General features: G+C 45.7%; 2 protein-coding genes across 3 annotated transcripts; one reads left to right on the top strand and one right to left on the bottom strand.

Moving 5' to 3' along the window:
- The first annotated feature begins 1,601 nt into the window (after positions 1–1,601).
- Positions 1,602–3,393, top strand: LOC121579938 (adrenodoxin). Its single transcript, XM_041894946.1, has 4 exons — positions 1,602–1,777; positions 2,136–2,263; positions 2,419–2,548; positions 2,841–3,393. Exons 1-4 carry the CDS (start codon positions 1,611–1,613, stop codon positions 2,944–2,946), a joined length of 531 nt encoding a protein of 176 aa, XP_041750880.1. The 5' UTR covers positions 1,602–1,610; the 3' UTR covers positions 2,947–3,393.
- A 9,195-nt stretch (positions 3,394–12,588) lies between these two features.
- On the bottom strand, positions 12,589–64,447 carry LOC121579937 (rho GTPase-activating protein 20). 2 transcript variants are annotated; one of them, XM_041894943.2, is made up of 15 exons: positions 64,145–64,447; positions 59,871–59,953; positions 36,725–36,889; positions 34,728–34,877; positions 34,588–34,629; positions 34,375–34,459; positions 34,113–34,187; positions 33,238–33,304; positions 31,887–32,072; positions 20,560–20,732; positions 20,298–20,459; positions 19,998–20,107; positions 18,891–19,080; positions 14,357–14,471; positions 12,589–14,255 (listed from the first exon to the last, which is right to left on the bottom strand). In XM_041894943.2, exons 1-15 carry the CDS (start codon positions 64,217–64,219, stop codon positions 12,622–12,624), a joined length of 3,312 nt encoding a protein of 1,103 aa, XP_041750877.2. In that variant the 5' UTR covers positions 64,220–64,447; the 3' UTR covers positions 12,589–12,621. The 2 variants fall into 2 exon arrangements, with proteins under 2 accessions (XP_041750877.2, XP_041750878.2); XM_041894944.2 differs by lacking the exon at positions 59,871–59,953.
- Between the last annotated feature and the right edge of the window lie 7,642 nt (positions 64,448–72,089).

Genomic DNA, 72,089 nt, shown 5'->3' with positions numbered 1-72,089 from the left:
ACACAATACTGCTCTCACGTTGAACACGACATGTTCCACCACTCACAAAACAGTTAAATCAATCAGTCAATCAATCAATCAATCAATCAATCAAATGTATTTATAAACCCCTTTTTACATCAGCAGATGTCACAAAGTGCTATACAGAAACCCAGCGTAAAACCCCAAACAGCAAGCAATGCAGATGTAGAAGCACGGTGGCTAGGAAAAACTCCCTAGAAAGGCAGAAACCTAGAGAGGAACCAGGCTCTGAGGGGTGGCCAGTCCCCTTCTGGCTGTGCCGGGTGGAGATTATAACAGTACATTAATGCCAGATTTTTCTCCAAGATGTTCAAACGTTCATAAATGACCAACAGGGTCAAATAATAATCACAGTGGTTGTAGAGGTTGCAACATGTCAGTACATCAGGAGCAAATGTCACTTGGCTTTTCATAGCCAGGCATTTAGAGGTTGAAATAGCAGGTGCGGTAATAGCAGGTGTTGGTTTAGTGGAATAACTTTGTTTGTTATACATGCATTTTCTAAAATTATGTGGTCAGTTTTGCTGTGAGCTTGTAAAGGTTATGTGAGCTTGTAAAGGTTAGAGACCTCCCTCAGTGTGAGGACCATTATTTAATTTATCTTGACCTCGTAAGTAAAATAACAATAAGGTAATTTGTTTAGTTGTTTGAGATTCTAGAGTGTGCAAAGCTGTCATCAAGGCAAATGGTGGCTACTTTGAAGAATCTCAAATATAAAATATATTTTGATTTGTTTAACACTTTTTTGGTTACTACACGATTCCACATGTGTTATTTCATAGTTTTGATGTCTTCACTATTATTCTACAATGTAGAAAATAATAAAAATAAAGAAAAACCCTGGAATGAGTAGGCCTGTCCAAACTTTTGACTGGTACTGTATATTTTCTAGCCTTAACAAACATTAAGAGCTAATTCTGACCATTGTACAACCTAATGTGCACATAATGTACTTGTAAATACATTCCTAGAGGATGATATGTGGGCCAGTTTTCTGTGAGCTCCTGTAAAAATGTGTGACCTCCACCAACAAGAGTAGAACTAAAGGAAGTTATAAAACGTTACATTTTAAAACTAAAAGCAGGTTTACAACGCCCACACATCATCATACAGACAATAGATGAGACAGATGTTCAACGTCTTGTAGGTAATAAATTATTGTAGGTTATCCATATAGTCACATAACAGGTGGCTGCTCCAAATGCAATTCAATTATGTTTATAACTAAGTTTTCTGGACAGAGATCGCTTTCTTTTTTTTCAATGAAAAACAACAACATATTCTTATGAGGAACAAAAAGCTTTCAACAGAAGTCAAAATGAGCTAATTGTATGTAAACAGTGTAGGAAGCCATTGAGGATGCATACTTGAAGATCCACGATGACTTACAGTTTGACCTTAGGGTTTATGAGATGTGTAAATCTTATAAATGTTAGTTAAACCATTCACAGCCATCTGCAGAGCTGAGGTTAGGTCATCTATGCTAGGCCTTGGCCCTTCTTGTGGGCTGAGTTCTACTCAAGGCTAATGTTATTCACCAGAGGACCCCTTACCACACACAGTCCACAATCGACACGCAACAGGCCAACATGGCAAGGTGTTTGCATCTCGGCTCCTTCCTTTTCACTAAGCTGGTCGATACACCCTATATCTCAATGGGAGTCAAAACTTACCTCATTAAAACCTGGACCCCACACAGCCAAGGCAAAGCAATCAGCATCCACTCGGCCATACACTCAGACTCTCAAAATAACAGGTAGGTGATTTGAAATTACTTGTAGGACCATAACATTATCTGCTAAGGTTAGTTTATAGGTCTTTTGAAACCGTATCTTTTAAAATCTTCTGTACATTTAAATTATGTGTTCATACTGTTGTTTTTCTGTTCTCACCAAGAGCCATATTATAGTGAGTACCTCTACAATGGGGATAATATGATAACTGCTGATAATAGTTTATTCAGTTGGATGAAGATGAAAATATTTTAATAGGCTTTGATACAATACATCCAGAAAGACCACTAAATGTTTGAACTTTTCAAACATATTGATTAAGATAATTGATATGTACTCTTTATCTGGAAAGTCATGGTTTATAACAAGCTCTTTTTACAGCTTGTCGGAGGAAAAAGTCACAATACACTTTATTAACCAAGATGGCATCAAAACCACCACTGCTGTCACTGAAGGACAGACCCTGTTAGATGTTGTCGTAAACAAAAACTTGGACATGAGTGGTTTTGGTATGTAAACAGGAAAAATAGACAAGTAGAATATGAATATCTTCAGCAAATATGTATCACTGTATGTTGCCTTTACAGTATAAAAGCCATCTACTATCCAGGTGTCTTTAAGGCTTTTCACGTGTCCCTTTATTGTCTCTTCTGTTGTTCTTCAGGTGCATGTGAGGGGACATTAGCATGCTCCACCTGTCATCTCATTTTTGACAAGAAATTTTATGAAAAGATGGAAACAATGGTGGATGAGGAGATGGATATGCTAGATCTAGCTTACGGGCTTACCAAGACGTGAGTTTAATTTTGAAATGATAAAGTGTCCTTCGCTTGTGGAAATGTTAGGATTAACATACACAATCACAGCTCAATCAAAACAGGCACACACAATAAATGTTGATTTACTCCGGTCAAGCCCCCCCTCCAAGGGCCTTCAAAACAGAAACAAGTGGTAGGGCCTCACTGCTGAACTGACATAGACGCAACAAATTGCAGTAAATTCGGTAATCAGTAAAACAAATCTGGAGTAGTTTATATAAATGATCTGAAATCATCTATCTGCCTCTAATCTGCTTCTGATTGACAGGTCCCGTCTTGGTTGCCAGGTGACAGTGCAGAAGTGGATGGATGGTATGACTGTCCAAGTGCCCCAAGAGGTGAGGGACGCTGTGGGATCTAAAGGCAGCCAGTGATCCTTCATGCAACCTGCTGCACCTCTCACCTACTGTACCAAGTCTAATCATCATCATAACCATCATCAAACATCTCCAGGAACATATCACTCAGGACCACTCTGACATGTATTTACCCTTTGCCCTACCAATCAATTAGCTTCTGCTGTAGAATCGGTTGTAGCAATTAAATATTACCGGTACATAGCATAATAAATTGCCTGAAGTGGCATGCATTAAGAAGACATTCCTGTAATTATAAATAGCAAGTTATTAGGTGTTACAAACATTGCCTGTAGCTCTATGACATGTCACCTAGCTGGCTTTATAAAAGGAAACCTTTAGAAATATGGAAGCACATTAAAGTGGACCAGCTTTATTCAGCAGAGCTCTGCAAAGTGTCTTCAGAAAGTAGTCACACCCATTGACTTTTTCAAAAAATGTGTTGTGTTACAGCCTGAATTTTAAATTGATTAAATTGAGATTTTTTTGTCACCGGCCTACACCCAATACCCCAGAATGTCAAAGTGGAATTATGTTTTTCGAAATTTGTACTAATTAACAATAAATGTAAAGGTGAAATGTGTTGAGTCAATAAGTATTTAAACTCCTTTGTTATGGCAAGCCTAAATAAGTTCAGGAGTAAAAATTAGCTGAACAAGTCACATAATAAGTAGCATGGACTCACTCTGAATGCAATAATAGTGTTTAACATGATTTTTGAATGACTCATCTCTGTACCCCACACATCTGTAAGGTCCCTCAGTCGAGCAGTGAATTTCAAACACAGATTCAACCACAAAGACCAGGGAGGTGTAGTGTATTAAAGATTATGACTTTGTTAATGGTTTTAAGTGGAACCTGAGAAAATGTTTATTTAGTGTCAGAAGGAATTGTTTTAGTGTAACGCCACATAGGACAGAGAAGTCTGTGTGTTGGAGACAGGTGATTGGACAGTAGAGGGAGCCACCCATATTTTTGCATATCTTATAAGTATAGGCTAGAGACAAAGGACGTTAGAACAGACATATTATTTTGGGACACTGTTCTCCAGACACTGCAGGCGTCTGTAAACTTATGCTGAAATCTTGTGATATAAATAAAACTTATAATCAAAGTACAGTATAAGCGGACTCTTTGTTTCACAGCAATAATTAGCAGCATTGACTCGACACTACAGAGGTTTTCGAATGCCTCGCAAAGGGCACCTATTGGTAGATGGGTAAATAAAAAAAAAGCAGACATTGAATATCCCTTTGAGCATGGTGAAGTTATTAATTACACTGGTGTATCAATACACCCGGTCGCTAAAAAGATACACGGGTCCTTCCTAACTCAGTTGCCGGAGAGGAAGGAAACTGCTCAGGGATTTCACCATGATGTCATTGGTGACTTTAAAACAATTACAGAGTTTAATGGCTGTGATAGGTGAAAACTGAGGATGGATCAACAACATTCCAGTTACTCCACAAAACTAACCTAATTGACAGAGTGAAAAGAAGGAAGCTTGTTTGCGACAAGTTCTAAAGTAATACTGCAAAAAATGTAAGTAAATGCAATATTTCTGTATTTCATCTTCAATAAATGTGGAACAATTAAAACATGTTTTCACTTTGTCATTATGGTGTATTGTGTGTAGATGGATGAGAATTATTATTTTTAATCCATTTTGAATTCAGGCTGTAACACAACAAAATGGGGTATGAATACTTTCTGAAGGCACCGTAAACCACAGAAAATTCCCTTAAAGTAAGTAAAACAAATGTGTTTTCAGCCAACTACATTGTGAGCCTACAATTCATTTTGTGAAGTTTGTTGCAATTAATAACCCTCCATGTTTTAAATATGATGTCTAGAAAGCTGGGACTGAGAAGGCATGGGAAAACATATGCAGAGTTTTGAGGGCAAACATGATTTATTATATGTGGTGCAATCAACATAGGCTTATACAGGTTTGTAGCAACTGATATTGTAATAACTGCTAATAATGTAATAGCTGCTTATAGTGTAATACATTTTGCATTTATAATGTAATAAATGCTGAAAATGTAATAAATTGCCAATAACGTAATAATGCTATATAGCTAATAAAGTTTTTGTGCATAATGTAATAATTATTACATTATGTGTTGATGAATACATTATGGAGTGGGTAAAAGTTTTTCCATGAATAGTGTAATAACTTTAACCGATAATGTAATAACAACCTAAAAAATAAATACTAAAAAATAAATTCACTCTCTTTTTTATGCATATCAAGTGTCATGCTTCAGTAATAGTTGACTACACACCAAACCACATCCCTGAGTCATTATTTGATATTACTAAGGGAATGTAACCAGTGGGATAATGTTGGAGAGCCCATACTCATGTTTCTCAACAGACATAAACGGGGAGATCGTGGCATTTAAATTCTGACACACTTAGATATTGCAGATAATACAGTCCCAAAATGTTGTTATATCTACCAGAACATATGTAAAATGGGGCTGTGAAAGCAACTTTGTATTAAAATGTTTCTTGTACTGGTTGACCTGAAAAAGAAAAGGTGTAACACTTCCATATGTGAGGCTCATAAGGGGACTGTAAAGGTAAATAAATGAAAGTAGTGGAAAAAACAGATTTTAGCCTTGGACCAATGGGTTATGTGTGAGTGAGTGAATGAGTGAGTGAGTGAGTGAATCAGTCAGTCAGTCAGTCTGAGTGAGTGAATCAGTGAGTCTGTCTGTCTGTCTGTCTGATATGAGTCTGGTTCCATCTCCACTCTGTAAGGCAAAGTAGCCTGGTCAATCCAGGGATAAGGAGGAGTGAAACTCCTGTTGATTATTTTTCATTAGAATTTGGCTTATCACGACTGCAAGGTTTGTCTTCAAATTGAGGAGTGTTGTTGTTTTTTCTCTCTGTAGACACTGGATGTTTGCAAGGTCAGAATGGAAGTGCAATAGTAACACCCCCCCTTTTGTGGCAATGGATGCAAATACAAAGTGTTCCTCAAGTGTGTGACACTGAATATGCATGCCGTTAAAATAAGAGAGTGATTTTAGGTTGTTATTACAATATTGGTTTAAGTTATTACACTATTGATGTTAATTTTTTTACCCACTTTATAATATAATAATCAATGATTATTATGACATTATGCGCAAAAACATTATGTTATGCATTCTGCATATTTATTAGATTATTAGTAATTTATTACATTATCAGCATTATAAATGCAAAAAGTATTACATTATTAACAGCTATTACATTATTGGCAGTTATTTCATTATCAGTTGCTACAGGGTGAAAAAGGCAATTATTTCCCCCCCTGATTGTTACACAGTGACATGAAGGTTCACGCCACACTGGATTCTTGTTAACAGTTACTGTTCTTAGTGTTCTAGGATAAAACATGCATTAAAACAGACAATGATTACAGTGGTACAGTATACATATGTTATAAATAAAGGTTAAAATCCAGGCATGTCACATGATTGCGCAAAACACAGGGTCCTAGTTATGTGTTTAAGACTGTTATATCAATGCATCTAAAAAAATATATATATACAGTGTACATAAGGGGCTCCATTTTGCACATGCAAAATAGCACTGAACTTTGCAAAACCAACATCAACAAAAAATGTAAACTCACAATACTATGCAATGCGATTTATGTTGTAATTTTTCTTTAACGATAAAAGTGAGAATCAGGAAAATGTGCACACCATGCAATCGCTTAACAGTATTTGGAACTCAGTTTGGATAATATTCCATCTCATGTATTTACATTTAACGGTTATTTTGTGTGTTTTTTTGCATGCACAAAACAGAGTCCAGGTTAACTGAACTATATGTGCATAAGCGTTTGCTCATATACAAATTGTGCATCTTATACCTAATTTGCCTCACATATTGCAGTTTTTACTTTTTCACTGACAGATTATCCCCATGATCTTTTTGAACATGTCACAGTCCCTCCAGTAAACACACACATTACATTGAAGTCAAGATGTCTGGTCCTTATTCATAGCCTCAGTCATTTGCTATACAGAAGCATTAAGCATCCCCATTCAGTTGGAGGAGTTGCTCTATCTGAGTGGTTTGCATAATTACCACTCATTTCCTCTAAGTAACAACTACAGGACATTGCAGAGACTGTTGAAATTGCTCATCAAGCCGACTTCAACTGTCTGTCTGTCCGTATGCCTTTCCGGAAGTTTACATACACCTTAGCCAAATACATTTAAACTCAGTTTTTCACAATTCCTGACATTTAATCCTACTAAAAATTCCCTGTCTTGGGTCAGTTAGGATCACCACTTTATTTTAAGAATGTGAAATGTCAGAATAATAGTAGAGAGAATGATTTATTTCAGCTTTTATTTATTTCATCACATTCCCAGTGGGTCAGAAGTTTACATACACTCAATTAGTATTTGGTAGCATTGTCTTTAAATTGTTTAACTTGGGTTAAACGTTTCGGGCAGCCTTCCACAAGCTTCCCACAATAAGTTGGGTGAATTTTGACCCATTCCTCCTGACAGAGCTGGTGTAACTGAGTCAGGTTTGTAGGCCTCCTTGTTCGCACAGGTTCTGCCCACACATGTTCTATAGGATTGAGGTCAGGGCTTTGTGATGGCCACTCCAATACCTTGACTTGGTTGTCCTTAAGCCATTTTGCCACAACTTTGGAAGTATGCTTGGGGTCATTGTCCATTTGGAAGACCCATTTGCAACCAAGCTTTAACTTCCTGACTGATGTCTTTGTCACGATTCAGACAGACGACCAGAGGACCACAATTGCGTCACACCAGAAAGTTTATTAAACTTAAGGGAAAAGGGAAGTAGGGAGTGAATGAAGGCTCCAGGGGTAACAGGGATCCCGTCCAATGCGCTGGGTCTGTGCCCCCCCCCAGTGGCAGCGATGCGTCCTATGAAGCCGGTGGTGGGTGGTCCAGAAGTCCTGGGGGGGGGGAGACACAGACACAACAGGGCGGAATGAAACCAGGCAGCAGTACAGTTCAAGGGAATCCAAAATACGTAGTAGCAAGGCAGAAGGCTGGTCAGAGTTACCGGGATTGAAGAGTAGTCAGGAGTCGTAATGGCAGAAGCAGGTCTGGATCTCCTAAGGCAGAAGAGTATCCAATAAACAGGCAGGTCCGGGGTCACAAAACCAGGGTGAGCCAGAAGCGCGAGCAAACAGGTTCCGGGTGTGAGCTTTGCAGACGATCTGACACCGGAGAGCTGAAAGACAGGGCCTTAAATACTGGGAGAGGTTAGTGGGTAATGCAGCGCAGCTGGCAGAGTAATTAGAGCCGAGCAGAGCAGGGACAGGTGGAGCTAGTTAGGCTGAGTAGAGAGAGAGAGGTGAGCAGAGTGGAAGATAGTGGAAACCAATAAAGGTGGTAACCCGGTGGAGTGAGAGGGCTCATGACAGAACCCCCCCCCCAAGGGACGGCCCCAGAAGTCCCAAGAGCAACACCACGCCGGGCGGGAGGAGGGGAGCCGGAGGAGGGCTAGAACTCCTCCGAACGGTCCGAGTGAACGTCCTCATCCTCGGAGGAAGCCGGAGGGCCGTGGTCGGGAGATGGGACAGGTCCCGAGACAGGATCAGGCACAGGACAGGAAGCCGAGCGGGCCGGACGGTTAGGGACCCCTCTGGGGCGGCCCCCTACGGATTGCAGGTTGATCAGGATGCCGTTGGTGGAAAGCGGTGATGAGAGTCCTATCCACAATCCGACTAGCTGGCACCCAGGTCCTTTCCTCAGGTCCATAGCCCTCCCAGTCAATGAGGTACTGGAGACCCCTACCCCTCCGTCTGGACCGAAGCAGGCGGCGGACGGTGTAAACCAGACCACCATCGACGAGCCGTGGAGGAGGAGGACAAGGCGCAGCAGGGACCAGCGGACTCCTGGGCACAGGCAGGGGCTGCAGCAATCCGGCTGGGGGCTGGCAGAACGACTTGTGTTGGTTGCAGATGGGGCAGGCTTGGACGAATTCCCGTACATCCTTCCTCAGAGAGGGCCACCAGAACCTCTGGGCGAGCAGGTTGTAAGTGCGGGTGGAGCCAGGGTGACAAGCTAGGCGGGAGTCATGTCCCCACTGAACGACCTGGGACCTCAGGTCTTCGGGGACAAAAAGGCGGTCAGCTGGGCAAGTGCTGGGACCTGGCTGGTTACGGAGAGCCTCCAGCACCTGTTCCTCAACAGCCCAGGTCAGAGCTGCAACGATGCAGGGACTTGGCAGAATCGACACAGGGTCCTTGGAGGGGTCAGGAGCGGAGTTAGTAGGTACTGGCCGAGGGGGTAGTGCGGCGGCAAGCAGGCAGGTTCGGTGGCAGTCCTCTCCCCACTCCCTGATCACCCCGGTCACCCAGTCGAGCTGAGGGTTGTGCCGGGCGGAGCCATGGGTAACCCAGGATGAGGGGTTGGCCTGGAGAGGGGAGCAGGTGAAACTGGATAGTTTCTTGATGGTTTCCGGACAGACCCATCGAGACCGGGGCCGTGACATGAGTGACCGATCCGAGTAAGTGTCCGTCCAGTGCCCGGGCAGGAATAGGAGGTGTCAAACGGAGGTTCTCCAGTCCCAGTTGGCGTGCCAGCTTGATGTCCATTATGTTGGCTTCGGCGCCAGAATCCACCAGGGCAGCCAGGGTGTGAGTTGAGTCAGGGAGGCGGAGGTGAACTTGCAGCAGGGGTTTGCGGTCGGAGGACTGGATGGTCATTGAACTCAACCGGACTCCCCCTATGCCCGGTGAGCTTCGGCCCTTTAAAGGGCAGGTTACCACACGATGTCCATCACCTCCACAATAGAGGCAGAGGTTTGAGGTGAAGCGTCGCTGGCGCTCTGCAGGAGTGAGAGAGGCTCGCCCAATCTCCATAGGCTCAGACTGATCAAGCTGACCTGGGTGAGTGGCAGTAGATGACAGGAGCCCAGTCGGATCTCTCCGAATGCCGGTAGTAGGTGGACCTTGGCGCCCCCTCCCACGACGACGGGTCTGTATCCTACTGTCGATCCTGACAGTCAGTGCGATGGCTTCATCAAGAGTGGAAGGCAGTTCATGGGAGACCAACTCGTCCTTGATATAGTCAGCCAAACTATGGAAGAACGCGTCCACCAACGATGGTGTGTTCCAAGAACTTCGTCTAGCCAGGGTTCGGAAGTCGATGGAATGGTCTGCGACTGTACGTCTGCCTTGTCGAATACTGAACAGTTCACGAGACGCCTCTGCGGTTGGGGAATCCAGGTCAAACACCTTCAGCATCTCCTCAGCAAACAGGTCGAAGGTTGCACATGCGGGGGTTTGACGTTCGAACTCTGCTGTTCCCCAGAGTCGAGCTCGGCCCGTCAGGTGAGTGATGGCATACCCAACTTTAGCCCCCTCCGTGGCGAAGGTCCTTGGCTGCAAGGAGAACTGAAGTCGGCAGCTAGTCAGGAATGGCCGGACCTGGGTTGAATCGCCGTTGAACCGCTCGGGGTTTCCAATCTTGGGTTCCGAGCAGCGGCTGCAATGACCGGGGCAGGTAACTCGGGGGCAGGGCTGGTGGGCAGACTGGCTGGGGTCAGGTTGGTGAGGAGTTGAATGATCATGGCGAGTTGTTGTTGCTGCTGCTGGGACTGCTGCTGGTGCTGCTGGAACTGCTGATGCTGTTGGTGGCCGACCTGAAGCAGAGAGGAGATGACGCCGCTCATGCGGCCTAGCTCTCTCTCAGTGTGTTCCAGGCGTAGCATGGCGGTGGGTTGCTCAGGCTCTTCGGTTTCCATGTCGGGGGAAGTGTGCGCTGAGTCCATGATGGTCAGATCGTACTGTCACGATTCAGACAGACGACCAGAGGACCACAATTGCGTCACACCAGAAAGTTTATTAAACTTAAGGGAAAAGGGAAGTAGGGAGTGAATGAAGGCTCCAGGGGTAACAGGGATCCCGTCCAATGCGCTGGGTCTGTGCCCCCCCAGTGGCAGCGATGCGTCCTATGAAGCCGGTGGTGGGTGGTCCAGAAGTCCTGGGGGGAGACACAGACACAACAGGGCGGAATGAAACCAGGCAGCAGTACAGTTCAAGGGAATCCAAAATACGTAGTAGCAAGGCAGAAGGCTGGTCAGAGTTACCGGGATTGAAGAGTAGTCAGGAGTCGTAATGGCAGAAGCAGGTCTGGATCTCCTAAGGCAGAAGAGTATCCAATAAACAGGCAGGTCCGGGGTCACAAAACCAGGGTGAGCCAGAAGCGCGAGCAAACAGGTTCCGGGTGTGAGCTTTGCAGACGATCTGACACCGGAGAGCTGAAAGACAGGGCCTTAAATACTGGGAGAGGTTAGTGGGTAATGCAGCGCAGCTGGCAGAGTAATTAGAGCCGAGCAGAGCAGGGACAGGTGGAGCTAGTTAGGCTGAGTAGAGAGAGAGAGGTGAGCAGAGTGGAAGATAGTGGAAACCAATAAAGGTGGTAACCCGGTGGAGTGAGAGGGCTCATGACAGTCTTGAGATGTTGCTTCAATATATCCACATCATTTTCCTTCCTCATGATGCCATCTATTTTGTGAAGTGCACCAGTCCCTCCTGCAGCAAAGCACCCACACAGCATGATGCTGCCACCCCCGTGCTTCACGGTTGGGATGGTGTTCTTTGGCTTGCAAGCATCCTCCTTTTTCCTCCAAACATAACGATGGTCATTATGGCCAAACAGTTTTATTTTTGTTTCATCAGACCAGAGAACATTTCTCAAAAAAGTAAGATCTTTGTCCCCATGTGCAGTTGCAAACTGTAGTCTGGCTTTTTTATGGCGGTTTTGGAGCAGTGACTTCTTCCTTGCTGAGCGGCCTTTTAGGTTATGTCGATATAGGACTTGTTTTACTGTGGATATAGTTACTTTTGTACGTGTTTTCTCCAACATCTTCACAAGGTCCGTTGCTGTTGTTCTGGGATTGATTTGCACTTTTCGCACCAAAGTACATTCATCTCTAGTAGACAGAACGCGTCTCCTTCCTGAGCGGTATGATGGCTGCGTGGTCCCATGGTGTTTATACTTGCGTACTATTGTTTGTACAGATGAACGTGGTACCTTCAGGCGTTTGGAAATTGCTCCCAAGGATGAACCAGACTTGTGGAGGTCTACAATTTTTTTACTGAGGTCTTGGCTGATTTATTTTGATTTCCCCATGATGTCAAGCAAAGAGGTAATGAGTTTGAAGGTAGGCCTTGAAATACATCCACAGGTACACCTCCAATTGACTCAAATGATGCCAATTAGCCTATCAGAAGCTTCTAAAGCCATGACATCATTTTCTGGAATTTTCCAAGCTGTTTAAAGGCACAGTCAACTTAGTGTATGTAAACTTCCGACCCACTGGAATTGTGATACAGTGAATTATAAGTGAAATAATCTGTCTGCAAACAATTGTTGGAAAAATGACTTGTGTCATGCACAAAGTAGATGTCCTAACCGACTTGCCAAAAGTATAGTTTGTTAACAAGAAATGTGTGGAGTGGTTGAAAAACTAGTTTTAATGACTCCAACCTAAGTGTATGTAAACTTCCGACTTCAACTGTATTTACACACAAAGAGGGGGGTAAAGTAACCCATGATTATCTACATTCTGATAACCCATTCTATAACACCAAATGATGAGCATTTGTACAATCAGACAACTGATTCCTCACCATGTGATAGCTTTGTGATATTTTCTGTTGGTCCAGCCATTTTAATTTGCTACTGGAGTTTACTTACAACTTTTTTTTTCGATCGCTTTTGCATCCGAGTTGCCATTCTTGCTGTCACTTGAGCTGAAGTATTCTCTCACAGTGTTTCTGACAGTTGCTGGCAGTTTTATTCTTATAGTGTGGCTGATTGTGGTTGCAGTATTGTGGCTGATTGTGCTTGCAGTTTTGGCATTGGTTTTAGATGATGTCTGGGAGAGAGGGGTGCACCCACCACCCAACTGTTCAGGGACCACCTCGCCATGGTCAATATCTGTTTTGGCCTTTGCTCCTTTCTCCTTGTTGTTGGCAGATTGTCTGATTGACACAGACTGAAGGACCAGTGGACTGTTTTGACCATAGAACACTGTCTGGGGTATGTGGACCTGCACACTTTGGGCCAGCAGTTCCGCATTTTCCTGATGTTCTCTCCCTGTGTCAGACACCAGAGAGACTCCACATTCTTCCACAGGTTGATCAGACTGTTTCTTCACCAGCATTCTATTAGAGGAGGTGTAAAATGTAATTTTTGTCCTCTTCATCTCTTCTTTGTTGACAGCCTGGTTGTTTGTTTTTCTCAGCTGTATGTGTGTAATGGATATTTCTTTGGTCTGCCCTTTTGACTCTGACGTCTCGAACACTTTATCCTTCTGGCTCTGGTGCACCTGCTCCCCACTCCAATCAGAGATAATCTTCGCACTGTCATCTGGTTGAGAGACAGGGCTTTGACTATTCTCACCTTTTAAACTACAGAGGCTTTGCGTACGTAACTGGTGGTCTTCTCTATTCTGAATGCTAATAGAACGGTAATGCTCCTTGTCTTCCTCTCTCTCATCATACTCATTATACCAGTCCAAAACCTCGGGTGCCTGAGCCACTGCTGCTGGGAATGTCATGCTCCAGTCTTTTGGGAATTTCTTCGGGGTGTCTGGGGTGAGAGGGCGTAACCGTGCCGACGAGCCGAACAGGAAGGGTAGGGAGTTGGGCTCATTGAGAGAGGACACAGAGTCAGAGCAGAAGGAGAAGGCGCTGTCTATGGAACTCAGAGAGGAGGCAGACGGGGAGGTGGCTGTGGAGGACAGGCTGGAGAAACTGGACCTGTTGGACATGGCCAGCCTCTGGGCAGGGTGCCAGAACCTAGAGGCTACCTGAGGGGACCTCCAGAAGGCATACCTAGATCTGCTGCCACCTACTCTGGGGCTGTTGTCCCCCTTTAGTAGCCCCTTAGCGTGGGGTTTGTGTGTGTGTTGGGACTGGTCTGCACAGCCACACATCACTGCCGCATCGCAGCTGGACTGGCGGGCAACAGGAGTGTGGAGCTGGCTTTGGGGCCCTGACTGGGGAGAAGCCAGACACACACTGGGTTCTGAGGAGCAGCGGGCTGAGCGAAGACTCTGGGTCACCATCAGGGAGCAGATAGACCCACTGGAGAGGGAAGACATTAAGTCTAGATTCCCACAGCTATAAGCACTGTCCTCTGTCACATGTTGCTTTTTCAAGGAGTCAACCTCATTCAGAAGGCCCAAAATCTCTTTCTCCTCTTTCAAGACCAGTTTCCCTAGAGGCAGGAAGAAAGGTTCCCTATTAGGAGAGTGAAGTCCTCCTTGCTTCTCCCAGTCCCAATCATCAGACAAGTAGAGCTGCTGGTAAGACTCCACTGAAAGAAAAAACATGAAAAGATCAAAGTGAGACCACAGGGTTTCCATGAAAATGCCAAAATTTTTTGAAACCATTTATGTTATCTAACAAAGATCTCACCCATGACATCCTCTACAGTTCCTTGTTCACTATTTGGCTCAGTAAAAATGCACTCAACATCTTTACCAAAAATGGCTGGGGTGTTTTCAATGAGGAGTTGGATGAGAGCTGCAACCTGCATTGGAGACATGAAAAACACATTGAGGCAGAAACCCTTAACAAATAGGAGATACAGGAGATGAACATACACTATCTGCTCATGGATGCTAATTATATTTTCTTGCTAACTACAACACCAGATTCATTACTGTCCAATGAAAAGTACTTTCAATTCAGTGTATTATTCCAACTTACACAGAAACATACAACTTACACAGTGAGCTCCTAATGTATTGGGACAGTGAATATTTGTTGTTGTTTTGGCTCTGTATTCCAGCACTTCAGATTTGAAATGATTCAATGACTATGAGGTTAAAATGCAGACTGTCCGTTTAGAAATTAGAGCACTTTTTGTAGATAGTCCCCCCATTTTAGGGGACCAAAAGTATTGGGACAAATCCACATATGTGCATTATTAAAGTAGTAAAAAGTTACGTATTTGGTCCCATATTCATAGCACGCAATGACACATCAACTTGTGACTGTACCAACTTGTTGGATGCATTTGCTGTTTGTTTTGGTTGTGTTTCAGATTATTTTGTGCCCAATAGAAAGGAATGGTAAATAATGTATTGTGTCATTTTGGAGTCACTTTTATTGTAAATAAGAATAGAACACTTCTACATTAATGTGGATGCTACCACGATTACGGATAATCCTGAATTAATCGTGAATAATGATGAGTGACAAAAGTTACAGAGGCATAAATATCACCCCCCCCAAACAAAATGCTAACCTCCAATGTTATTGTAATGGTGAGAGGTTAGCGTGTCTGGGGGTATGATATTTGTTGGTCTGTAACTTTCTCACTCATTCATCATTGTTCACGATTCATTCAGATTAATGTAGAAGTGTTGAGAAACATATTATATTCTTATTTACAAAAACAAGTGACTCCAAAATGACACAATACATTATTTACCATTCATTTCTATTGGGCACAAAATAATCTGAAACACAACCAAAACAAACAGCAAATGCATCCAACACGTTTGTACAGTCACAAGATTAATGCTAATGCAGTCATTGCGTACTAGGAATATGGGACCAAATACTTTTTACTGCTTTAATACACATAAATATAAGTGAACTTGTCCCAATACTTTTGGTCCCCTAAAATGGGGAGACTATGTACAAAAAGTGCTGTAATTTCTAAACGGTTCACCCTATATGGATGAAATTTCAAGCTGACAGTCTGCACTTTAACCTCATAGTCCTCAGATCCAAAGTGCTGGAATACAGAGCCAAAACAACAACAAACATTGTCACTGTCCCAATACTTTTGGAGCTCACTGTAGCTTATAACTTACACTTTTGATGTTTTAAGAACTCTTGAGAACTGTTTTTATCTTTGTGATGTTTCACAGCAACACAAACATCAAACAGTAGATCAATGTTCTGATGTTTAATTGGCATAATTGGCATAAGAATCGCATTGGCCAAATTGTGTCGCAGACAACAATGTACCAGCTAGACTTTTTTTGATCCTCTGCAAATTAAACTTAATTCATTTCTTAACCTTGACATCATGTTGCCTTTTAAAATGATTATTTTAGCAGTAAGCTACTGAAGAGATAGAAAATGAAGCCTATTCCAAAAGCTGTACCAAATATGAACCCACTGGACACACACTGGTTGAATCAATGTTGTTTTCATGTCATTTCAATGAAATTACATTGAACCAACATGGAATAAATGTTGAATTGATGTCTGTGCCCAGTTGGAACTGAAAACTTCAGCATATACAGTGGGGGAAAAAAGTATTTAGTCAGCCACCAATTGTGCAAGTTCTCCCACTTAAAAAGATGAGAGAGGCCTGTAATTTTCATCATAGGTACACGTCAACTATGACAGACAAATTGAGATTTTTTTTCTCCAGAAAATCACAATTTTTTATGAATTTATTTGCAAATTATGGTGGAAAATAAGTATTTGGTCACCTACAAACAAGCAAGATTTCTGGTTAAGCCAGTACATGTCCAGGCCCGTCTGAAGTTTGCTAGAGTGCATTTGGATGATCCAGAAGAGGATTGGGAGAATGTCATATGGTCAGATGAAACCAAAATATAACTTTTTGGTAAAAACTCAACTCGTCGTGTTTGGAGGACAAAGAATGCTGAGTTGCATCCAAAGAAGACCATACCTTATGTGAAGCATAGGGGTGGAAACATCATGCTTTGGGGCTGTTTTTCTGCAAAGGGACCAGGACGACTGATCCGTGTAAAGGAAAGAATGAATGGGGCCATGTATCGTGAGATTTTGAGTGAAAACCTCCTTCCATCAGCAAGGGCATTGAAGATGAAACGTGGCTGGGTCTTTCAGCATGACAATGATCCCAAACACACCGCCCGGGCAACGAAGGAGTGGCTTCATAAGAAGCATTTCAAGGTCCTGGAGTGGCCTAGCCAGTCTCCCGATCTCAACCCCATAGAAAATCTTTGGAGGGAGTTGAAAGTCCGTGTTGCCCAGCGACAGCCCCAAAACATCACTGCTCTAGAGGAGATCTGCATGGAGGAATGGGCCAAAATACCAGCAACAGTGTGTGAAAACCTTGTGAAGACTTACAGAAAACGTTTGACCTGTGTCATTGCCAACAAAGGGTATATAACAAAGTATTGAGAAACTTTTGTTATTGACCAAATACTTATTTTCCACCATAATTTGCAAATAAATTCATTAAAAATCCTACAATGTGATTTTCAGGATTTTTTTCCCTCATTTTGTCTGTCATAGTTGACGTGTACCTATGATGAAAATTACAGGCCTCTCTCATCTTTTTAAGTGGGAGAACTTGCACAATTGGTGGCTGACTAAATCGTTTTTCCCCCCACTGTATACACTACCGTTCAAAAGTTTGGGGTCACTTAGAAATGTCATTGTTTTCGAAAAGAAAATCACTTTTTTTGTCCATTAAAAAAACATCAAATTGATCAGAAATACAGTGTAGACATTGTTAATGTTGTAATTGGCAATTGTAGCTGGAAACGGCTGATTTTTTATGGAATATCTACATAGGCGTAAAGAGGCCCTATATCAGCAACCATCAGTCCTGTGTTCCAATGGCACGTTGTGTTTGCTAATCCAAGTTTATCATTTTAAAAGGCTAATTGATCATTAGAAAACCCTTTTGCAATTATGTTAGCACAGCTGAAAACTGTTGTGCTGATTAAAGAAGCAATAAAACTGGCCTTCTTGAGACTAGTTGAGTATCTGGAGCATCAGCAATTGTGGGTTCGATTACAGGCTCAAAATGGCCAGAAACAAATAACTTTCTTCTGAAACTCGTCAGTCTATTCTTGTTCTGAGAAATGAAGGCTATTCTATGCGAGACATTGCCAAGAAACTGAAGATCTCGTACAACGCTGTGTACTACTCCCTTCACAGAACAGCGCAAACGGCTCTAACCAGAATAGAAAGAGGAGTGGGAGGCTCCGGTGCACAACTGAGCAAGCGGACAGTGTCTAGTTTGAGAAACAGACGCCTCACAGGTCCTCAACTGGCAGCTTCATTAAATAGTACCCGCAAAACACCAGTCTCAATGTCAACAGTGAAGAGGCGACTCCGGGATGCTGACCTTCTAGGCAGAGTTGCAAAGAAAAAGCCATATCTCAGACTGCCCATCTTAATCTTTTCTTTTTATTGGCCAGTCTGAGATATGGCTTTTTCTTTGCAACTCTGCCTAGAAGGTCAGCATCCCGGAGTCGCCTCTTCACTGTTGACGTTGAGACTTGTGTTTTGCGGCCACATAATTGCAAAAGGGTTTTCTAATGATCAATTAGCCTTTTAAAATGATAAACTTGGATAGGCAAACACAACGTGCCATTGGAACACAGGACTGATGGTTGCTGATAATGGGCCTCTGTACGCCTATGTAGATATTCCATAAAAAATCAGCCGTTTCCAGCTACAATAGCCATTTACAACATTAACAATGTCTACACTGTATTTCTGATCAATTTGATGTTATTTTAATGGACTAAATAATTGCTTTTCTTTCGAAAACAAGGACATTTCTAAGTGACCCCAAACCTTTGAACGGTAGTGTACATTGAATTGTATATTCTGCATAATCATTTAATTTTGTATTAATACATAAACTCAGCAATTCACTATGGATGTATTCTTGCATTTGTGTGTTTCATTGAAGCCTTAATAGAATATTATATCTTTGACTATATTTATCAAAAATAATAATAGATAACATGCTCACTCTCATATTATTTTTCAGAAGTTGTCGGGTGCTGGATTCTCATAGTCCATAGCGACAAAGATGGTCAGCGCATATTAAATAATCTTCAATAATTCATTTATTTCTCTGTGTAAGAAATACAGAGAAATAAATTAATACATTAATTATTGAAGATTATTTATGGTACTTATAAAATATCCATAGGGTACTATTGTTGTTGGGCAGGAGATCCCTAAGTATATCTACCTTTTTAGTGGACTGACTCTCCTCCTCTGGCCCAGTGGGCACAGGCAGCCACAGCATGTTAGGAGCGATACAGAGGGCCAAGTTTAAAGCGTTCATCTGGTTCTCCTGCGAGTGCTCCTGGATGTGGTAGAGAAGGGCGAACAGGTAGCGGAGCAAGGTAACATTATCCTCTGGAAGCTGGCTCAATAGCCTGAAGGGGACAGAAAATGGAAAACCATTAATACCCCAATGGCTAATTGAGGCTAGTAATGTAGAGAGGAATATGTGAGTGGCTGATGCACATAATGATTCAAACCTTGAAACATGTGACTGGCAAAAAGTGAAATAAAAGGACATATCAAAGAACCCTCTTTAATAGAAGTTAAATGCCCTCAATAGAATTGAAGAGCAGTGGTTTGCAATTAAGCTAAATTCATTCAATCGTTTTGTGCATCTAGAATAACACACAGAACTGTATTGCTTGTTTTTGAATTCCAATAGCCTTCTCAGCACTTCATGTCCTGTTTTAAAGTCATTCAATATCTCTCTTTTTTATCTCAATATTGTTGAAAAACACACATTAGGCACATTAGAGCACATTCAACAACATGAAGAGAGAGATGTATTGATGTGTGCTTCCCCAAGTAAAGTGACTGGATGTACTGCGCAGAAGTGGAATTTACTAAAGATAGAGACAGACTAAAGAATGTTATATGAACAGGACAGAACACATAACCGGATGTTATTCTGTTATACAATTTTCATTATTGTTCTGTTTCTGCTCACACGTATGGCTCAGCATTACCTAAATGTTTCCTATCTATTACCCAAATGTTCCATTTCTATTCATCATCTGAAGAGCCGTTGTGAAGAAGCCTTCAACTCCCATAGAATAGGTAGACACCGGACAATCATTCAAGCGGGAAAATCTCATTAAGACATAATTGTAACCAGAGCCGTTATATCAGAGGTGGCTAACCTTCCTGGAGAGCTAGAGGGTGCAGTCTTTTGTTTCATCCCTGCTCTAACTCAATTGTCTCAGTTTATCAAGGACCATATGACAACTCATTTATTTTAGCCACTAATCTATTGTTGGTAAACAAATGAACAGATGTATGTGTCTCTCACCTTTTTATCAACTCAATCTTGTCCTCAATATCATCAGCCGCCATGACCTCCATCCACTTCTCATACAGACCAGTACTGAGCACACTGCCAGGGATGTTGCGCAGAAAGTCCTGTTCATTCAAATATAGAAGTCCTAGCAATCAAAATCTATACAGTACAGTATGAAAATAGTGACTTTTAAACTTTTTGTCCTCCATTTTAACATGTTACTATCACTGCTGGCCATAATATTTCTGTTTAAAATCCAATGCAGGCTAGTAAGTAATCTAAAACACAAGTGAGACTTCAGAAAGCAATTACAGTGATGACTGATGCAGCAACAAACACAGACTCCCCCTCCAGCTGAACACTGTTGCCCGAGTTCAGTCTCTCCTTCAGCTCCCGGCATGTCTTAGCATTGGCCGAGCGCCGGAAGATCCCTGTAGTGGTAGGGCCCTCATGGTACAGCAGATACAGCATGTCCTGTATGGAGAATAGACAATGGACCAGACATGTAGTAGTTTCCCAGCAGTAGAGATTAATACTTTATAATTGTTCATATTTGAGGGGATTCACAACTCACCATGATGGGTCTGGGTAGGTTTCCATGATGACAGATGGAGGACAATGAAAGACCAAAGAGCTTGTGAGGAGTGGTGGGGGATTCAGGATATCTACCTCCTTGGCTGCCATGTCCTCTTCTCAGAGCCCAGTCTATCAGAGACTTCTTTCTCTTGATGTGTTTCTGAGAGTAATCTGTTTGAAATGATGAACAGCAAAAAAAATTGAAACTCTGCATGACAGATATGTGGTTGTCTAGATAATGACAGACATAGAGCCTGTTTGATCCACATTCAATCAAACCTGCTTTCAGCCAAACCCACACCGCAGAAAAAAAGATTAAAACGTCATTTTGAGTAACGAATCAACGCAATTCCCAGAGGGGAACACACACTTTTAAAAATGGTTCTATATAATGCCAAATAAGGGTTATTTGGTGCTACAGTATATACTGTAGAACCTTTTTTTAAAGATTCTGAAAAGAACCATGCTCATAAGGTTCTAAATGTAACCTTTCCTAAGGTTCTAGAGAGAACCATTACCAAAAGTTTCTATACTGAACAAAAATATAAACGTAACATGTAAAGTGTTGGTCCCATGTTTCACGAGCTGAAATAAAACATCCCAGAAATTGTCCATATGCACAAAAAGCTTATTTCTCTCAAATTTGCAACAAATGTGTTTACATCCCTGTTAGTGAGCATTTATTTGCCAAGATAATCCATCCACCTGACAAGTGTGGCATATCAAGAAGCTGATTAAACAGCATGATCATTACACAGGTGTACCTTGTGCTGGGGTCAATAAAAGGCCACTCTAAAATGTGCAGTTTTGTCACACAACACAATGCCACAGATGTCTAAAATATTGAGGGAGTGTGCAGTTGGCATGCTTACTGCAGGAATCTCCACCAGAGCTGTTGCCAGAGAACTGAATGTTAATTTCTCTACCATAAGCTGCCTCCAATGTCGTGTTAGAGAATTTGGCAGTATGTCCAACCGGCCTCACAACCGCAGACCACGTGTAACCACGCCAGCCCAGTACCTCCACATCCGGCTTCTTCACCTGCGGATTGTCTGGGACCAGCCACCCGGACAGCTAATGAAACTGTGGGTGTGCACAACCGAAGAATTTCTGTACAAATTGTCAGAAATCCTGGTTTCAACTGTACAGGGCAGATGGCAGAAAGCGTGTATGGAGTCGTGTGGGCAAGCGGTTTGCTGACGTCAACATTGTGAACAGAGTGCCCTATGGTGGCGGTGGGGTTATGGTATGGTCAGGCATAAGCTACAGACAATGAATACAATAGCATTTTATCGATGGCAATTTGAATGCACAGAGATACCGTGATGAGATCCTGAGGCCCATTGTCGTGCCTTTTCATCCGTCTCCATCACCTCATGTTTCAGAATGTTAATGCACTGCCCCATGTCGCAAGGATCTGTACACAATTTCCCAGTTCTTCCATGGCCTGTATACTCACCAGACATGTCACCCATTGAGCATTTTTGGGATTGCTCTGGATCGACGTGTACGACAGTGTGTTCCAGTTCCCACCAATATCCAGCAACTTCACACAGCCATTGAAGAGGAGTGGGACAACATTGTACAGACCACAATCAACAGCCTGATCAACTCAATCTCAAAGGTTCTACAAAAAACTTTTTGCCATATAATATTGTTTTATGTTAAATTAAAATTCCATAGATCTTATTTTTGCGTTAGTTGACAAGTTGAATCAGGTGTCCTAGCTCTGGAATAGATCAAATACATGGAATGGCTGGCTGTCGCCGAGGAGAGGTTTGAAGAACTGTAATATCCTACAGTTTCTCTGAAAGTTAGCTGAACAAGGACATGGATAATGTACATCTAGCTGGTTTGTCTATGCATCAGCAGGACAGAACAGCAGGGTCGGGTAAGCTCATGGGGGGGTAGAGTGTGTCTCTGTTAACAACAGCTGGTGCGCAATCTCTAATTGTGACGATCCCGGCTGTCTGAGTCGGGTCCTGTCTGGTGACTAGTGTTCCTGCTCGTATTCTCCAGTTTCCCGAGGGTTCGGGAACGCTCCGGGGAGCGCTCTGGTTTTCCGCACCTGCATCCCATCAGCAATCTGCACACCTGGTCCTGATCATCACCCTTCTTAGGCTCTGGGCCAACATCCAGTTCCTGCCGGATCGTTAGCCATGAACAGTATGTTGTCAGCGTATCAGTCTCTGAGCCAGTTGTGTTAGTTTTGTTGTTTTGCACCTTTTTTGACTTGCTGTGTACTGACCTCCGTTTTGTTCTGTCTGCAGTCCCTCACCCGGAACCTTCACCCAACCTCTGCCTGATGGTCGGCGGCTGCCGAGCCAGTACCGGACCAACCACTGCACCCTCAACAACCCATCCACGCCACCCGCTCTGTTCCCTGGATTATTCAGCTTCACTCGGACTCTATTAATAAACACTCACCTTTGTCTCACGTACCGTGTCCTGGTCTGCTTCTGGGTTCCGGCTTAGTTAACCGTGACAGAACGATCCGGCCAGTAATGAACCCAGCGGACCTGGACTCTGTTCGCCATGCTATTACCCAGCAGGAGAAGATGTTGGGCCATCATAGCACGGTACTACAGGAGATCGCGTTGTCAGTTCGGAACCTTTCTACCGGTCTGACGGAGGTCCAGAACCAACGCAAGTGTCCGGTGGAGGATCCACTACCGGTTTCACCCATCTCGCCTGCCGCTTCTGAAGCTGTGTCCATCCGTGAGCCCAAGGTTCCGACGCCGGATAAGTATGAGGGAGAGCTGGGAAGATGCCGTTCCTTCCTTATGCAGTGTGGACTAGTGTTCGATCTACAGCCCTACTCTTATGCCACAGACAAGGCTAGGATAGCCTTTGTGATTGAGTTGCTGCGTGGTCGAGCGCTGGAGTGGGCTTCAGCCGTTTGGGAACGACAGGATCCCTGCATGGCTTCATACCAGGGGTTCACGGCCGAGATGAGGAAGCTCTTCGACCATTCCGTCCGAGGGAGGGACGCAGCTAGGCGCCTGTTTTCGCTTCGCCAAGGAACTCGCAGCGTGGCCGACTTCGTGATCGAGTTCAAGACGTTGGCTGTGGAGAGTGGGTGGAACGAGGAGTCTCTGCAAGCGGCCTTTTACCAGGGTCTGTCGGAGCAGCTCAAGGATGAGTTGATCTCCTATCCGGAGCCTAGTGACCTGGACAGCTTGGTAGCTTTGTCTATTCGGGTGGATAATCGAGTCCGAGAGCGAAGGAGGGAGAAGCAATGGGTTCCGTCCAACCGATCAGCTTCTCAGTTCCCAGTCGGGTCGGGTGGTGGACCAGAACACGTCGATCATTCTCCTCCACAATGGATTAGTGGAGAGGTCCTCTCTCCCGATTCTGAACCCATGCAAGTGGGGCGGCACGGGTTAACCAAGGAGGAGCGTCAACATAGACGTCAGACCAACTGCTGCCTCTACTGTGGTAGCTCGGGACATTACATCTCCACCTGTTCCCGGCGGTCGTCAAACTGCCCGGCTCGCTAAAGTTGGGAGGACTTTTAGCGAGCCAGTTTCAACCTCTCAGTACCTCTGTCAGACCCCGTTTCCCGGCTACCCTTGTGAACAGGAATCAGAGCTTAGCGCTTAACGCTTTTATCGATTCAGGTGCCGATGGAAGCTTTCTTGATGCCGAGTTGGTGGAACAGCTGGGGCTTTCCAAGGAGCAATTGCCGGAAGCCATTGAAGCGACCACTCTGAACGGCAGTAGTCTGGCACGTATCACGATGAGGACTGAACCGGTTAAGATGCGGTTGTCGGGGAATCATTCTGAGATGATTTCATTCTTCATTCTGCCGTCTTCCCATGTTCCTCTGGTCCTTGGATACCCCTGGCTGAAGGAACACAATCCCACGTTCGATTGGGTGACGGGCAAGGTAACGAGTTGGAGCCTTGATTGTCATGCTAACTGTCTCAAGACTGCCTGCCCCCATTCGGTTCCCAGTCAGGTGATTGAGGCTAAACCCCCAGATTTGTCCCTGGTTCCCGAGACATATCACGATTTGGGGGAAGTTTTCAGTAAGCAGAAGGCTCTGTCACTCCCTCCCCACCGACCCTATGATTGTGCCATCAACCTGGTCCCTGGAGCTGTCTACCCCAAGGGAAGGTTATACAGTATCTCCCGACCTGAACGTGAGGCGTTGGAGACCTACATCAAGGAGTCCCTAGCTGCTGGTCTCGTTCGCCCCTCGTCATCACCCCTGGGGGCAGGATTCTTCTTTGTGGGTAAGAAGGATGGCTCTCTTCGACCGTGTATTGATTATCGGGGGTTGAATGACATCACGATCAAGAACAAGTATCCCCTGCCCTTGATGAGTTCTGCCTTCGACTCCTTACAGGGTGCTACGGTGTTCACCAAGCTAGACCTACGCAATGCGTATCACCTGGTCCGGATCAGAGAGGGGGACGAGTGGTTGACGGGTTTCAATACACCGATGGGTCACTTCGAGTATCAGGTGATGCCGTTTGGACTGACCAATGCTCCAGCGGTATTCCAGAGTATGGTGAACGACGTCCTGAGAGATATGATCGGTCTCTTTGTGTTTGTTTACCTGGATGACATTCTGATCTTCTCGAAGGAACCTTCCGACCACGTCCAGCATGTCCGGCAGGTGCTGCAGCGATTGTTGGAGAATCGCCTGTTCGTGAAGGCCGAGAAGTGCGAGTTTCACGCCCACACGACATCCTTTCTCGGGTACATCATCTCCAGGGGAGAGATTAGGATGGACCAGGAGAAGGTTAGAGCGGTTCTGGAATGGGCCCAGCCCGGTACGAGATTGCAGCTCCAGAGATTTTTGGGGTTTGCAATTTCTACCGCAGATTCATCCGGGATTACAGCCGTGTGGCCGCTCCGTTAACTGCCTTGACTTCCAGCATCAGGACCTTCAAGTGGAATCCGGAGGCGGATCGAGCGTTTCTGGATTTGAAGAGGCGATTCACCAACGCACCGATTCTCTCTCAACCGGACACGGCCCGTCAGTTCGTCGTTGAAGTGGACGCGTCTGATGTGGGAGTTGGCGCCATCCTGTCGCAGCGATGCTCCACGGACAGTAAACTCCATCCCTGCGCCTACTACTCTCGTCGCCTTTCGCCTGCGGAGAGGAATTACGATGTGGGTAACCGGGAGCTTCTCGCGGTGAAACTTGCCTTGGAGGAGTGGCGCCACTGGTTGGAGGGGGCGGAGCAACCGTTTATTGTCTGGACGGACCACAAGAATCTTGCTTACGTGCAATCGGCTAAACGTCTCAACTCCCCGTCAGGCCAGGTGGGCGTTGTTTTTCGGACGATTCAAGTTTGCCCTGACGTTCCGACCTGGATCTAAGAACGGCAAGGCGGACGCCTTGTCCCGGATGTTCTCCAAGACGGAGGAGAGTGGGTCCAAGACCGAGACAATCCTCCCCCGGAACTGCGTCGTGGGAGCAGTTATGTGGAAGATTGAGGAGGAGGTGCTGGCGGCCCTTCGGACTCAGCCCGGTCCCGGTAACGGTCCACCCGGTCGGTTGTTTGTGCCTGAGTCGGTTCGTCCTGCTGTCCTCAAATGGTCCCACGCAAGCAAGATGGCTTGTCACCCTGGCGTGGCTCGGACTATGGCGTTTCTTCGCAGACGTTTTTGGTGGCCTGCCATGGCCGAGGATACTCGGGGTTTTGTTGCTGCCTGTCCAGTGTGTGCGCAGAATAAGAGTACCAATCGGCCCAGCTCTGGACTACTTCACCCCCTTCCTATTCCCCGGCGACCATGGTCGCATCTGGCCCTGGACTTCGTCACGGGGTTGCCCGCCTCTGAGGGGAACACGGTCGTTCTGACTATCGTGGACAGATTCAGCAAGTTCGCCCACTTTGTGCCAATTGCCAAGCTTCCCTCTGCCTCGGAGACGTCCGAGATCCTGGTTAGGGAGGTTTTCAGGGTCCACGGTTTGCCCAGTGATATCGTTTCCGACCGTGGCCCTCAGTTTACCTCTGCTGTCTGGAAGTCCTTCTGTTTGGCCATTGGAGCTACGGTCAGTCTCACATCTGGTTTTCACCCCCAATCCAATGGTCAGGCGGAGAGAGCCAACCAGAAGATGGAATCAACGCTACGCTGTCTGGTCTCTTCCAACCCCACCTCCTGGGTCTCTCAGTTGCCTTGGGTTGAGTATGCCCACAATACTCTTCCTACATCTGCCACTGGGATGTCTCCCTTCCAGTGCCTGTATGGCTACCAACCTCCCCTGTTTCCTTCTCAGGAGAAGGAGCTCTCAGTGCCTTCTGTTCAGGCCCATATTCGGCGTTGCCATCGGACCTGGCATCGGGCCAGAAAGGCACTCCTTAGAGTTTCGGACCGGTATCAGCTCCAGGCGAATCGTCGCCGGATTCCCGCTCCCACCTATACCATCGGAGATAGGGTTTGGTTGGCCACACGGGATCTTCCGTTACGGACTGAGTCTAGGGAAGTTGTTACCGAAGTTCATTGGTCCGTTTGTGGTGGAGAAGGTGATCAATCCAGTGGCAGTTCGACTCAAACTACCGAGGACGCTCAGAGTCCATCCCACCTTTCATGTCTCCTGCCTCAAGCCTGTCTTCCTCAGTCCTCTGTTGCCTCCTCCGCCTCCTCCTCCTCCTCCTCGGATGATCGGAGGTGGTCCTGCCTACACGGTGCGTCGCATCATGGATTCCAGACGGCGGGGCCGGGGTTTCCAGTATCTCGTGGACTGGGAGGGGTATGGCCCTGAGGAGAGGAGTTGGATTCCGCGGCGACAGGTCCTAGACGCAGACCTCATCAGTGACTTCTACCGCCTCCATCCTGGCGCTCCGGGAAGTCCGCCCGGTGGCGTTCGTCGGAGGGGGGTACTGTGACGATCCCGGCTGTCTGAGTCGGGTCCTGTCTGGTGACTAGTGTTCCTGCTCGTATTCTCCAGTTTCCCGAGGGTTCGGGAACGCTCCGGGAGCGCTCTGGTTTTCCGCACCTGCATCCCATCAGCAATCTGCACACCTGGTCCTGATCATCACCCTTCTTAGGCTCTGGGCCAACATCCAGTTCCTGCCGGATCGTTAGCCATGAACAGTATGTTGTCAGCGTATCAGTCTCTGAGCCAGTTGTGTTAGTTTTGTTGTTTTGCACCTTTTTTGACTTGCTGTGTACTGACCTCCGTTTTGTTCTGTCTGCAGTCCCTCACCCGGAACCTTCACCCAACCTCTGCCTGATGGTCGGCGGCTGCCGAGCCAGTACCGGACCAACCACTGCACCCTCAACAACCCATCCACGCCACCCGCTCTGTTCCCTGGATTATTCAGCTTCACTCGGACTCTATTAATAAACACTCACCTTTGTCTCACGTACCGTGTCCTGGTCTGCTTCTGGGTTCCGGCTTAGTTAACCGTGACACTAATATTAAGGAAGTCTTGATGTTCTGCTCGCCTGAGTTAGAATACCTCATGATAAGCTGTAGACCATACTAAGAGTTTTCATCTATATTTTTCGTAGCTGTCTATTTACCACCTCAAACCGATGCTGGCACTAAGACCACACTCAACGAGCTGTATAGGCCCATAAGTAAACAAGAAAATGCTCATCCAGAGGTGGTGCTCCTAGTGGCTGGTGATTTTAATGCAGGAAAACTGAAATTAGTTTTACCTAATTTCTACCAGCATGTCACCTGTGCAACTAGAGGTGAAAAAACTCTAGATCACTTTTACTCTACACAGAGATGTATACAAAGCATTTGGCAAATATGACCATAACTCTATCCTCTTCATTCCTGCTTACAAGTAAAAACTCAAACAGGAAGTGGTCCGATGAAGCGGATACCAAGCTGCAGGACTGTTTCGCTAGACCAGACTGAAATATGTTCCGGAACTCATCTGATGGCATTGAGGAGTTTACCACATCAGTCACCGGCTTCATTAATCAGTGCATCGACGACGTCATCCCCACAGTGACCATATGTACATATCCCAACCACAAGCCATGAGTTACAGGCAATATCCACACTTAGCTAAAGGTTAGAGCTGCCTCTTTCAAGGAACGGGACACTAACCCGGACACTTATAAGAAATCCCGCTACCCCCATCAAACAGGCAAAGCATCAATACAGGACTAATGTGGCAGGGCTTGCAAACTATCACGGATTACAAAGGGAAACCCAGCTGCGAGCTGCCTAGTGACGCTGTTCATTGACTACAGCTCAGCGTTCAACACCATAGTGCCCTCCAAGCTCATTACTAAGCTAACGACCCTGGGACTGAATACCTCCCTCTGCAACTGGATCCTGGAATTCCTGATGGGACGCCCCAAGGTGGTTAGGGTAGGCAACAACACATCCGCCACGCTGACCATCAACACGGGGGCCCCTCAGGGGAGTGTGCTTAGTCCTCTCCTGTACTCTCTGTTCACCCACGACTACGTGGCCACGCACGACTCCAAGACCATCATAAAGTTTGCAGACGACACGACAGTGGTAGGCCTGATCACCGACGATGATGAGACAGCCTATATGAAGCAGGTCAGAGACCTTGCAGTGTGGTGCCAGGACAAAAACCTCTCTCTCAACGTCAGCAAGACAAAGGAACTGATCATGGACACAGGAAATGGAGGGCCGTGCACACCCCTATTCACATCAACAGGGCTGTAGCGGAGCGGGTCTAGAGCTTCAAGTTCCTCGGTGTCCACACCTCTAAGGATCTATCATGGTCCAAACACACCAACACAGTCGTAAAGAGGGCATGACAACGCCTCTTCCCCTCAGGAGGCTGAAAAGATTTGGCATTGGTCCTCAGATACTCAAAATGTTCTACAGCTGCACCATTGAGAGCATCTTGACTGGCTGCATCACCGCTTGGCATGGCAACTGTTTGGCATCCGACCGCAAGGGTTTACAGACAGTAGTGCGTACGGCCCAATACATCACTGGGGCTGAGCTCCCGGCCATACAGGACCTCTATACCAGGGGGTGTCAGAGGAAGGCCCTAGAAATGGTCAAAGATGTCAGCCACCCAAGTCATAGACTGTTCTCTCTACTACCGCACGGCAAGCGTTGCACCAAGTCTGGAACCAACCGGACCCTGAACAGCTTCTACCCCCAAGCCATAAGGCTGTTAAATAGTTAGTTAAATAGTTAACCAAATAGCTACCTGGACTATCTGCATTGATCCTTTTTGTACTAACTGTTTTGCCTCATCACATTTGCTGCTGCTACTGTTTACTATCTGTCACTTTATTCCTAGTTATATGTCCATATCTACCTCAATTACTTCATACCCCTGCACATCGATTCTGTACTGATACCCCTTGTATATAGCCAAGTTATGGTTATTCATTGTGTATCTATTACGTTTTATTTTTTGATTATTTGTCTATTTTTGTTCTCTCTGCATTGTTGGGAAGAGCCCGTAAGTAAGCATTTCACTGTTAGTCCACACCCGTTGTTTACGAAATGTGACGAATCAAATTTGATTTGAGAACCTCTAATTTAGACAACAGTTCTTAATTGACATATGGCCTAACTTAAGTCTTTATCAAGACACCTTTGCTGGCCATATTCAACTTTTAATGGCATTACACAACCGATTAGATAAACTGGAACGACACTCCCGGTTGCACAAAAAGAGCTGTGAGCAAACCATGCCCCAAGATTTTCGAATGAGCCGCTGTCAGGGCTCTAAATTAAAACATTTCATTAGTAGCACTGGTACAGTTAGGAACGTCACATAAAATTTAGGACAACAATATATATATATATATATATATATATATATATATATATATATATATATATATTGTATATGTATATTTGTTTTAATTGATTAAGATATAGCTTACATTGGGCCTAAATGAATCCTACTTACTTTCGAAGCACATCTCCTGAAGAAGATATCACATTTCCTTTCTGTGCCACCAAATGGTTGCATATACTGGTAAAGTTACCAGGTTGTTAGTAGGGCTGCATGATATGGAGAAAAAAATCGAAAAAATGCATTTTGACTTGCTATATATGATCAAAACACTGCAGAGAGCAAGATACATAAACTAATAGTTATAATAGAGAAAACGTGGATTTAGAAGCAACGTGGAAAGCAGCATTGTTTTTAAAAAATATATATGAATTAATTGACAGCATGCTGAGAGCAAGACATCTTCATGCTTGTTTGACACTTTTGAATGTTGTTCAAAAGGGAAATAAATAAAAAATATTCCCACCTGCCGAACACCTGGCTCGCCATTGTTAACAGAACTGTGGGAAAACATTGCCCGACAGGAGGGGGCAAAGGACACGGTCTACTGGTGGTTGGATGGACAGGTAGCTAGCTATCGTTGTCGCCCCCGCCCCTTCTTCTGTGGGGTTTATCGGCAACTGGGATCCAACGTTATTGTGCATTAATGGCACCTACTCTACTGGAGTGCCCCTGCCTCCCGCCTGTCCTAAATAAAACATTTACGATAGAAGTATAAAGAGGGGTTCCTGCAGATGCATGAACGCCTGTCTTCTTTGAGCAGTGTAGAGAAGAGTGGTTTTGCTTCTTCACTGGTGCTCCCAAAATTAAACTCCAGGTCGCACAGCTAAATTATCACTTAAAGAGTCATTATGGTTGCACATAGAACCATCACCCTTACCAAATAACTATTGAAGAACCTTGTTTTCTAAGTGTGCAGACACAGACAGGGACAATACAGCCACAAAGGCATACATGAGAAGCCAGGGATGTGAGCGCTGGTGGAAAAAGTTAGATACATGAGTCTTGCCATAAATTGTTTAGTAGAAAACTTTGGCATTACAAGACAGCTGCTGAAAACACCCTTAATAAGGCATCATGCAGAGAAATCACCATGCATGGTTTTTCAGATATACTTTTCGCATTGATGCATAGAAATGACTGTGCAAAACAATTAAATTGGCATTTGAGAATACATTATGCATTAAAAGAGCAGCAAAAAGGACAATTATAAAATAATTGCTATAATATTTTTTCACAATTTTATGCTATGACAGAGAGACAGTATGCTATACCTCCAACAAGCAATGGAACATTTAGAACACTGTAATTATTCTAACTACAGGAAGGAGATTCCGATAACATCTGTAGAACTACATGTGCTAGCGTGACAGGAAGTTATTTACTATCTCCATTATAGATAAACCGCTTCCGTAAAGAGGGCTAGATAATTGATGTGTAGAAAGTAGAAAACGTTCAGCAACATGCACTAAAGAAAATGACATTGTCTACCCCTGTGGTGTATATCGGTGGAAGTTATATATATATATATATATATATATATACACAAATCAATACATGCCAGCATATCTCTCTCTCTCTTAGTGAAAGTTAATGAATGATTCACCTGCTCGGCCATGTCCTCCCCCTTCAGCCTTTAGCCTGAGGATGAAGCGAGGGCCGGAAGTGTCTTTGAGAAGTTGATCAAGGTAGAGGCTCCCATCTACAGTCAGAATGTTGTTGGTGACTGCCGACGCTTGGCGGTCCGTTTCCCTCAAGGAGTTCAGGATAATACTGAAGGGATGCTCATGACCTGTCAGACACGACACATGTAGATCAGATCAGGTTTTTGTATAGAATTGGAGAATGCATTCACTCACTGCTGCTACCATTCTGAATGAATGGTCAAGTGGTTAGTGCTGCTGCTCCTGGTACACGTACATACCGCTGTCACAGTAGGACTGAATCCGGCCTATACTGCCCTGTGACACATTATATAATAATAATAATAATATGCCATTTAGCAGACGCTTTTATCCAAAGCGATTTACAGTCATGCCTGCATACATTTTTGTGTATGGGTGGTCCCGGGGATCGAACCCACTACCTTGGCGTTACAAGCGCCGTGCTCTACCAGCTGAGCTACAGAGGACCACTATAATTTGATTTTTCCTGGTAATCTGTCATTAGTTTACCATCTGTTCAAATATACCCCAAAATCGAAAGGAGTGGGAAGGAGTAAAAGGGCAAAGAGTCGAAAATTGAAAGGAGTGATTAAATGATGCTAGATACATGATGAATCACGAGCTCCTTATAATTACATGGGCTTAAAGACAAAGCAAATGTTAGATAAAAATGGTTGTAGTCTTACCAGTCCTAAGCTATTTTCTTTCAAACTGAAATCACCTACATTTCCCAGGGTACATTTTGTTGTTGCTGATTTAAATGTAGTCCAGTGTATCTCAGTTGGTAGAGCATGGTGCTTGCAACGCCAGGGTTGTGGGTTCGATTCCCACAGGGGACCAGTATGAAAAAAAGTATGAAAATGTATACACTCACTACTGTAAGTCGCTCTGGATAAGAGCGTCTGCTAAAATGGACATTGACTAAATTATATATTTTTCTACCAGTATTGACTTTAGACAGAATAGCATGCGATCGTATGAGACATTAATTCCAGACACACAAAGGCCCCCATGAATCTCTCTTCCGATCCCCAGGATTCTATACCTTGGCTTTGTGAGAGGCTTCTGTAGCCATGTCGCCAAATTACAGTTTCAAGTCACAAACCCTCCATGTGAACACACTAGGATGAGTACAGACAGAAAACCTGCCCGACTGAAATATTGATTCGGGTAATCCTTTGACTAGACAGAAACTATGGTCTAAAACCCAAGCCAAGCCGAGTGTGCCTCCATCCTGACTGTTTCTGGAGGCGTGTTTCAGTGCATAGTGATAGTACTGTCACATTTCCTCACCGATAAGAGGATATGGGGCTTCCTCTCTCCCTGAGACTACCCAGAGGCGGTAGTCAGTGGGTCTGCCCTGTGGGAGTAGAACAATTATGTTTAGGATGAAGAAAGGAAACACAGAGATATCTATAAGCCCAGGCATGATCAGAGACAGGAAATGCCATTGGAAAGCATAAAATGTTGTCAATGATCCTTGTGTTCCTCTCCTGATACTCTTCCTGTCTTCTCTAGAGATCTATGAGTAAAAATGTAGGCTTGTGGTAGTGGAATATGATCTAAATTCTAAAGAGTAAACCTTAAAAAAAAAAAAATATGATTTACAACAGGTGTAACATTGCAGAGCTTGGAGAGCTTGAGTCTAGATCATGCATGATTATCTTCAACTTTAATAATGTTAATAATAATAATTATATATTATTCTATAATTATAGTAAAACATTTGTCCATACATAATCCAAACAGAAAATCCATACAGAAAATATTTGGATTAATTCTAATAATAGAACTGTCACGATCGTCGGGAACAGAGGACCAAGGCGCAGCGTTGAAGGCGAACATACTCTTTTATTAGTGATTACACGAACAAAAACAACAACCGATAACGTGACGTCCACGGTCTAACACAAACCACACTGGAACAAGATCCCACAAACACTGTGGGAAAACTGGCTGCTTAAGTATGGTTCCCAATCAGAGACAACAAGCAACAGCTGATACACGTTGCCTCTGATTGAGAACCACACTGGCCAACATAGAAATAGAAAACTAGAACAAAAACAAATGAAAACTCACACCCTGGCTCAACATACTAGAGTCCCCAGAGCCAGGGCGTGACAAGAACAAAGACATAATGAATACAGAAATTGGTGGCAACAACTCACAGTGAGTCTAAATTGTTGGGTGAGGATCCTGATGACTTTGTCAACGTCGTATTTATTGTCCACATTCACAGTCGTCTAGATTAAAACACAAATAATCTTATAGAATTGGAAAAGATTGTCTGATGTTACTTCAATAAATGTTATGTTAACTAGAAATAGTCATACATTTAATCGTATTTCATTTAGAATGTGAACATTTGGGGAAAATAATCAATAAGCATCAGAGAAGTAGCAGTAGTTGTAGATGAGTGAATTCCCTTACCATTGCAGTATTTCCAATGTCCATGAGAACAACCTTCATGGTGAGATTACTGAGATATTCCACTTCCTTGGATTTGGTGATGTGCCTGTGCCAAATAGCACATGTGGCTTATATTAGTGCTAATATGCCTGCATCAGATAGGTACAGTACATAATCCTAGACATTTAATTTCAGAAGTCATTTTCTATATTGTACATCTGAGTATTTCCTTACCATTGTAAAGTGGAAAGCAACTTCTCCTTTGCCTCCGATGAACTGATAGGGAAAACAAATGTCATCTTTATTTCCCCCAAAATAGGAATTTAATTAAATGTCAAGTACTAACCAAAAATGACTAGATTGGCGTAGCCTACCTGAGAGTTACCACGTAATTGATGGTAGGCCAGCCAATGACAAAGGAGTTCTTTGAGCACAGTTTTCTCTCTGCAACCTCTTCCATGCAGGAAGCCAACCACATCTCACACAGCCTCACTCTCTCCTTCCGTTTGCGGCTTGTGGAAGACCTACAAGACAACAGGGTAAATACAACAATATCAGCTACAGTGAGGGAAAAAAGTATTTGATCCCCTGATGATTTTGTACGTTTGCCCACTGACAAATAAATTATCAGTCTATAATTTTAATGGTAGGTTTATTTGAACAGTGAGAGACAGAATAACAACAAAAAAATCCAGAAAAACGCATGTCAAACATTTTATAAATTGATTTGCATTTTAATGAGGGAAATAAGTATTTGATCCCCTCTCAATCAGAAAGATTTTTGGCTCCCAGGTGTCTTTTATACTGGTAACGAGCTGAGATTAGGAGCACACTCTTAAAGGGAGTGCTCCTAATCTCATTTTGTTACCTGTATAAAAGACACCTGTCCACAGAAGCAATCAATCAATCAGATTCCAAACTCTCCACCATGGCCAAGAACAAAGAGCTCTCCAAGGATGTCAGGGACAAGATTGTAGAACTACACATGGTTGGAATGGGCTACAAGACCATCGCCAAGCAGCTTGGTGAGAAGGTGACAACAGTTGGTGCGACTATTCGCAAATGGAAGAAACACAAAAGTACAGTCAATCTCCCTCGGCCTGGGGCTCCATGCAAGATCTCACCTCGTGGAGTTGAATTGATCATGAGAACGGTGAGGAATCAGCCCAGAACTACACGGGAGGATCTTGTCAATGATCTCAAGGCAGCTGCGACCATAGTCACCAAGAAAACAATTGGTAACACACTACGCCGTGAAGGACTGAAATCCTGCAGCGCCCGCAAGGTCCCCCTGCTCAAGAAAGCACATATACATGCCCGTCTGAAGTTTGCCAATGAACATCTGAATGATTCAGAGGAGAACTGGGTGAAAGTGTTGTGGTCAGATGAGACCAAAATCGAGCTCTTTGGCATCAACTCAACTCGCCGTGTTTGGAGGAGGAGGAATGCTGCCTATGACCCCAAGAACACCATCCCCTCCGTCAAACATGGAGGTGGAAACATTATGCTTTGGGGGTGTTTTTCTGCTAAGGGGACAGGACAACTTCACCGCATCAAAGGGACGATGGACGGGGCCATGTACCGTCAAATCTTGGGTGAGAACCTTCCCTCAGCCAGGGCATTGAAAATAGGTCGTGGATGGGTATTCCAGCATGACAATGACCCAAAACACACGGCCAAGGCAACAAAGGAGTGGCCCAAGAAGAGGCACATTAAGGTCCTGGAGTGGCCTAGCCAGTCTCCAGACCTTAATCCCATAGAAAATCTGTGGAGTGAGCTGAAGGTTCGAGTTGCCAAACATCAGCCTCGAAACCTTAATGACTTGGAGAAGATCTGCAAAATGGAGTGGGACAAAATCCCTCCTGAGATGTCTGCAAACCTGGTGGCCAACTACAAGAAACGTCTGACCTCTGTGATTGCCAACAAGGGTTTTGCCACCAAGTACTAAGTCATGTTTTGCAGAGGGGTCAAATACTTATTTCCCTCATTAAAATGCAAATCAATTAATAACATTTTTGACATGCGTTTTTCTGGATTTTTTGTTTGTTATTCTGTCTCTCACTGTTCAAATAAACCTACCATTAAAATTATAGACTGATCATTTCTTTGTCAGTGGGGAAACGTACAAAATCAGCAGGGGATCAAATACTTTTTTCCCTCACTTTATCTATCAGGACAAATACAACAGTAATTGACTCATCAATTCCACTTTATATTTTCATTTTGTTAAAGTGCCCCTCGTCCTAAAATAAATCTGCACAATTTACCTAATGGACAAAATGCAACTTCTAATATGTCATTGTTAGTTCTCATCTATTCCTATTCATCTTGTTCAGTAAGTGAGCATTCTTTTTAGATGCTGAGGACTAACTTTGATTTAGCGATGACGAGTGTGTCACTGAAGAGGAACAAGTGTCTCTCCTGGGTCTGCAGTCCAGTGCTGAGTTGCACGTGCTCCTCCATCACAAACTCTGCACTCTGGGACGTTAGGCTCTGGATCAGCGCTGCTCTTGGTGATGGGACTGGAACGCCATCCCTAAAGACAAAAACCACTCTGTAAAGGGGGTATCATGTCTCTGGCAATGATTCAGTTAATTGTACTAATTGAATTGAATCCCCCCGGGGGACTTTGTTTCCCATCAAAAAGGCATTTACAATACATTGATCACATCACACAAAAACACACAGGGGTTACATATAGTGCCTTCAGAAAGTATTCATACCCTTGACTTACAGTGCATTCGGAAAGTATTCAGACCCCTTCCCTTTCCTGCATTTTGTTGTGTTACAGCCTGAATTCAAAAGGGATTAAATATATATTTTTTCTCACCCATCTACACACAATACCCCATAATGACAAAGTGAAAACAGGTTTTTAGAAATGTTTGCACATTCATTGAAAATGATATACAGAAATATCTAATTTACATAAGTATTCACATCCCTGAGTCAATACATGTTAGAAACCTCTTTGGCAGTGATTACAGTTGTGAGTCTTTATGGGTAAGCTTTGCACACCTGTGTTTTAGGTTATTGTCCTGCTGAAAGGTGAATTTGTCTCCCAGTGTCTGTTAGAAAGCAGACTAACTAGGTTTTCCTCTAAGATTTTGACTATGTTTAGCTCCATTCTGTTTCTTTTTATCCTAAAAACTCCCTAGTCCTTGCCAACGACAAGCATACCCATAACATGATGCAGCCACCACAATGCTTGAAAATATGAAGAGTGGTACTCAGTGATGTGTCGTGTTGGATTTCCCCCAAACATAACGCTTTGTATTCAGGACATAAAGTTTTGCCAATTTCTTTGCAGTTTTACTTAAGTGCCTTATTGCAAACAGCATGCATGTTTTGGAATATTTTTTATTCTGTACAGGCTTCCTTCTTTTCAGTCTGTCATTTAGGTTAGTATTGTGGAGTAACTACAATGCTGTTAATCCACCCTCAGTTTTCTCCTATCACAGCCATTAAACTCTAACTGTTTTAAAGTCATCATTGGCCTCATGGTGAAATCTCTGAGCGGTTTCCTTCCCCTCCGGCAACTGAGTTAGTTACCCCATCCAAAGTTTAATTAATAACTTCACCATGCTCAAAGTGATATTCAATGAATGCTTTTATTTTTACCCATCTACCAATAGGTGCCCTTTGCGAGGCATTGGAAAACCTCCCTGGTCTTTGTGGGTGAATCTGTGTTTGAAATTCACTGCTCTACTCAGGGACCTTAGAGATAATTGTATGTGTGGGGTACAGAGATGAGGTAGTCATTCAAAAATCCTCTTAAACACTATTATTGCATATAGAGTGAGTCCATGCAACTTATTATGTGACTTGTTATGCAATTTTTACTCCTGAACGTATTTAGGCTTGCCATAACAAAGGGGTTGAATACTTATTGACTCAGCTTTTCATTTTGTATTAATTTGTAAAAATATTTCTAAAAACATAATTCCACTTTGACATTATGGGGTATTGTGTGTAGGCTATTGACACAAAATCTCAATGTAATTTTAAATTCAGGCTGTAACACAGCAACATTTTGAAAAAGTCAAGGGGTGTGTATACTTTCTGAAGGCACTTTACTTTGTAGGGGTTACATATTTGAATAACTTAACTATTTAGTGTCACGATCGTCTTGAAAAGATGCGGGCCAAGGCGCAGCGTGAGATGCGTACATATTTTATTTAGTACACCACAGCGAACAAAACAACAAACGATACGTGAAGTCCTACGGTACAAACACAAACCAAAAGGAACAAGAAACCACACCAAACGAATGCCTTACGGCTACCTAAGTATGGCTCCCAATCAGAGACAACGAGCTTCAGCCGTCTCTGATTGGGAGCCACCCTGGCCAACATAGAAATACAAAATCTAGAAACTCACTCCCTGGCTCAACATACGAGAGTCCCCAGAGCCAGGGCGTGACAGTACCCCCCCCCCCCAAAAGGCGCGGACTCTGACCGCGCCAACCAAACACAACAGGGGAGGGACCGGGTGGGCACTCCGCCTCGGCGGCGGATCCGGCTCCGGGCATGACCCCCACTCCCTCTCTAACCCCCCAAAGCGCCCCTGGTCCGGTCTGGCCCTGCTGGCCGGAGCTGGACTGAATACTGGTGGAGCGGATTGCTCTAGCTCCGGAGTGGAGCAGCTGACCGGTGCCGGACCAGACACCGGTGGAACAGGCACAGGCTGTACCGGACTGACGACGCGCACCACAGGCTTGGTGCGGGGAGCAGGGACAGGCCGGACCGGGCTGACGACGCGCACCATTAGCTTGGTGCGGGGAGCAGGGACGGGCCGAACCGGGCTGGCGACGCGCACCATTGGCTTGGTGCGGGGAGCAGGAACAGGCCGAACCGGGCTGGCGACGCGCACCATTGGCTTGGTGCGGGGAGCAGGAACAGGCCGGGCCGGGCTGGCGACGCGCACCATTGGCTTGGTGCGGGGAGCAGGAACAGGCCGGGCCGGGCTGGCGACGTGCACCATTGGCTTGGTGCGGGGAGCAGGAACAGGCCGGGCCGGGCTGGCGACGCGCACCATAGGCTTGGTGCGGGGAGCAGGAACAGGCCGGGCCGGGCTGGCGACGCGCACCATTGGCTTGGTGCGGGTAGCAGGAGCAGGCCGGGCCGGGCTGGCGACGCGCACCATAGGCTTGGTGCGGGGAGCAGGAACAGGCCGGACCGGGCTGGCGACGCGCATCACAGGCTCGGTGCGAGGGACAGGAACAAGCCGGACCGGGCTGGGAACACACACCACTGGCCCTACGCGGGGATCAGGAACGGGCCGGACCGGACTGGCAACACACCCCAGTACCTCTCGCCGTGCCTCAACACTCTCCTTCCCCTTGGTGACCAGTGGCCCCCGTAACCTGGCGGCCTCCTCTGCTAACCGCTCTATTGCGGCCTCCCGCTGCCTCGTCGTCCACGGCGTGAGCCCCCCCCTAAAAAAATTCTGGGCGTCTCTCTCCCCCGTGGACCCGGCCTCCATGGCTCTCGCCAGACTCTCGCTCATCTGCTCCCACGTCCAACCTCTCTCCTCATCACGCTGCTTGACCCAGTCGTGGTGGTTTCTTCTGTCACGATCGTCTTGAAAAGATGCGGGCCAAGGCGCAGCGTGAGATGCGTACATATTGTATTTAGTACACCACAGCGAACAAAACAACAAACGATACGTGAAGTCCTACGGTACAAACACAAACCAAAAGGAACAAGAAACCACACCAAACGAATGCCTTATGGCTACCTAAGTATGGCTCCCAATCAGAGACAACGAAATTCAGCCGTCTCTGATTGGGAGCCACCCTGGCCAACATAGAAATAGAAAAACTAGAAACTCACACCCTGGCTCAACATACGAGAGTCCCCAGAGCCAGGGCGTGACATTTAGCTGTCTGTTACTCATGGGAATGGGAATGCATGGTGTGATGTCACGAGAGGCTACACAGCTTTCAGCGGGATTGCTCAAGTAGTGCAAGGAGACCAGGTTCAACCAAAACAAGGATTTTATTAAAGGTCTTGGGAAACTAACGAAATTATAACACAATTCTGTTCTCTGGTGGCTCTTAAGGGTTAACAGTTCAGGGATGTCTCTTCCACATCCAAAATCATAACTCTCCCTCGCTCAAATAACTTTTCCCCAGCCTTACTGTATTCCACGTTGCAGCTAGTGGCCAACCCAGCAAAACGTCCTTCCAAATGTCCCACACGTATTTCCACAGGTGCATATATCCAAAGGTGAGTATTTCCCAAAGGTAAGTATCTCCAAATCCTTATATTCCTCCTGGAAGTGGACGTGCAGCACTCTTGTCCTCCAGAGAGCCCAGCTTGGAGACTGTCTCTTCCCTTCCCAAACCTTCAGCTCATCAGCTCATTTGTTTCAGCTGCGTAGGAAGATTGGCCATAGAGGGGTGGAGTTCCCGACCATACCAGCAGATGGAGCCATAGCTGTCTGGGTTTGCAGCCACCTCAGGGGGATGTAACGTCCCTCCAGGACACAGCCTCTCGTGACATCACACATCCCCCTCCTCGGGACCGACGTCCTCGTCGGGGTAAAGGCAGCGAAGAAGGCATCACGCCGGGAGAGGGCGTCCGCATTGCCGTGGTGCTTGCCAGACTGCTCTCTCTTCCACTCCTCCAACTCTAGGACCAGGGACTCAGCCTCCTGTTGTCTCTCCTTGAGTTTCTTACTGAACGCATCAGCCTTGGTTTTAGCAGAGTTTAGCTTCTGTTGAGCAGCTTTCAGTTCCTTCTCTCTCTCTGCCTCCGCATTCTTCATCTTGTTCTCCAACACCTTGTACTTCTCCTCTGCCTTCTTCTGGACCTCCTTACTACTGCGCAGGGTCTCCTCACACTCCTCGATGGTCCTGCGCAGCCTCTCCAGCTCCTCCTGTTGCTTAGGGAAGGAGCTCTGTTGGAGTTTAGCCTGGAGGATATCTAACTCTTCTGTCTTCATGTCTAACTGTTGCTTTAACAAACGATACCTCTCAGCGGACCCCTTCAGACCAGACAGTTCTTTGTCCAGATTCTGTAGCTCCGTCTCTGTGTCGGTCTGGGCACCTGCCATCCCTATCCGAGCCCGGGCGGGAGTGAGTAACTCGGAGGATTGCACCGGAGCCTTCCCAGGATGAGTCTTGCCTCTCCGTTTCCGAGGTACTCGGGTTATCCTCTCCTGAGACTCTCTCCAGAGTGGGTAAAAGGCTGGGCAGTCTCGTCCAATTAGGACAGGGACGGGGAGGGAATCAACCACCCCGCCGTCGTGTGTATGGTTCCCCGTGTGCTGGTCATTGTAAGTTCAGTAATGGGGTATTCTCTGGTGTCCCCATGGACACAGGAAACTGGGAGGACTTTCCCCGGGGTCAGACACGTTGGGCCCACCAAATCCTTACGCACCAGGGTGGCCCGGCTACCAGAATCCAGTAAGGCCTCCACATCATGGTGATTCACAGTTACCGGGCAGGTGGGGGGTCGATCTGGGCCGCCATCTACGACTCCCAAGAGCGAGGCAAAACGGTGTGTGGGTGCTGAGCTGGAGGACTCCGCAGTGGGCATAGGTTCATCGGCTGGTTTCCCACACTGCCAGGAGATATGTCCCATCTCCCCACACCGGTAACACTGTCGAAGTTTCCCCCTCCTGGTGTACTCTTCTTGGACCCGCCTGGTTTCTGGCTCCCCCTGGAGCCGGGATAAGTCCTGACGTGGCTGGGTTCGAGACCTTGGGGTCCTTTGGACGGGTTCTTCCCATTTGTGGTGGGGCCGCCCTCCTGGGGTCTTTTTCGGGAAGCATTCAGCATCTCCGCTGTGGCCTGGTACTTTTCCACAGCTTCCACGGTCAGATCAGCCGTGGTCAAGGCCTGTTGACTGATGAACCGTTTTGCCTCATAAGGCAGGGGCGCGTAGGTAACGATCCACCACAACGGCCTCCACCACCGCCGCTGCTGTATTCCTCTGCGGATCCAGCCATTTCCTTGCGATTCGGACAAGTTCATGCATCTGCGCCCGAGGAGGTTGGTCTGGTTGGAAGGTCCAACTGTGAAAGCGCTGGGCCATACCAAATTTTGTGAGTCCATATCTGCTGAGGATCTCAGACTTCAGGGCATCATAGTCAGTAACCTGGTCAGGGCCCAGGTCCCGGACAGCATTCAGCGCTTCCCCGGTTAGAAAGGGGGCTAACAGACCAACCCACTGTTGCTTGGGCCAGGCTTCCCTAGTGGCCGTGGCCTCAAATGCATGCAGGTATGCCTCAATGTCATCGGTAGCTCCCATCTTAGATATAAAGTCACTTGCCTTTATTGGGCGGGTATTTTGGACCACCCTCTGTCTCTGCAACTGCAATTCCTCTGCCTTCAGAAGGTTGGCTTTCTTTTGCTCCTCCAAGAGAGCCACGTTTGCTTGCATCTGGGCTTGCTGGCCAGCAACAAGGGCTTTCAATATGTCCTCCATTTCAGTCGGCGGGGAGCCTACGGCCAACTTGGAAAACTGGGTGATCAAACCTTCGGTATCCTCCTCTGACATGCACTATTAACGCTTGAGCGTGCCCGTATTCTCCACCATCTGTGATGTCACGAGAGGCTACACAGCTTTCAGCGGGATTGCTCAAGTAGTGCAAGGAGACCAGGTTCAACCAAAACAAGGATTTTATTAAAGGTCTTGGGAAACTAACGAAATTATAACACAATTCTGTTCTCTGGTGGCTCTTAAGGGTTAACAGTTCAGGGATGTCTCTTCCACATCCAAAATCATAACTCTCCCTCGCTCAAATAACTTTTCCCCAGCCTTACTGTATTCCACGTTGCAGCTAGTGGCCAACCCAGCAAAACGTCCTTCCAAATGTCCCACACGTATTTCCACAGGTGCATATATCCAAAGGTGAGTATTTCCCAAAGGTAAGTATCTCCAAATCCTTATATTCCTCCTGGAAGTGGACGTGCAGCACTCTTGTCCTCCAGAGAGCCCAGCTTGGAGACTGTCTCTTCCCTTCCCAAACCTTCAGCTCATCAGCTCATTTGTTTCAGCTGCGTAGGAAGATTGGCCATAGAGGGGTGGAGTTCCCGACCATACCAGCAGATGGAGCCATAGCTGTCTGGGTTTGCAGCCACCTCAGGGGGATGTAACGTCCCTCCAGGACACAGCCTCTCGTGACATCACAATGGCTTCTGGGCAATGATGATATAGAAGTGCATTTTTTTATTTAAGTTACATTTAAATTAATAATTAAATGTCCAACAAATAGGCCTGTGTCTGATCTGACGCCTCCATACTTGCCTAAGAAAAATGGAGCTACAACCAGTGGCGTAGCACAATTTTGCGAGGCCCCCTGCAAGGTCTTTAGAATTTTGGCATGCTTTTCTAGATTTAAAACATAAAACAACGTTTATAAAGCAAACATTATCCCTTAGGTCTGGCACAGCAAATACTTAAATTGTTTAAGCATATGTTGCAGAACATTGGTTTAAGTATTTGTTCACAATATTGCCATTTTATTATTCTTAAGGGCCATCAACGACGAAGTTGACAAGACATATTTTTGCCTCTAAAAATAAAAGTTCATGTCACGAATTCCGCCGAGGCTGCTCCTCCTCCTTGTTCGGGCAGGCTTCGGCGTTCGTCGTCCCCGGAGTACTAGCTGCCACCGTTTGATGTTATCTATGTTTGTTTGGTTTTGTCTGTTTAGTGCACCTGTTCCTTATCACGTCTTGATTATGTCACCAATAAGTTTCCTTTGGTTTTGTTTGTAGTTGTGTGTCGTTGTCCGCCTGTCCGTTGGTGATGTGAGTTTTCTCTCGTGTTTTTACGCACTGTATTTTGCGTGATCTCTTGTATTTGTGTATTGACGCACTGTATGCGTAATCGCTCGCCTCCGTTTTGTTGAGGCCCGTTATTTTGTATTTGTCGTGTTTGACAAGTAAAGTCTGTTGGACTAAGCTTCTGTGTCCTGCGCCTGACTCCAACACCACATCCACATCAGCCCTTGACAGAACGACACACCTTACAATGGAGTCAGCAGGAGCACCGGCGGCGACCGAGTCGCTGGAGGATCGGGTCCGCTGCCAAGACGCCATGATCCAGCAACTCGGCTCCGCCATGCAGGAGGTTATGAACACCCTGCACCGATGGGAAAGGGGAGGCGTGCCCACACCTCCTCCTACATTACCACCACCATCGGCCAGCCCCACCAGACCAGCTCCGGAATCCAGTGGGATTCGGCTCTCGCTCCCGAGGGCGTATGATGGCACCGCAGCCGGGTGTCAGGGGTTCCTCCTTCAGGTGGAACTCTACCTGGCCACCATACACCCGGCGCCCTCGGGATACGAGAGCGTTTCCGCCCTCATCTCCTGTCTCTCCGGCAAGGCGTTGGAGTGGGCCAACGCCGAATGGAGGGGAATAGACGCCGCCACCATCAGCTACGCAGAGTTCTCCCGCCGCTTCAGGGCAGTTTTCGATCACCCTCCTGAGGGTAAAGCGGTGGGGGAGCGTCTGTTCCACCTCCGACAGGAGAAGAGGAGCGCACAGGAGTTCGCCCTGGATTTTCGGACTCTAGCGGCGGATGCGGGGTGGAATGAGAGGGCCCTCATCGATCACTATCGGTGTAGCCTGCGTGAGGACGTTCGTCGAGAGCTGGCCTGCAGGGACACCAATCTGTCCTTCGACCAGCTAGTGGACATGTCCATCCGACTGGATACCCTGCTGGCCACCCGCGGACGTCCCGAGATGGGGCCGTCCATTTCATCCCCCAGCACCTCCGAGCCGAGCCCAATGGAGCTTGGGGGTGCTGGCGCTAGAGAAGGTAGGAGAGAGAACCCGAGGGGGGCCGTCCCCTGCACCAGCTGTGGCCGTGGAGGACACACTGCGGCTAGGTGCTGGGGAGGAATCGAGGCAACAGGTCGCACACTGGGGAGCCATTTCAGGTGAGTAGGCGCCCCACTCACCCAGAGCTCTCTGTTGTTCACTTGTGTATACCTGTGGTATTTCCACAGGTTGCATCTCATTCCCAGCATAAGGCGCTAGTCGATTCAGGCGCAGCTGGGAATTTTATTGATCGGAAGTTTTGCTCTAAGTTAGGGATTCCCCTCCTGCCCGTTGATGCACCCTTTCCTGTCCACACCCTAGATAGCCACCCGTTGGGATCTGGGTTGATTAGGGAGGTCACAGCGCCACTAAAGATGAAGACGCAGGGGGGTCATGAGGAGATTATTCAGTTGTACCTCATTGACTCTCCTGTGTATCCCGTGGTGCTGGGGCTTCCTTGGTTAATCACCCATGACCCCACCATTTCGTGGCAACAGAGGGCTCTCAAGGAATGGTCTGGCCAGTGTGTTGGGCGATGTTTAGGTGTTTCCGTTGGGGCGACCACGGTGGAGAGTCCGAACCAAGTGCCCGCAATGCACATTCCCCCTGAGTATGAGGATTTGGCACTCGTGTTCAGCAAGACGAGGGCGACGCGATTGCCACCTCATAGACAGGGAGATTGTGCGATAAACCTCCAGACAGGTGCGGCACTTCCGCGGAGCCATGTGTATCCTCTGTCTCAAGAGGAGACGGCGGCTATGGAAACATACATAGCCGAGTCCCTGAGACAAGGATACATACGGTCCTCCACTTCCCCTGCGTCCTCAAGTTAATTTTTTGTGAAGAAGGATGGAGGTTTGCGCCCGTGTATTGATTATCGTAGTCTCAATCAGATCACTGGGAAGTACAGTTACCCTCGACCTCTGATTGCGAGTATGACTGAATCATTACGCGGAGCGCGTTTCTTCACAAAACTGGATCTCCGGAGCGCTTATAACTTGGTGTGCATTAGGGAGGGAGATGAATGGAAGACGGCATTTAGTACCACCTCAGGTCATTATGAGTATCTTGTCATGCCATACGGGTTAATGAATGCTCCTTCAGTCTTCCAATCATTTGTAGACGAGATCTTCCGGGACCTGCATGGGCAGGGAGTGGTAGTGTACATTGACGACATCTTAGTGTACTCTGCTACACGTGCCGAGCATGTAGCCCTGGTACGCTGAGTGTTGGGTAGGCTGTTGGAGCATGACTTGTATGTCAAGGCAGAGAAATGTCTGTTTTTCCAGGAGTCCATCTCCTTCTTGGGTCATCGGTTGTCTGCGTCAGGGGTGAAGATGGAGATTGACCGTGTGTCAGCCGTGCGTAACTGGCAAACCCCAACCACTGTTAAAGAGGTGCAGCAGTTTTGGGGTTTTGCCAATTACTACCGGAGGTTTATCTGGGGTTTTGGACAGGTAGCAGCTCCCATTACGTCCCTGCTGAAGGGGGGCCCGGTGCATTTGCAGTGGTCGGCTGAAGCGGACAGGGCGTTTCGTAAACTGAAGGACCTGTTCACTTCGGCTCCGGTGCTGGTGCACCCGGACCCCACTTTAGCGTTCCAGGTAGAGGTGGACGCGTCAGAGGCCGATATTGGGGCAGGACTATCGCAACGCTCCGGCACGCCTCCTAAGCTCCGTCCTTGCGCCTTTTATTCCAAGAAGCTCAGCCCGGCGGAGCGTAATTATGACGTAGGGGACAGGGAGCTGTTAGCCGTGGTTCAAGCCCTAAAGGTGTGGAGGCATTGGCTTGAGGGGCTTGAGGGGCCAACACCCTTTTCTCATTCTGACCGACCATCGTAACCTGGAGTTCATCCGGGCAGCTAGGAGATTAAACCCTCGTCAGGCTAGGTGGAACATGTTCCTGACCCGGTTTGTGTTTACGATCACTTACATCCCAGGGTCCCAGAATGGTAAGGCAGACGCCCTGTCCCGGCGGTATGACACAGAGGAGAGGTCCATTGAGCCCACGCCCATACTGCCGGAGTCTTGTCTGGTGGCACCGGTGGTATGGGAGGTCGATACGGAGATTGAGCGGGCGTTACGCACCGACCCTACTCTCCCAGAGTGTCCAGTGGGTCGGACGTACGTGCCGCTCGAGGTCCGTGATCGGCTCATTTATTGGGCTCATACGTCACCCTCCTCTGGACATCCAGGTATTGGCCGGACAGTGCACTGCCATAGTGTTAAATACTGGTGGCCAACTTTGGCTAAGGACGTGAGGGTTTATGTCTCCTCCTGCTCGGTGTGCGCTCAGTGTAAGGCGCCTAGACACCTGCCCAGGGGGAAGTTACAACCCCTGCCCGTTCCACAACGGCCGTGGTTTCACCTCTCGGTGGACTTTGTCACGGACCTTCCCCCCTCCCAGGGGAATACCACTATTCTGGTCGTTGTGGATCGGTTCTCTAAGGTCTGTCGTCTCATTCCCATGCCGGGTCTCCCTACTGCCCTACAGACAGCTGAGGCTTTGTTCACCCACGTCTTCCGGCACTACGGGGTTCCCGAGGATATAGTGTCTGATCGGGGTCCCCAGTTCACCTCTAGAGTCTGGAGGGCGTTCATGGAACGCTTGGGGGTCTCGGTTAGCCTTACCTCGGGTTACCACCCGGAGAGTAATGGGCAGGTGGAAAGAGTTAACCAGGATGTGGGTAGGTTTCTGAGATCCTATTGCCAGGGCCGGTTTCAGCGCTCGGAGGAGACGTGGAACGCTGCCCACGTCCATCTGCAGCGGGCCATCCGCAGGCAGAAGGCGAGCGCCGACCTCCACCGCAGTGAGGGGCCAGTCTACGCCCCTGGAGATCGAGTCTGGCTCTCGACTCGAAACCTGCCCCTTCGCCTGCCCTGCCGGAAGCTTGGCCGGCGGTTTGTGGGGCCATTTAAAGTCCTGAGGAGATTGAATGAGGTGTGTTACAGGTTGCAATTGCCCAATGACTATCATATTAACCGCTCATTCCATGTGTCTCTCCTCAGGCCGGTGGTAGCTGGTCCACTCCAGGAGAATGAGATAAGAGAGACCCCTCCGCCCCCACTGGACATCGAGGGGGCTCCGGCGTACTCAGTCCGGTCCATCGTGGATTCGAGACGTCGGATGGGGGGTCTACAATATCTCGTGGAGTGGGAGGGGTACGGTCCGGAGGAACGGTGCTGGGTGCCTAGGAGCCGCGCGTCAAGGGGGGGGTACTGTCACGAATTCCGCCGAGGCTGCTCCTCCTCCTTGTTCGGGCAGGCTTCGGCGTTCGTCGTCCCCAGAGTACTAGCTGCCACCGTTTGATGTTATCTATGTTTGTTTGGTTTTGTCTGTTTAGTGCACCTGTTCCTTATCACGTCTTGATTATGTCACCTATAAGTTTCCTTTGGTTTTGTTTGTAGTTGTGTGTCGTTGTCCGCTTGTCCGTTGGTGATGTGAGTTTTCTCTCGTGTTTTTACGCACTGTATTTTGCGTGATCTCTTGTATTTGTGTATTGACGCACTGTATGCGTAATCGCTCGCCTCCGTTTTGTTGAGGCCCGTTATTTTGTATTTGTCGTGTTCGACAAGTAAAGTCTGTTGGACTAAGCTTCTGTGTCCTGCGCCTGACTCCAACACCACATCCACATCAGCCCTTGACAGTTCAATACAAACATTTGTAAAATATGTAAAATTATTCATGAGGAAATCCACAACAAAAACATAACCATTCTATCAGATCTTTCAGCAATGACGGAGTTGACGTTAGACAAAAATCTGACAGAGTTTATGTTTTACGGAGTTGACAAAAATGTAATTTTTCTTCTTCATTCAAGTGGTATAGATAGTAGCAATTAGGTTTTTCCTCAGTTGTTTTATGACTCTAAAACCTAATTAAATGTAACATATAGTATTTTAACCAAAATTCATATTCTATCATAATCTATCAGGCAGCTGGAGTTGACAGTTTATGGTTGTGACCATAGGTTTTTCTTTCAATTAAGACCTAGAGCACCAGATGAGGGGAGTTCTTTACTAATTAGTGACCTTAATTCATAAATCAAGTACAAGGGAGGAGCAAAAACACGCAGACACTCGGCCCTCCGTGGAATGAGTTTGTCACATGTGCACTACATGTAATGAAGACATGAATAAGGAGTCCGTCCTTATGGTATAACTGCCCCTGCTCATTCCTGATTTCAAAATTTTTTTATTGAACCTATATTTTATCAGGGGGTTGTCAGGGTTGAGCGTAGAGGTAACGTGGAATCACACGCAGGACACACAGAGGTTCGAAACCGATGTCTTTAGTGAAGTCCAAGAAACAAGCCAACCACGGCAACAGGCCACAGGCGAACTTTACGCACAATGGTAAGTACAAAACAAATGCGCACAAAGTGCGGGACTCTCTCTAACAAGACGATACAGAGAGAACAGAACAACGAACTAACACAACACGTGACATCGAACAATTACACACAACACCTGACCAAACTCAAGAGAACTAAATAGGATGCATAATGAACACTAACAAGGAACAGGTGTAACAAACAGACAAAACCAATCAAACATAGAAACATAGAACGGTGGCAGCTAGTACTCCGGAGACGACGACCGCCGAAGCCTGCCCGAACAAGGAGAAGGAGCAGTCTCGGCCGAAACCGTGACAGTACCCCCCCCCCCTTGACGCGCTGACCCCGGCCTCGGGGACGACCAGGAAGACGCGGAGCAGGGCGCGTTGGATGACCACGATGGAACTCGGTCAGAAGAGACGGGTCTAGGATGTCCCTCCTCGGCACCCAGCACCGCTCCTCCGGGCCGTACCCCTCCCACTCCACGAGATATTGGAGACCCCCCATCCGGCGTCTCGAATCTAGGATGGACCAAACAGTGTACGCCGGAGCCCCCTCGATGTCCAACGGGGGCGGAGGAGTCTCTTCTATCTCATAGTCCTGGAGTGGACCAGCTACCACCGGCCTGAGGAGAGACACATGGAACGAGGGGTTAATATTCTTGTAATCAATGGGCAGTTGTAACCTGTAACACACCTCGTTCAATCTCCTCAGGACTTTAAAAGGCCCCACAAACCGCCGATCCAGCTTCCGGCAGGGCAGGCGGAGGGGCAGGTTTCTGGTCGAGAGCCAGACTCGATCTCCAGGTGCGTACACTGGCCCCTCACTGCGGTGGAGATCGGCGCTCGTCTTATGTCGACGGATGGCTCGCTGCAGATGGATGTGCAGCGTTCCACGTCTCCTCCGAGCGCCGCACCCACTCATCCACCGCAGGGGCCTCGATCTGGCTCTCATGCCAAGGTGCCAGAACCGGCTGGTACCCTAACACACACTGGAAAGGGGTTAGTTTAGTGGAGGAGTGGCGGAGAGAGTTCTGTGCCATCTCGGCCCAGGGAACATATCTCGCCCACTCCTCCGGCCGGCCCTGGCAATACGACCTCAGAAACCTACCCACATCCTGGTTGACACGTTCGACCTGCCCATTACTCTCCGGGTGGTAACCCGAGGTAAGGCTCACCGAAACCCCCAACCGTTCCATAAATGCTCTCCAGACTCTGGAGGTAAACTGGGGGCCTCGATCAGACACTATATCCTCGGGTACCCCGTAATGCCGGAAGACGTGGGTAAATAGAGCCTCAGCGGTCTGTAGGGCAGTAGGAAGACCTGGCATGGGAAGGAGACGACAGGCCTTCGAGAACCGATCCACAACGACCAGGATGGTGGTATTCCCCTGTGAGGGGGGAAGGTCTGTAACAAAATCCACCGAGAGGTGAGACCAGGGTCGTTGTGGAACGGGCAGGGGTTGTAACTTACCCCTGGGCAAGTATCTGGGCGCCTTACACTGGGCACACACCGAGCAGGAGGAGACATAAATCCTCACATCCCTGGCTAACGTTGGCCACCAGTACTTTGTGCTAAGGCAGTGTACTGTCCGGCCAATACCTGGATGCCCAGAGGAGGGTGACGTGTGAGCCCAATAAATGAGTCGATCCCGGACCTCGAGCGGGACGTACGTCCGACCCACTGGACACTGTGGAGGGCTAGGGTCGGTGCGTAACGCCCGCTCGATCTCTGTATCGACCTCCCATACCACCGGTGCAACCAGACAAGACTTAGGTAGTATGGGAGTGGGCTCAACGGACCTCTCCTCCGTGTCATACCGCCGTGACAGGGCATCTGCCTTCCCGTTCTGGGACCCAGGGATGTAAGTGATCTTAAACACGAACCGGGCTAGAAACATAGTCCACCGAGCCTGGCGAGGATTCAGTCTCCTAGCTGCCCGAATGTATTCCAGGTTACGGTGGTCAGTCAAAATGAGAAAAGGGTGTTGAGCCCCCTCAAGCCAATGCCTCCACACCTTTAGGGCTTGTACCACGGCTAACAGCTCCCTGTCCCCTACGTCATAATTACGCTCCGCCGGACTGAGCTTTTTCAAATAAAAAGCACAGGGGCGGAGCTTAGGTGGTGTGCCGGACCGTTGTGAGAGAACGGCCCCGATACCGGCTTCAGACGCGTCCACCTCCACTTGGAATGGTAAAGCGGGATCCGGGTGCGCCAGCACCGGAGCCGAGGTAAACAGGTCCTTCAGTCTCCCAAAAGCCCCGTCCGCCTCAGCTGACCACCGCAAGCGCACCGGACCCCCCTTCAGAAGGGACGTTATGGGAGCTGCCACCTGTCCGAAACCCCGTATAAACCTCCGGTAGTAATTCGCAAAACCCAAGAACTGCTGCACCTCTTTAACCGTGGTTGGGGTTTGCCAATTACGCACGGCTGACACACGGTCAACCTCCATCTTCACCCCTGACGCAGACAACTGATAACCCAAAAAGGAGACAGACTCCTGGAAGAACAGACATTTCTCTGCCTTGACATACAGGTCATGCTCCAACAGCCTCCTCAATACTCGGCGCACCAGGGCTACATGCTCGGCTCGGGTAGAACTGTACACCAGAATATCGTCTATGTACACGACTACTCCCTGCCCCTGCATGTCCCGGAAAATCTCATCTACAAAGGATTGGAAGACTGATGGAGCATTCATTAACCCGTATGGCATGACGAGATACTCGTAATGACCGGAGGTAGTACTAAATGCTGTCTTCCATTCATCGCCTCTCTCTAATGCGCACCAAGTTATATGCGCTCCTGAGGTCCAATTTTGTGAAGAACCGTGCCCCGTGTAATGACTCCGTCATAGTCGCAATCAGAGGGAGTGGATAACTATATTTCACAGTAATCTGATTGAGACCGCGGTAATCAATACACAGGCGCAAACCTCCATCCTTTTTCTTCACAAAAAAGAAGCTTGAGGACGCGGGTGAAGTGGAGGGCCGTATGTATCCCTGTCTCAGAGACTCGGCAATGTATGTCTCCATCGCCCTCTTCTCCTCTTGTGACAAAGGATACACATGGCTCCGCGGGAGCGCAGCTCCTGCCTGGAGGTCTATCGCACAATCCCCCTGTCTATGAGGCGGCAACCGCGCCGCTCTCGTCTTGCTAAACACGAGTGCCAAATCCTCATACTGGGGGATGTGCAGTGCGGGCATTTGGTTCGGACTCTCCACCGAGGTCGCCCTTACGGAAACACCCAGACATAGCCCCTCACACTGGGCAGACCACCCCTTAAGAGCCCTCTCTCGCCACGAAATAGTAGGATCATGTGTAATCAACCAGGGAAGCCCCAGCACCACCGGATATGCAGGAGAGTCGATCAGATAGAGCTGAATCGTCTCCTCATGACCCCCCTGCGTCTCCATCCTAAGTGGCACTGTGACCTCCCTAATCAACCCGGATCCTAACGGACGGCTATCTAGGGCATGTACAGGGAAAGGATTATTTACCGGAAGGAGAGGGATCCCTAACTCTACACAGAATTTGCGAGCTACAAAATTCCCAGCTGCGCCTGAATCTACTAGCGCCTTATGCTGGGAACGAGGTGCAACCTGTGGAAAACAAACAGGTATGGTTATGTGTACGACAGAAAGCTCTGGGTAAGTGGGGCGCCTACTCACCTGGGAGGACTCCCCAATGTGTGGCCTGCCTTCTCTTCCACCAGGAGACCCTCCCCAGCACCTAGCCGCGGTGTGCCCTCCACGGCCACAGTTGGTGCAGGGGACGGCCCCCCTTGGGCTCCTTCTCCTCCGTTCTCTAGCGCCAGCACCTCCGAGCTCCATAGGGCTCGGCTCGGAGGTGCTGGAGGGTGGAATGGGTGACCCCCACCCGGGACGCCCGCGGGCGGCGAGCAGGGTGTCCAGCCGAATGGCCATGTCAACCAATTGGTCAAATGAAAGCGTGGTATCCCTGCACGCCAACTCTCTGCGGACGTCCTCCCGGAGGCTGCAGCGGAAGTGATCTATGAGAGCCCGCTCATTCCACCCTGCATCTGCCGCTAGAGTCCGGAACTCCAGTGCAAACTCCTGAGCGCTCCTCATCCCCTGCCGGAGGTAGAATAGACGCTCCCCCGCCGCCTTCCCCTCCGGTGGATGGTCAAACACTGCACGGAAGCGGCGGGAGAACTCCGCATAGGTGATAGTTGCGGCGTCTATTCTCCTCCATTCGGTGTTGGCCCACTCCAACGCCTTGCCGGTGAGACAGGAGATGAGGGCGGAAACGCTCTCGTGTCCCGAGGGCGCCGGGTGTACGGTGGCGAGGTAGAGTTCAACTTGCAACGGGAACCCCTGACACCCGGCAGCGGTGCCGTCGTACGCCCTCGGGAGCGAGAGCCGAATCCCACTGGGTTCCGGAAGTTGGACAGGCGGGCTGACCGATGGTGATGGTGTGGTAGGTGGGGGTGTGGGTACCCCGCTGGTCTCCCATCGATGGAGGGTGTTCATCACTCTGTCCAGAGCGTGCCCGATTTGGTTAATCCTGTCCTCCTGTCCACGAAGGCGCTCCTCGATGATCTCCGTGGGTGCGGTTGCTCCTGCTGATTCCATTGTAATGGTGTGTAATTATGTCAGGGTTGAGTGTAGAGGTAACGTGGAATCACACGCAGGACACACAGAGGTTCGAAACAGATGTCTTTAGTGAAGTCCAAGAAACAAGCCAACCACGGCAACAGGCCACAGGCGAACTTTACGCACAATGGTAAGTAAAAAATAAATGCGCACAAAGTGCGGGACTCTCTCTAACAAAACGATACAGAGAGAACAGAACAACGAACTAACACAACACGTGACATCGAACAATTACACACAACACCTGACCAAACTCAAGAGAACTAAATAGGACGCATAATGAACACTAACAAGGAACAGGTGTAACAAACAGACAAAACCAATCAAACATAGAAACATAGAACGGTGGCAGCTAGTACTCTGGAGACGACAACCGCCGAAGCCTGCCCGAACAAGGAGAAGGAGCAGCCTCGGCCGAAACCGTGACAGGGGTCATACTGAGACAAAGGTCTGTTTTACAGATGAGCCCTGAATGACACATTACAGAAAATACACACATCAACATATCAATCCAAAATACAAGCAGAAATAAAGAAAAACACCTTCATAAAAAACAAACACATTCATCAGTAATAATTTCCTCAATCAGCTTTCTGAATTGCACCAAAACATCACATTTAAGAACATTTTGAAGATTGAGTTTCATAGCAAAGGGTCGGAATACTTATGTAAATAAGGTATTTCTGTTTTTAATTTTTAATAAATATGCAAACATTTCTAAAAACCTGTTTTTGCTTTGTCATTATGGGGTATTGTGTGTAGATTGATGAGGATTTTTATTTATTTAATCAATTTAATCCATTATTTAACCCCATAATGACAAAGTGAAAACAGGTTTTTAGAAATGTTTGCAAATGTATAAAAAATAACAGAAATACCTTATTTACATAAGTATTCAGACCCTTTGCTATGAGACTCGAAATTCAGCTCAGGTGCATCCTGTTTCCATTGATCATCCTTGATATGTTTCTACAACTTGATTGGAGTCCACCTTTGGTAAATTCAATTGATTGGACATGATTTGGAAAGGCACACACCTGTCTATATAAGGTCCCACAGTTGACAGAGCAAAAATCAAGCCATGAGGTCGAAGGAATTGTCCGTAGAGCTCCGAGAAAGGATTGTGTCAAGGCACATCTGTGGAAGGGTACCAAAATATTTATTCAGCATTGAAGGTCCCCAAGAACACATTGGCCTCCATCATTCTTAAATGGAAGAAGTTTGGAACCACAAAAACTCTTCCTACAGCTGGCTGCCTGGCCAAATTGAGCAATCAGGGAGGTGACCAAGAACCCGATGGTCACTCTGACAGAGCTCCAGAGTTCCTCTTTGGAGATTGGAGAATCTTCCAGAAGGACAACCATCTATGCAGCACTCCACCAATCAGGCCTTTATGGTAGAGTGGCCAGACGGAAGCCACTCCTCAGTAAAAGGCACATGACAGCCCGCTTGGAGTTTGCCAAAAGGCACCTAAAGGTCTCTCAGACCATGAGAAACAAGATTCTCTGGTCTGATGAAACCAAGATTCAACTCTTTGGCCTGAATGCCAAGCGTCACGTCTGGAGGAAACCTGGCACCATCCTTACCTTGAAGCATGGTGGTGGCAGCATCATGCTGTGGGGATGTTTGTCAGTGGCAGGGACTGGGAGACTAGTCAGGTTTGAAGGAAAGATGAACGGAGCAAAGTACAGAGAGATCCTTGATGAAACCTGCTCCAGAGCGCTCAGGACCTCAGACTGGGGCGAAGGTTCACCTTGTCTTGGTACACAGCCAAGACAATGCAGGAGTGACATTTCTGGAGAGACCTGAAAATAGCTGTGGAGCGACGCTCCCCATCCAACCTGTCAGAGCTTGAGAAGATCTGCAGAGAAGAATGGGAGAAACTCCCCAAATACAGGTGTGCCAAGATTGTAGCGTCATACCCAAGAAGACTTGAGGCTGTAATCGCTGCCAAAGGTGCTTCAACAAAGTACTGAGTAAAGGGTCTGAATATTTATGTAAATGTAATATTTCAAAAAATATATACTTTTTATTTAATCCATTTTAGAATAAGGCTGTAACGTAACAAAATGTGGAAAAAGTCAAGGGGTCTGAACACTTTCCGAATGCACTGTATGGACACCATCCAAAGTACATACAGAATGCGTAAATCATCACTTATTTCTATACGCGTTAGTATAGAGTTAGTATTACCTGCATTCAGTACTAATTTCAGGTCAGTAAAGTTTTCTGTAATACAGTGAAGGCAGACTGTAGTTCAGATAGAGCCTAGGCCAATTGAGAAAAGCCTCTGAATTAGCAGTGTGATCAACAGTATCGAAAGCCTTTGACAGGTCAATGATGAGGACAGAACAATGTTGCCTTTTATCCATACTGAACAAGAGAACAAATACATTAGAGTGTCTAGTTTGAGAAACAGGACTCACAGGTCCTCAACTGGCAGCTTCATTAAATAGTACCCGCAAAACACCAGTCTCAACATCAACAGTGAAGAGGCGACTCCGGGATGCTGACCTTCTAGGCAGAGTCACAAAGAAAAATACATATCTCAGACTGCCCATCTTTAATCTTTTATTTTTGTTGGCCAGTCTGAGATATGGCTTTTTCTTTGTAACTCTGCCTAGAAGGTCAGCATCCCGGAGTCGCCTCTTCACTGTTGACGTTGAGACTGGTGTTTTGCGGGTACTATTTAATGAAGCTGCCAGTTGAGGACCTGTGAGGCATCTGTTTTTCAAACTAGACACTCTAATGTATTTGTCCTCTTGCTCGGTTGTTCACCGGGGCCTCCCACTCCTCTTTCTATTCTGGTTAGAGCCAGTTTGCGCTGTTCTGTGAAGGGAGTAGTACACAGCGTTGTACGAGATCTTCAGTTTCTTGGCAATTTCTCGCATAGAATAGCCTTCATTTCTCAGAACAAGAATAGACTGATGAGTTTCATAAAAAGTTATTTGTTTCTGGCCATTTTGAGCCTGTAATCGAACCCACAATTGCTGATGCTCCAGATACTCAACTGGTCTCAAGAAGACCAGTTTTATTGCTTCTTTAATCAGCACAAAACTTTTCAGCTGTGCTAACATAATTGCAAAAGGGTTTTCTAATGATCAATTAGCCTTTTAAAATGATAAACTTGGATTAGCAAACACAACATGCCATTGGAACACAGGACTGATGGTTGCTGATATAGGGCCTCTTTACGCCTATGTAGATATTCCATAAAAATCAGCCGTTTCCAGCTACAATAGCCATTTACAACATTAACAATGTCTACACTGTATTTCTGATCAATTTGATGTTATTTTAATGGACAAAAAAATTGATTTTCTTTCGAAAACAAGGACATTTCTAAATGACCCCAAACTTTTGAACTGTAGTGTACACAAAGGTGTCAAATGACAATTATTGAGTTAGTATCAATGTTGAAATCACTATGATTGTTGCTGCAAATACAGAAGCATGTACTACAGTGCTGATTGTCTGCCTTAAAACAGTTCTTCAATTGTTCATGACTATGAGACAAAAAAGGGCACAGTGAGGGAATCCAGATGTCTACAGAATGAAGTGTCAATTAATAATAATAGTGATCTTTTGTAAACCAAGCCAACCAAAAGGTAGATAGACACTAAACTATCTTCATTTTTTGTAGGAGCTAATCCGAGATGGCAAGAGCCCCACAGGCCGTATTTCACAGGGGTTGTTTTTGTTACTCCTCGCTATTTAGCTGCCGTTACCATGATAGAGCAGCTCTGAGACCAAATAAAGGCAGGAATTCTTTGCAGATGGCAGCGGTAAAGACCTTGGGACTGTGGAGTGCCGTGTGCGTTATGCGTCACTGAGACAGTGAGGTAGAGCAGGGCTTGGAGAAGAGAGGAGGGTCAAACATGAAAACAAAATGTTAGCCACTCCACAGCTCAAGAGCATTACAAACATCATTGGAGAATCGAAAACGACATCCATAGGTCGTATGCATAGCCGCAGGAAGTAGTTTGGGGGGATTTGGAAAAATGTTTGCCAGTGCTACAGACGGCTATATCGGTCCGGTAATACAGGACTAGTGAAGGCCCAGTGCACTACTTTTGGGAAAATATTATACAAATAAATAAATAATTATTTTATGTTTTAGGGGGTACTGCAGCACCCACAGCACTCCTACTTCCTGTGGCTATGGTCAAATGGAGCATATGCATTCTTACGCTGTATACTGATAAAACATACTGTACCATATCATATCCAGTATGGCATGATGTCGTTCAATAACTCATGACAACATAAGCCTATCACAAGTCTGCTTCTAGTTTGCTTTCATGGTAATTGCAGCAACAGGGCCTGTGCAATGCTGACAGCAATACAAATATTGTATCACTGAACAATTACAATGGCTGGAAAAATGTAAACGTTCCTGTCAGATGAGACAGTTATTATGGCTGAACAGTGAGTAAACACAAGCAGTCACTGACATGAGACAAATGGAGCTGTGAAAACAAATACACTATATATACAAAAGTATGTGGACACCCCTTCAAATGAGTGAATTTGGCTATTTCAGTCACACCCGTTGCTGATAGGTGTATAAAATCGAGCACACAGACATGCAATCTCCATAGACAAACATTAGCAGTAAAATGGCCTTACTGAAGAGCTCAGTGACTTTCAACATGGCACCGTCATAGGATGCCACCTGTCCAACAAGTCAGTTCGTCAAATTTCTGCCCTGTTAGAGCTTCCCCGGTCAACTGTAAGTGCTGTTATTGTGAAGTGGAAACATCTACAAGCAGCAACAGCTCAGCCGGGAAGTGGTTGGCCACACAAGCTCATAGAAGGGGACCGCCGAGTGCTGAAGCGCGTAGTGCGTATAAATAGTCTGTCCTCGGTTGCAACACTCCCTACCGAGTTCCAAACTGCCTCTGGAAGAAATGTCAGCACAAGAACTGTTCATCGGGAGCTTCATGAAATGGGTTTCCATGGCCGAGCAGCCGCACACAAGCCTAAGATCACCATGTGCAATGCCAATCGTCGGCTAGAGTGGTGTAAAGCTCACCGCCACAGGGCTCTGGAGCAGTAGAAACTCGTTCTCTGGAGTGATGAATCACGCTTCACCATCTGAAGGACGGATCTGGGTTTGACGGATGCCAGGAGAACGCTACCTGCCCCAATGCATAGTGCCAACTGTAAAGTTTGGTGGAGGAGGAATAATGGTCTGGGGCTGTTTTTCATAGTTCGGGCTATGCCCATTAGTTCCAGTGAAGGGAAATCTTAACACTACAGCATACAATGACATTCTAGATGATTCTGTGCTTCCAACTTTGTGGCAACAGTTTGGGGAAGGCCCTTTCCTGTTTCAGCATGACAATGCCTTCATGCACAAAGCGAGGTCCATACAGAAATGGTTGAGATCGGTGTGGAAGAACATGAGTGGCCTGCACAGAGCCCTGACCTCTACCCCATTGAACACCTTTGGGATGAATTGGAACGCCGACTGCGAGCCAGGCATAATCGCCCAACATCAGTGCCTGACCTCCCTAATGCTCTTGTGGCTGAATGGAAGCAAGTCCCCGCAGCAATGTTCCAACATCTAGCGGAAAGCTTTCCCAGAAGAGTAGAGTCTGTTATAGCAGCAAAGGGGGGGACCAACTCCATATTAATGCCCATGATTTTGGAATGAGATGTTCAACGAGCAGGTGTCCACATACTTTTGATCATGTAGTGTAGCAGGAGTAAAAAGGGAAAACAACTCTGAAGACAAGTGTGCAGACAGACAGATGGTGTGGTACTGTTCATTTGGCTGACCTGCTGTAGCCCTTTGGTTTGCTGAATGCCTTTGTGATGGCTGATTGGCCAGAGTGTCTTCGCTGAAGCGTTGTCCTCATTTTCTGTGAGAAAAACATACATTTTCCAATCTGGGATGAAATAAACAGATAATTCATTCATGGAGCCAAAAGTGGCTTGGTAAAGGGGTAGTTCACCCAAGTTAACAACAACAGATGATTCCCTATGGAACAGGAGAGATTGTTTAGATTTACATTTTTGTAATCTTATCCAGAGCGACTTACTAATTGTTATTCATTATTGTTATGATTTCATTACACATGACCAACCTTCACAGTCATTGGGTTGTGTTTCATAATGACTTGGTTTGCAATGACCTTCATCAAATTTGACCAAGGAGAGACTTGATTTGACCATGTACTGTAATTTAGAACAACAGTTTGCAGTCAGTGCAGAGAAGTAAAGAAAAATGATCTGCAGATTACATTCTCTCTTGGCTATAATTGAGAAAATCTACAAACCAGCAGGCACAATTTGGCATGAGACATCATACTGATGTAATTTGTAGTGCAGTCAGGCAGTCACGGTAAGCCTGATGTCTTTTCAACCAATTTTGCCCACTGGGTAGAACTCTTGTAAAATTGTTAGTACCAGGAATTGATATCTGTAGGCCTACTCTGTACATGGTTAGTCATTGATTTTTCTCATCATCTATGTAGGCTACTGCATCTCATAAAATACAATACAATATCATTGTAGCACTGCATAAATAAATAAATAACAAGTTTTGTCCATAACTGATGGAAAGCAGAATGTGGGATAGTTGCATCTGTTTCCTGCCTCTGCTAGGCAGCTGTGGAGTGAAGGAAGCCCTCTCCATCCCGTCAGTATTATTAGCCCATGGGGATAGAGCTACACAATGCTGCAGGGAGGTTCAAATAGAAACTAAACTCCTCAACATTGAATCTGTGTGGTCCAAGAGAGATATTATGTTATGTGTTGTGCAAGTATTTTCTATGGTATAGCTATCTATCATTTACGTTTGATTTATTCATTTTCTCTTTATTTTCTTAAATTAAAGCAGCAGTCCAATATTTCCTCTGTCCATCTGCATTTTAAACCTTTCCTACCCAGCTCGGCATGAAGTATATGTCTACGATAATTGTTATATAGAAGAATTCATTGGGTAACGTTTGTGTAGGGATTTCATAGTGTCTTCGCCAACCTTTTATATATATATACAGTGCATTCGGAAAGTATTCAGACCACATTTTTCCACATTTTGTTACATTACAACCTTATCTAGCAGGTTTTCATCAAGGATCTCTCTGTACTTTGCTCCGTTCATCTTTCCCTCGATCCTGACTAGTCTCCCAGTCCCTGCCGCTGAAAAGTATCCCCAAAGCATGATGCTGCCACCACCATGCTTCACCGTAGGGATGGTGCCAGGTTTCCGCCAGTCTTGACGCTTGGCATTCAGGCCAAAGAGTTCAATCTTGGTTTCATCAGACCAGAGAATCTTGTTTCTCATGGTCTGAGAGTCTTTAGGTGCCTTTTGGCAAACTCCAAGCGGGCTGTCATGTGCTTTTTACTGAAGAGTGGCTTCCGTCTGGCCACTCTACCATAAAGGCCTGATTGGTGGAGTGCTGCAGAGATGGTTGTCCTTCTGGAAGATTCTCCCATCTCCACAGAGGAACTCTGGAGCTCTGTCAGAGTGACCATCGGGTTCTTGGTCACCTCCCTGACCATGGCCCTTCTCCTCTGATTGCTCAGTTTGGCCGGGCGGCCAGCTCTAGGAAGGGTCTTGGTGGTTCGAAACTTTTTCCATTTAAGAATGGAGGCCGCTGTGTTCTTGGGAACCTTCAATGCTGCAGACATTTTTGTGTACCCTTCCCCAGATCTGTGCCTCAACACAATCGTGTCACAGAGCTCTACAGACAATCCCTTCGACTTCATAGCTTGACGTTTTTACTCTGACATGCACTGTCAACTGTGGGACCTTATAAAGACAGGTGTGTGCCTTTCCAAATCAACATCTCAAGGATGATCAATGGAAACAGGATGCACCTGACCTCAATTTCGAGTCTCATAGCAAAGGGTCTGAATACTTATGTAAATAAGGTATTTCTGTTTTTATATTTAATACATTTGAAAAAAATCTAAAAACCTGTTTTCACTTTGTCATTATGTGGTATTGTGTGTAGATCCATGAGGATTTTTTATTTATTTAATCCATTTTAGAATAAAGCTGTAACGTAACAAAATGTGGGAAAAGGGAAGGGGTCTGAATATTTGCCTGAATGCACTGTATATATACAGTATTGTGTAGGATGGTGTATACAATCTCAACCTTGGATTTTGAAGCCCAGTGATGAAAAGAGACCACACACAAGTCCATTAACACGTTATGTAAGTGAGGAAGTAAGTGAGGATAATACATTGAGACTGCCATTGTTGACATGGTGCCTTCATAAAGTATTCACACCCCTTGACTTATTCCACATTTTGTTGTGTTACAGCCTGAATTCAAAATTGATTTAATTAATATTTGTTGTCACCCATCTACACACAATACTCCATAACGACAAAGGGATTTTCTTGTTGTTGACATTTTAGCAAATGTATTGAAAATGAAATACAGAAATATCTAATTTACATAAGTATTCACACCACTGAGTCAATACATGTTAGAATCACCGTTGGCAGTGATTACAGCTGTGAGTATTTCTGGGTAAGTCTCTAAGAGCTTTGCACACCTGGATTGTACAATATTTGCCCATTATTATTTTTAAAATTCTTCAAGCTCTGTCAAGTTGGTTGTTGATCTTTGCAAGACAGCCATTTTCAAGTCTTGCCATGTTCAAGCCGATTTAAGTCAAAACTGTAACTAGGCCACTCAGGAACATACAATGTCATCTTGGTAAGCAACTCCAGTGTATATTTGGCCTTGTGTTTAAGGTTATTGTCCTGCTGAAAGGTGAATTTGTCTCCCCTTGTCTGTTGGAAAGCAGACTGAATCAGGTTTTCTTCTAGGATTTTGCCTGTTCTTAGCTCTATTCAGTTTATTTTTATCCTAAAAAACACTCCCTAGTCCTTGCCGATGACGAGCATACCCATAACATGATGTAGCCACCACCTTGCTTGAAAATACAGTTGAAGTCGGAAGTTTACATACACCTTAGCCAAATACATTTAAACTCTGTTTTTCACAATTCCTGACATTAAATCCTAGTAAAAATTCCCTTTCTTAGGTCAGTTATGATCACCACTTTATTTTAAGAATGTGAAATGTCAGAATAATAGTAGAGAGAATTATTTATTTCAGCTTTTATTTCTTTCATCACATTCCCAGTGGGTCAGAAGTTTACACACACTCAATTAGTATTTGGTAGCATTGCCTTTAAATTGTTTAAATTGGGTTAAACGTTTTGGGTAGCCTTCCGCAAGCTTCCCACAATAAGTTGGGTGAATTTTGGCCCATTCCTCCTGACAGAGCTGGTGTAACTGAGTCAGGTTTGTAGGCCTCCTTGCTCGCAAATGCTTTTTCAGTTCTGCCCACAAATGTTCTATAGGATTGAGGTCAGGGCTTTGTGATGGCCACTCCAATACCCTGACTTTGTTGTCCTTAAGCCATTTTGCCACAACTTTGGAAGTATGCTTGGGGTCATTGTCTATGCAACTTATTATGTGACTTGTTAAGCTAATTTCTACTCCTGAACTTATTTAGGCTTGCCGTAACAAAGGGGTTGAATACTTATTGACTCAAGACATTTTAGCTTTAAATTTTAAATTCAGTTGTAAACATTTCTAAAAACATAATTCCACTTAAGCATTTTGGGGTATTGTGTGTAGGCCAGTGACACAAAATCTCAATTTAATCCATTTTAAATTCAGGCTGTAATACAACAAAATGTGGAAAAAGTAAAGTGGTGTGAATATTTTCTGAAGGCACTGTAAATCTATGTTGTAGGATATGTTATATAAAAGCCTGATACAGCTTTCAGCTTGATTTACCGAAATTAATACAAAACATTCATCTACATTCTAAACATTAATCTACTCTTTGACAAATAACCTTAACAATTTAGCTGCATCCTAACACATGCACACACACACACACACACACACACACACACACACACACACACACACACACACACACACACACACACACACACACACACACACACACACACACACACACACACACACACACACACACACACACACAATGATTTGAGATTGCACAGTACCTACTGTAGAAAAAGAAAGAAAATGAAGTATGAAGAACTTACCTTCTCCTTCTCTTGAATCCTTGACTCATTGCAGTTTACTTTGGAGTTGGAGCCAATGCTTTGTTGAGGGGTCATCTTTTTAAGCCCAGCAGGTCACAAACGCAGTCACATACTGTAATGTCCCGGTGCAATTCGATGCTGCCGTTCACTACAGAGTAAAGTTTTACAAGTTTTTATAGTCTTGCAGAGAAGCAATCATAGTCACACTTTGTTTGACAAAATAATTTGTTTGTGCTGAAAGCCCTCTACAGTGGTACTGGGAGAGGCACCCTTTTCCAAAACCCACTGCTTTCTGAGCTGGGCCTCCCTCTTTCCTCCTCACTGACTAAATAAGGATATCCCAGTCCAGTCTCCTCACACAGTCGCCAGTGTGCAGCACACTGAGGATGGGGCAGACAGTTGGTCAGGAGGACCTTCTCAGGTTACATTTCATTACCCAGCCTTCACCCAGGGGGCACTAAGGAGGGAGTTGTGGGGAGTTGAGGCTGCACAGTGCTCTCAACCTCTTCCTGTGGTACGACTGAGGTTGGTGAGAATTCAAGTTCCTAATGCAATTGGTACAGCTCAATGTGTTACACTAGTACAGTCCATTAAGATTGTTTGGCACCTAAACAACTTGTGATTGTACTGAAGTTAGGCCTACCTTTGACCTTCATCAATGCATCCATTGAAATACAGAAAAGATACTATAGCTTAGCATCCCTTACAGAAAAACCACATGATTTCATATAAATTTCAAATGTGAAAACGTGTTTTTGGAACACTTCACATGCGGTCACATGAAATTCCAGTGGTTTTTCCATAAAGGATCAAATCATTTATTCCCAATTTAAGTTTTACACCAAAGCCAAAATTAACAGTAAATTCAATTTTAACAACAAACTCAACTTTCCAGAGTGAGATTAATTGAACCACCTCATTGCGGAGAAGAAGCTAACGTCCATGGGCGTGGCGTAATGTTTGGCCGGAGCAAGGAGTTTGGGTAGCCAGGCAAATATTGATATGGATTTAATTACAACAACAAATTTGCTTCTCCTACCGAACATGAACAGTGACATTTTCATGGATTAACCTTCCATCCACAGGTCCAGAGCTTAGAAGCTTTCATTTAGTAATTTATTCAATGATTTGACAATTGCACTATGAACTTCCTATATTTGATTGAATACAGTTATCCCATTGTTCCCACGCACCTGCAACAAGATAACTCAGATGTACGCATGAAGCAGGATAAAAAATAAATAAATAAAATAATAATAATAATAATTTATGGAGTCAATCTGGAGCCAACACTATTGATGTTGGTTGCATACTGAATGTATTTTTATACAGTAATAGTAATAGTCCGAAATTGATCCTGATATTCTGCATCCATAAAATATTTTTAAGTATTGTGCCAACCATTTCATAAACAAACTTTTACATTTGCATGTAACAGAAATCCATCATGGGTTTAGAAATAAGTCAAGGACAGGGACATACAGTTGAAGTCAGAAGTTTACATACACTTAAATTGGAGTCATTAAAACTTGTTTTTCAACCACTACACAAATGTATTGTTTACAAACTATAGTTTTGGCAAGTCGGTAAGGACATCTACATTGTGCATGACACAAGTAATTTTTCCAACAATTGTTTACAGACAGATTATTTCACTTACAATTCACTGTATCACAATTCCAGTGGGTCAGAAGTTTACATACACTAAGTTGACTGTGCCTTTAAACAGCTTGGAAAAATTACAGAAAATGATGTCATGGCTTTAGAAGCTTCTGATAGGCTAATTGACATCATTTGAGTCAATTGGAGGTGTACCTGTGGATGTATTTCAAGGCCTACCTTCAAACTCAGTGCCTCTTTGCTTGACATCATGGGAAAATCAAAAGAAATCAGCCAAGACCTCAGAAAAAACAATGTAGACCTCCACAAGTCTGGTTCATCCTTGGGAGCAATTTCCAAACGCCTGAAGGTACCACGTTCATCTGTGCAAACAATAGTACGCAAGTATAAACACCATGGGACCACGCAGCCGTCATACCGCTCAGGAAGGAGACGCGTTCTGTCTCCTAGAGGTGAACGTACTTTGGTGCGAAATTGCAAATCAATCCCAGAACAACAGCAAGGGACCTTGTGAAGATGCTGGAGGAAACAGGTACAAAAGTATCTATATCCACAGTAAAACGAGTCCTATATCGACATAACCTGAAAGGCCACTCAGCAAGGAAGAAGCCACTGTTCCAAAACCGCCATAAAAAAGCCATACTACGGTTTGCAACTGCACATGGGGACAAAGATCATACTTTTTGGAGAAATGTCCTCTGGTCTGATGAAACAAAAATAGAACTGTTTGGCCATAATGACCATTGTTATGTTTGGAGGAAAAAGGGGATAGCTTGCAAGCCGAAGAACACCATCCCAACCGTGAAGCACGGGGGTGGCAGCATCATGCTGTGTTGCTGCAGGAGAGATTGGTGCACTTCACAAAATAGATGGCATCATGAGGAAGGAAAATTATGTGGATATATTGAAGCAACATCTCAAGACATCAGTCAGGAAGTTAAAGATTGGTCGCAAATGGGTCTTCCAAATGGACAATGACCCCAAGCATACTTCCAAAGTTGTGGCAAAATGGCTTAAGGACAACAAAGTCAATGTATTGGAGTGGCCATCACAAGCCCTGACCTCAATCCTATAGAAAATGTGTGGGCAGAACTGAAAAAGCGTGTGCGAGCAAGGAGGCCTACAAACCTGACTCAGTTACACCAGCTCTGTCAGGAGGAATGGGCCAAAATTCACCCAACTTATTGTGGGAAGCTTGCGGAAGGCTACCCGAAACGTTTGACCCAAGTTAAACAATTTAAAGGCAATGCTACCAAATACTACTTGAGTGTATGTAAACTTCTGACCCACTGGGAATGTGATGAAAGAAATAAAAGCTGAAATAAATCATTCTCTCTACTATTATTATGACATTTCACATTCTTAAAATAAAGTGGTGATCCTAACTGACCTAAGACAGGGAATTTTTACTAGGATTAAATGTCAGGAATTGTGAAAAACTGAGTTTAAATGTATTTGGCTAAGGTGTATGTAAACCTCCGACCTCAACTGTATATTAGCACATTTTTGAAAAATGCTAACACTCAGGCCTGAAAAACAAAAGTACAGTACATTGGTGATATAGGAAGTTCATTGTTAATGAAGTACATAATGGAAAACAACCACCTGCATCTCTGAAGCAACCAACCAACAACCCTTCCAACAACAGCAAAGAGAGGTAGTGGTTTGATACTTCCCTTATGATATGAGGGAGGAACCCCAAACTTAAGGTGTTGAAACTTAAATTGCACACAATATGGTTGCCCTGGTTTGACGATCGGACACTTTTAACAGTCACCATCATATTCTAAATAGCACAGGTCAGGTATCAACAATTGCATGCTCAATTCACATGTGGAGGCACAATGTCTGAGTCACTATATCTCCCTTTTTGCTACAATAATTGCTTTTTTTCAGTCAATCAACATCAACATTTTCCCCATATGTAGTAATAATGCTCATTGATTGCATTCTCGGCTTGATTTTAAATATATATAGTTGTTCTTAGGAAAATTGGGCCATTTTCTAATTGTGAACATATAAAACAATGTGATGCATTTTCTGAATGTTTATACAGTACTTGGTATTCATCATAGAATGTGCAGTTTTGTCACAATGCCACAGATGTCTCAAGTTTTGACGGAGCGTGCAATTGGCATGCTGACTGCAGGAATGTCCACCAGAGCAATTGCCAGATAATTGAATGTTAATTTCTCTACCATAAGCTGCCTCCAGCATCGTTTTAGAGAATTTGCCAGTACGTCCAACTGGCCTCACAACCGCAGACCATGTGCAACCACGCCAGCTCAGGACCTCCACATCCGGCTTCTTCACCTGCAGGATCGTCTGAGACCAGCCACCCGGACAGCTGATGAAACTGTGGGTTTGCACAACTGAAGAATTTCTGCACAAACTGTCAGAAACCATTTCAGAGAAGTTCATCTACGTGCTCGTCGTCCTCACCAGGGTTTTGACCTGACTGCAGTTTGGCGTTGTAACCGACTTCAGTGGGCAAATGCTCACCTTCGATGGCCACTGGCACGCTGGAGAAGTGTGCTCTTCACGGATAAATCCCGGTTTCAACTGTACCGGGCAGACGGCAGACAGTATGGCGTCGTGTGGGCGAGAGGTTTGCTGATGTCAACGTTGTGAACAGAGTGCCCCATGGTGGCGGTGGGGTTATGGTATGAGCAGGCATAAGTTACGGACAACGAACACAATCCTGAGGCCCATTGTCATGTCATTCATCCGCCGCCATCACCTCATGTTTCAGCATGATAATGCACAGCCCCATGTCGCAATTTCTGGAAGTTGAAAATGTCCCAGTTCTTCCATGGCCTGCATACTCACCAGAAGTCACCCATTGAGCACGTTTGGTATGCTCTGGATTGACATGTACGACAGCGTGTACCAGTTCCCGCCAATATCCAGCAACTTCGCACAGCCATTGAAGAGGAGTAAGACAACATTCCACAGGCCACAATCAATAGCCTGATCAATTCAATGCGAAGGAGATGTGTTGCGCTGCATGAAGCAGATGGTGGTCACACCAGATTCTGACTGGTTTTCTGATCCACACCCCTACCTTTTTTCTAAGGTATCTATGACCATATATACACTGCTCAAAAAAATAAAGGGAACACTAAAATAACACATCCTAGATCTGAATGAATGACATAATCTTATTAAATACTTTTTTCTTTACATAGTTGAATGTGCTGACAACAAAATCACACAAAAATTATCAATGGAAATCAAATGTATCAACCCATGGAGGTCTGGATTTGGAGTCACCCTCAAAATTAAAGTGGAAAACCACACTACAGGCTGATCCAACTTTGATGTAATGCCCTTAAAACAAGTCAAAATGAGGCTCAGTAGTGTGTGTGGCCTCCATGTGCCTGTATGACCTCCCTACAACGCCTGGGCATGCTCCTGATAAGGTGGCGGATGGTCTCCTGAGGGATCTCCTCCCAGACCTGGACTAAAGCATCCGCCAACTCCTGGACAGTCTGTGGTGCAACGTGGCGTTGGTGGATGGAGCGAGACATGATGTCCCAGATGTGCTCAATTGGATTCAGGTCTGGGGAATGGGCGGGCCAGTCCATAGCATCAATGCCTTCCTCTTGCAGGAACTGCTGACACACTCCAGCCACATGAGGTCTAGCATTGTCGTGCATTAGGAGGAACCCAGGGCCAACCGCACCAGCATTTGGTCTCACAAGGGGTCTGAGGATCTCATCTCGGTACCTAATGGCAGTCAGGCTACCTCTGGCGAGCACATGGAGGGCTGTGCGACCCCCCAAAGAAATGCCACCCCACACCATGACTGACCCACCGCCAAACCGGTCATGCTGGAGGATGTTGCAGGCAGCAGAACGTTCTCCACGGCGTCTCCAGACTCTGTCACGTCTGTCACATGTGCTCAGTGTGAACCTGCTTTCATCTGTGAAGAGCACAGGGCGCCAGTGGCGAATTTGCCAATCTTGGTGTTCTCTGGCAAATGCCAAACGTCCTGCACGGTGTTGGGCTGTAAGCACAACCCCCACCTGTGGACGTTGGGCCACAGGTGTCTGTTTCTGACCGTTTGAGCAGACACATGCACATTTGTGGCCTGCTGGAGGTCATTTTGCAGGGCTCTGGCAGTGCTCCTCCTGCTCCTCCTTGCACAAAGGCGGAGGTAGCGGTCCTGCTGCTGGGTTTTTGCCCTCCTACGGCCTCCTCCACGTCTCCTGATGTACTGGCCTGTCTCCTGGTAGCGCCTCCATGCTCTGGACACTACGCTGACAGACACAGCAAACCTTCTTGCCACAGCTTGCATTGATGTGCCATCCTGGATGAGCTGCACTACCTGAGCCACTTGTGTGGGTTGTAGACTCACTCTCATGCTACCACTAGAGTGAAAGCACCGCCAGGATTCAAAAGTGATCAAAACATCAGCCAGGAAGCATAGGAACTGAGAAGTGGTCTGTGGTCACCACCTGCAAAACCAGTCCTTTATTGTGGGTGTCTTGCTAATTGCCTATAATTTCCACCTGTTGTCTATTCCATTTGCACAACAGCATGTGAAATGTATTGTCAATCAGTGTTGCTTCCTAAGTGGACAGTTTGATTTCACAGAAGTGTGATTGACTTGGAGTTACATTGTGTTGTTTAAGTGTTCCCTTTATTTTTTTGAGCAGTGTATGTATCCCAGTCAGGTAAAATCCATAAATTAGGGACTAATTTATTTATTTCAATTGACTAATTTCCTTATATGAACTGTAACTCAATAAAATCTTTAAAATTGTTGCCTGTTACGCTTATATTTTTGTTCAATGTATATTATATTACTTGCATGAATGTCATGGTGCGGCCAGTTTTTTATGTACACCACCCCATTCACGAAAATTGTTTGCTCCAACAGACAGCGAGTCACTGTGGCCGTGGCTTGCTATATAAGACGGGCAGACAGGCATCGAAGGCATTCAGTTACGGTTCGATTGAACATTAGATTGACCTAAGCGATCGACCTAAGCAACTTTGAGCGTGGTATGATCATCGGTGCCAGGCGAGCCGGTTCCAGTCTCTGCCAAGTCTGTCTGTGTGGTGCGCGCGTTTGTCTCCATGTGTAGCCAGTTGATTTGATAAACATTTTGTGTGTTGACAGAAATTCTTTCTCCAAAACCTTCTAAATTAAATGTTAACTGCAAAGTTGGCTTACCTGGAAGAGTAAGTATATCATTTGTACCTATTATTTGTTATTTGCAAACATTGCTATGAAATGAGCAGCAATAGTACAGAACCATCGCTAGACCTGCTAGATGCACAATTAAAAGGCAAGATGCACAATTAAAGGGAATTCCCCTAAAAAATCTAAATTTTGTTTGTTTTCTTGCAGACCAAAAATAAATGTTCTTCTGATGTGATTTAAGATTTGACATGGACTCAGAACATCCAATTTGGTCGTTTCTTTATGAACAATTGTAATTTTGAGAGTGAAGAACAAAACAAAATCTAAAACCAGGAAAAATAAAACGGAGAAAACTATTTCGTAAAATATAAAACTGAATTGGAGGGGGGGGGGATTTATACCTCCCCCTCCCCCCAATAGCTTTGCTAACTTTGCACAGATTTCTAACAACCTGTTTTCACATTTTCATTATGGGGTATTGTGCGTAGATTGAGGAGTTTTTATTTATTTAATCCATTTTAGAATAAAGCTGTAATGTAACAAAATTTGGAAAATATCAAGGGGTCTGAATACTTTCCGATCAAAAGTTTTAGAACACCTACACATTCAAGGGTTTTTCTTTATTTTTACTATTTTCTAAATTGTAGAATAATAGAGAAGACATCAAAACTATGAAATAACACATATGGAATCATGTAGTAACTAAAAAGTGTTAAACAAATCAAAATATATTTTATATTTGAGATTCTTCAAATAGCCACCCTTTGCCTTGATGACAGCTTTGCACGCTCTTGCCATTCTCTCAACCAGCTTCACCTGGAATGCTTTTCCAACAGTCTTGAAGGAGTTCTCACATATGCTGAGCACTTGTTGGCTGCTTTTCCTTCACTCTGCCATCCGACTCATCCCAAACCATCTCAATTTGGTTGAGGTCGGGGTATTGTGGAGGCCAGGTCATCTGTTGCAACACTCCATCACGCTCCTTCTTGGTCAAATAGCCCTTACACAGCCTGGAGGTGTGTTGGGTAATTGTCCTGTTGAAAAACAAATGATAGTCCCACTAAGCTCAAACCAGATGGGATGGCGTATCGCTGCAGAATGCTGTGGTAGCCATGCTGGTTAAGTGTGCCTTGAATTCTAAATAAATCACAGACAGTGTCATCAGCAATGCAC

Source organism: Coregonus clupeaformis, chromosome 13, assembly GCF_020615455.1.
Source record: "Coregonus clupeaformis isolate EN_2021a chromosome 13, ASM2061545v1, whole genome shotgun sequence".
Taxonomy (NCBI): Eukaryota; Metazoa; Chordata; class Actinopteri; order Salmoniformes; family Salmonidae; genus Coregonus; species Coregonus clupeaformis.
Note: the sequence above shows the minus strand (reverse complement) of the source record. Positions and strands in the feature narration are given on the sequence as shown.

Bases quoted from the DNA above. Each gene is read 5' to 3' on its own strand.
- LOC121579938 (XM_041894946.1), top strand. From the start codon at position 1,611: ATGGCAAGGTGTTTGCATCTCGGCTCCTTCCTTTTCACTAAGCTGGTC. The intron at 2,264-2,418 runs GTATGTAAACAG...GTTGTTCTTCAG, and splicing joins CTTGGACATGAGTGGTTTTG to GTGCATGTGAGGGGACATTA. The intron at 2,549-2,840 runs GTGAGTTTAATT...TCTGATTGACAG, and splicing joins GCTTACGGGCTTACCAAGAC to GTCCCGTCTTGGTTGCCAGG.
- LOC121579937 (XM_041894943.2), bottom strand. From the start codon at position 64,219: ATGACCCCTCAACAAAGCATTGGCTCCAACTCCAAAGTAAACTGCAAT. The intron at 19,081-19,997 runs GTGAGAGACACA...TGTCCCCTTCAG, and splicing joins AAGATTGAGTTGATAAAAAG to GCTATTGAGCCAGCTTCCAG. The intron at 14,472-18,890 runs GTAGATATACTT...TCTCCAATGCAG, and splicing joins AGAGTCAGTCCACTAAAAAG to GTTGCAGCTCTCATCCAACT.